General features: G+C 45.0%; 1 protein-coding gene across 1 annotated transcript; it reads left to right on the top strand.

The window, feature by feature from the left end:
* Positions 1 to 23,196: 23,196 nt before the first annotated feature.
* On the top strand, positions 23,197 to 64,012 carry TNFSF8 (TNF superfamily member 8). Its single transcript, XM_056860737.1, has 4 exons — positions 23,197 to 23,476; positions 48,657 to 48,693; positions 53,687 to 53,746; positions 63,573 to 64,012. Exons 1-4 carry the CDS (start codon positions 23,279 to 23,281, stop codon positions 64,010 to 64,012), a joined length of 735 nt encoding a protein of 244 aa, XP_056716715.1. The 5' UTR covers positions 23,197 to 23,278.
* The last annotated feature ends 8,077 nt before the right edge of the window (positions 64,013 to 72,089 follow it).

Genomic DNA, 72,089 nt, shown 5'->3' with positions numbered 1-72,089 from the left:
GAAAACCTTCCAAGTTGGTTGCCATTACCACATCCTGGGGCATAGAATTCCACAATTTAACCCTGTGTTGTGTGAAGAAATACTTCCTTTGATTAGTTTTGAATATCTCATCCTCCAGCTTCAGCAGATGACCCCTCATTCTAGTATTATGAGAGAGAGAAAAGCTTTTCTCTGTCCGCTCTCTCCATACCATTCATAATTTCATAGACCTCTATAATGTCTCCCCTTAATCACCTTCTTTCCAAGCTAAACAGCCCAAGCGTTTTAACAGCTCTTCATAGGGCAGTTGCTCTAGTCCCCTGATCATTTTCTGCACCTTCTCAAGCTCTGCAATATCCTTTAGGTATGGTGACCAAAACAGTGCATGGTATTCCAAGTGTGGTCTCGCCATAGATTTGTACAAGGGCAGTGTGATAGCAGCAGTTTTATTCTCTATTCCTTGTATAATTATGGCCAGCATGTAATCTACCTTTTTCACAGCAGCCACACACTGGGTTGACATCTTCATCACACTATCCACTACCACCCCAAGATCCCTTTCTTGGTCGGTCACTGCCAGCACAGATCCCATCAGTGTAAATGTGAAGTTGGGATTTTTTTTGCCCCAATATGCATCACTTTACACTTGCTCACATTGAATCTCATTTCCCATTTTAATTCCCATTCCTCTAGTCCGAAGAGATCCTTTTGGAGCTCTTTACAGTCCATATTGGTTTTTACCACATAAATAATTTGATGTCATCTGCACACTTGGCCACCTCTCTATTTACCCCTAACTCCAGGTCATTGATGAACACATTGAAAAGCACCGGTCCCAACACAGTTCTCTGAGGGACCCCACTGCTCACATTCCTCCATTGTGAGAACTGACCATTGTTTCCTACTCTCTGCTTCCTATTTTTCAGCCAGCTCTCAATCCATAAGAGGACTTGTCCTCTTATCCTGTGACTAGGAAGTTTGCTTAGCAGTCTTTGGTGGGGGACTTTGTAAAAAACCTTTTGGAAATCCAAAGTCATAATGTCCACAGGCTCATTCCTGTCCACATGCTTACTGACATTTTCAAAAAATTCTACAAGGTTAGTGAGACAGGAACTACCTTTACAGAAGCTATGTTGGGTTTTACTCAGCAAGCCTTGCCCTTCTATATGCTTAAAATTCTATCTTTAATAACGCTTTTCATCAATTTACCTTGAACAGACGTTAAGCTAAATGGCCTGTAATTTCCTAGGTCCCCCCGGAACCATTTTTATTAATGGATGTTACATAGGCCATTCCCCAGTCCTCTGTTACAGAGGCTGATCTAAAGGACATGTTACATAACATTGTTAGAAGTTCAGCAATTTCCCATTTGAGTTCCAGAAGAACTCTCGGATGAATACCGTCTGGTCCCTGTGACATGTTAGTTTGCAGTTTGTCTAGACATTCTAGGAATTCCTGCCTTGTTACCACTATTTGTCCCAGTTCCTCATTCTCCCCTCCCCCAAACCTCTGTTCAGGAGAAAGAATCTGCCCTATATCTTCAACAGTGAAAACAGATGAGAAGAATTCATTTACAGCACATTCCTGACTTTCACCGGCGGCCACGCCCAAAGGCCTTTGGAGGCCAGCGATGGCCCACGCCAGCACAAGGGCCCACAGCGCCGGCGTCCAAGGCAGTGCATGCTGGCATTGGTGGCCCCCAGCGATGGTGTGCAGGGCCAGAAGCTGGTCTATGGCCGCTGCTGCAGCATTGCTGTGCCCGGATGCCGATGGAGCTTGCCACAGGTGTCCGGACGGTGGCAAAGGCTGCTGCGGCACCCCAGGAGGCGTTATGGCACCCTGGGAGGCGTTCCCGGGAGGTGTTACGGCACCCTGGGAGGCATTCCCAGGGCGTAACAGCATCCTGAGAGGCATTCCTGGGGCATTGCGGCACCAGTCCGGGGGCGGGGCAGCCATCAGCTGGCCTCCTGAGCTGTTTCGGCTCAGGAACACCCTCTTTTTTCAAGCCGAGATATGCCCCCTTTTAGATATGCCCTCATATCCCTATGAGGGTTGCACGGACTTTTGGCGCCGGGCGGAAGTTTCGGCGGTGCTGAAACCTCCTAAGCCCGGCGCACACATTCCTCTCAGGAATGCGCTGTTAGTTTCTCAGCAATCATTTTATCCTCTCGTATTGTTCCTTTACTCCCATTGTCATCCAATGGTCCAACCAATTCCCTAGCTGGTTTCCTACACCTAATATATGTAAAGCTTGAATATCTCTCTCTCTCTCCTGTGCCTTTCTGCTTCTAACTTAGTACACAAAAAAGGTATATTTTTGCACAGCACATAAAAGAAAGTGCTTCTTCACACAATGCACAACTAATTTACTGACGTCTCTGCCAGTGTGGTGTAATGGTTAAGAGCAGCAGACTAATCTGGTGAACAGGGTTTGATTCCCCACTCCTTTGCATGATGTCTTCTGGGTGACCTTAGGCTAGTCTCAGTTCTCTCAGTACTCTATCACAAGGTGTTTGTGTGGGGAGAGGAAGGGAAGGCAATTGTAAGCCTCCTTAAAGGTAGAGAAAAACGGAGCATAAAAATCAACTCTTCTTCTTCTTCTTCTACAAAATGGCCACTGTATGAGATGGTGTTCAAAGGAGGTTAGACAATTCAGTGGGATCAGTCGATTGGTCAAAGTAGCTGAATGGAATCTCCATGACTGGAGTCATCATGCCTCTGAACAGCAGTGAGTTAAGGGAAAGGGTACAGTAGCAACAACCCATTGCTTCCACTGCCTGCTTTGGAGCTTTTGGATATATCTTTCAGGCAATGGTAGAAAGCAGGCTACTGCATGGGCAGCCCATTCCTGAGCCTCTCAGAAGCCAGGGACAGCGGGGCCGAGGCACCACCACAGCACCTCCAAAGAAGTCCCCCAGCATCTGAAAGGCTTTAAAAGGCCTCTTTTAATTAAAAAATGGGGCATTTCCCCCCATTGTGAACAGTGAGGCTGTGCCAGGAAAAACCTGGTGCAGCAACGCTGTTCTTGGAGGGAGCGTTCCTGGCCTGGCGGGGCTGTGGAAGCTGACTAACCTCAGCTCCGCCCCTGGGAATGCCCTGGGAACACCCCCAGCCCATGCCAGCGCCGCATGTCTCTTCTGGGATTTACATCCCAGAGAGGCTGCACCACTGGGGGAGCAGCATGCAGCTCCGCGGCACCCAGGCGCCGATGGAACTGCCCCCGCCACCAGCGTAAGTGCCTCTTATCATGGAATAACAGGCACATATGCTGGTAATGGGGTCACGCCGCCTCCTAAGCCCAATTGGCCTCGAAGCTCAGGAATGAGCCCTAAATGGACTTTTGTTCTGATCCAGCAAGCCACTTCTTACATTATAAAAAGTGCTCTTAACGGTTTGACAGTACAAAAAAAAATATCTGTCTTGTAATTAATGATTGTTTAGGAATTAGTATAGTTATTATATATTTAACATTATTGATAGGTTGCCTGTATGCATCCCATTTTGTTCAAGTTTTCTTGCATTAACTGACCTTGAGATGTAGGAAGTGGCAACAAGAATCTTCCTTTTAAACCTTTTTGGTTGTATGTCTCAGAAATAATTTCTAAAATGACAGGTTATAAAGCGAGTTACAGCCTAAAGGTGGTTTTATTAAGTTATCTGCTTTTTGCTCAACCTGGAGGGTCAAGGATTTATTGCTAAATTTCTCCCTGCAGCAAAATTATAAAAGCCAAGATCTGGAACAGCCCTACCCAAAGGTTAAGATGAGCATCAGATACCCATCTGTGCAGCCCTTTTGGAGTATGCAAATGTATGTATCTAGATCTCTCTCCATAAGACTGGAACCCTGGAAAAAATGTAGTGGGCAACGAGAGAGCCCCTAGGGCTGTTGATTCGGTTCGGTCCGAACCGAAAAACAGCCGAATTTCCCCAAATTTGGCCGTTTTTCGGTTCGGACGAACCAAACTCAAAAAAGGGGGGAAACCGGGGAGCCGAATTCGGTGAGTTCGGGGTGTTCCCAAATAAATTTGGTGAATTCGGGCCCTTTAAACAGATCTGCCCTTTCAGCTGGAAGGCGCAGATCTGTTCCCCCCCCCCCCCGGCGCCTTCAGGGAGCTTCCCTGGAGATGCGCGGGGTGCCCTTTAAATAGATCTGTGCCTCCCGGCCACGAGGCGCAGATCTCCCACCCCCCATGCGCCTTCAGGGAGCTTCCCTGAAGGCGTGCGGGGGGTCTTTAAACAGATCTGTGCCTCCCAGCCAGGAAGCGCAGATCTGTTTGAAGACCCCCCGGGCGCCTTCAGGGAGCTTCCCTGGAGACGTGTGGGGGGCCCTTTAAATAGATGTGTGCCTCCCGACCGGGAGGCAAAGATCTGTTTGAGGACCCCCGCGCACCTTCAGGGAGCTTCCCTGGAGACGCAGGGGGGGGGCTTTAAATAGATCTGCTCCTCCCAGCCAGGAGGCACAAATCCCCCCCCCGTGCGCCTTCAGGGAGCTTCAGGTGGGGCGGGGGGTCTTTAAACCCCTCTGCACTCTCTGCGCAGAGTGCGCAGAGGCGCTTGACAGCCCCCCGCCTGCTTTCCCGGGAGTCCCGGGAGGGGGGGAGGGGGTCTTTAAACCTTTCTGCGCTGCCTGCGCAGATAGCACAGAGGGGCTTGTTTAAAGGCACGCGGGGGGCCAAATTTTCCCCCGAACTCCGGATCCCCCTGAATTTCGGGGATCCAAAGCGGGGGAGTTCGAACTTCAGCACGGCCCAAATAAAAACGGGCCGAATTTTTCCGAAGCCGAACTATACCAAATTTTTTTTTCAACAGCCCTAAGAGCCACATGTCATGTGCATGGAACAAAATATGTATTCCAATACATGCACATAGGCCCGGCCAGAAGTCACCGCCAAAAATGTGCAGCTCTGCAGCTCTGTTATTTAAAATAATACTTACATAAAATATGGCTCATTCTGCCCACAATGAATGTTTGAAAATGGTTTCTGTGCCCCACATTCAGAAGGAAGTTGCCTACCTCCAAGGATGAGTGCTTCTCTCTGGTGGTACCCAACTATCAAATTCCTTCCCTATGAAAATAAGTGACAAGCAGATGTTGCCTCTTTCTTTTTTTAATATTTGGGATTTAGGGGAGGGATCTAATGTTTCAGTTCTGTGCTTTTCGCTGTGGGTTTTGTAGATTCCTTTGCATTGTCTACACATCGTGTTAATATGCAATGTGCACCATGTACATGTATTGTACATGTAGTACATAATGCTGTTTATCGAGGGATAAGCAACACTGATGAAATGCATATATTTCATTGAGTGTGATGAAACTCCACTGGTGTGATGAAATCACTGGTGTGAAGAAACTCCAAAGAGCACAAAACTAAAGATTCACTGGTTCAATTTAGACAGGGGAGGAGCAAAACATTTTTATTTAAAAAAACATAGTAGGTTGCGTCAGCAGCAGGCAGCAATTTGAAATAATACCTGATGAAATTTCACATGGCATTGATCCTGTTGATCTTTAGGTGCCAGGCAAAAATGTCTGTTTTTAATTTTCCTGTGCCTTTTGTTGATGCAGTTTCTGATTCTGATATTTTCCCCCATTATATCCTACCTGATTGGTTGTTTTGAGCCAAAATGTTCCTGGAGTTTGTTGATGATTTTATTGCTGGGGGTTGAGTGACTTCTTTTTTGCATTCATTACTGTTTTAATGATGATTGTTGGCACAAAAACTATATAAAATAAACAAATGAAAGGGGGAAACTAACCAAGGGTATGTGCTATAGGCAGGATTTGAAAATAGGCCCAAATATTATGAAAAATTAAAAAAAAACCCAAATGCCACATTTGTAAAGGTAAATATAGTCCCCTCTGCAAGCACTGGGTCATTCCTGACCCATGGGATGACATTACATCACAAAGTTAACCAGGCAGACTATGTTTATGGGGTAGTTTGCCATTGCCTTCCCCAGTCATCTTCCCTTTACCCCCAGCAAGCTGGGTACTCATTTGATCGACCTTGGAAGGACGGAAGGCTGAGTCCACCTTGAGCCGGCGACCTGAACCCGACTTCCGTCACGTTCGAACTCAGGTCGTGAGCAAAACTTTGACTGCAGTACTGCCAGTTTACCACTCTGCACCATGGGGCAAAAGAATAATGATACATTCAGACATATTAAGATTGTTCTTTTGTAGTGTTTTATCAATGCACTCAAGCGGCACTTGCAAAGTGCTCTGAAACAAAATGGGGGATTAAAAAATAATCTCTAAACCACAGAGGGTTCCTAATGTCCCAGGCCCATCTCAGAAAGAAGGACAGATAATCCAGCACACTAGAATCCTGAGAGAAATTCAATTGAGAAGAGTTTTGGAAGCATTCAAAGTAAATGTAAGGAAACTTCTGCATAGACTGTACCCTTAAGAACATACATAAGAACATAAGAACATAAGAAAGGCCCTGCTGGATCAGACCAAGGCCCATCAAGTCCAGCAGTCTGTTCCCACAGTGGCCAACCAGGTGCCTCTAGGAAGCCACTAACAAGACGAGTGCAGCAGCACCATCCTGCCTGTGTTCCACTGCACCCAAAATAATAGGCATGCTCCTCTGATACTAGAGAGAATAGGTATGCAGCATGGCTAATATCCATTCTAACTAACAGCCATGAATAGCCCTCTCCTCCATGAATATGTCCACTCCCCTCTTAAAGCTCTCCAAGCTGGCAGCCATCACCACATCCTGGTGAACCCTTGGGCTAGGTGGGAAAATAAATTCTAGAGTGCTGCAAGGAAGGGAAAAAAACAGATAAGCTTTGTGCAAGAAGAAAAAAAGAGGAAGGAAGATTGTTATGGTTTTGGCTGAAGGAGATGGCATGTCTTGTGAAATAGGAAGTCTTCAGGGGATACTTCCCGTAAAGACCCATCTGCTTCTCATTATAATGTGTTATCTACCAATTAATATCAACAGAAAATGGGGCCTGGAGGGAAACGTGCCGCCTGACCCTCTCTTACTTCCCTAGGGCACCCCTTCCCCCTCGTGACTCAGCTGGGTGTACAGGAGGTGTGATGGCCCGTTTGTGAAGTAGACCTAAGCATGGGCATTGGGCAAAACAGATTTGAGTCATGAACAAAACAAATTGCAGGGCCAGAAATAGTCAAGCATAAGGCAACTGTTGTTGACAGGAAATAATTTCATAGCATCAGATTACCAAAATATTTTATGTACTGTGTTTTTTTTAAAAAAGACTCCCTTTCTGCTTGTACACTCTGTATATTTACCCTGAATAAGGCCACTGGTCCATCTTGCTATTTATTGTTTCTACTCTGGCTAACAGCAGCTCTCCATGATATCTCCCATACTTGCCGCTTGAGCTCTTTTAACTGGAAATCCTGAATGTGGAATCTTCTGCATGCAAAAGCCTTGCACTACCACTGAACCATGTCCTCTCCAATTAATGATTGCTCCTTATATTGCTGACTCAGACCTCCTCTGGCTGATAGGAGCTGTCCAATGTCTGGTGCCATTGGCTTGTCCCGCATCCTAACTGAGATGCTTTAAGTGAAAAAGGCAAGGACAGAACCTTCTGCATTACACCAACTATGGAGTTGCCTTATATTGAGTCAGTCAGTCATAGTCAGTCATATCGTCCTTTATTGGCATAAAATCACTGTACATACGGTAGCGTGTAAAAATATAAATATTTGAGATATAACCTTACAAAATGGTTAAAATTCATGGAGATCTAGAAATGGTGTCTGGGGGGAACAGGGACTTCAGTCGGGAACAATGCCACACAGTCCACTCTCCAAAATATCCATTTTCTCCAGGGGAACTGATCTCTGTAGTCTGGAAATGAGCTGTAACTCCAGGGAATCCCCAGGTCCTACCTAAAGACTGGCATCCCTATCTCCAGGGGAATTGATCTCTGCAGTCTGGAAATCAGCCACATCTCTGAGAGATCTCCAGCACCCACCTGGAGACTGGCAACCCTAGGTTAACCCCTTCTGCACCTCTACTGTTGCTTTGATGACATGGGCAGGCTCTTCTCTCAGTTGCTTTTCATTAAAAAAAGTTGGGAGAGGCAGATGTGGATCTCTTACATAATGTGTAATTTGGCCTCAAGTCTGAGGTGGGGGGAGGCTTTTTCTTCATGCCCTAAATGTGGGCTTCCTGGAGGCATCCACTGTTGGAAGTGAAGGACTTTCTGCTGTCTCTTAACCTCAAACTTCAGAGGGAGACTAGACTAGAGAATCAGAGAGCTAGAGGGGTCAATGCACTGGGCATCCTTTCTCTACAGATCTGACAGTATTCTTTGATGTGTAAATTGTTACTCTCAGGGAAACACTTCCTTCCTTCCTGCCTCTTCACACCTCCACTCGCACGCATGCATGTAACCACTTCTCCGTCTTGCCACCATGGGGGAAGGATGTCAGTCCTGTATCTCCCTCCATCCTAGTTAGTTAGACTAGATTAGGAAACTATCCTAATCCAGAACTATCCTAATCTATCCTATCCAGAAATGGAGTTCCTATAATAAATCAAGTATATTAGTTTGAGGCTCCAAGTAATGTTGTTCATGGCACACACAGAAAGTAGATGGGCTTTGCTGTGAAGGAGAAGGAGAAGGAGAAGAAGAAGAGGAGGAGGAGGAGTTGCTTTTACATGCTGACTTTCTCTACCACTTAAGGGAGAACCAAACCAGTTTAAAATAACTTTCCCCCTCCCCACAAGAGACAGCCTGTGAGGTAGGTGGAGCTGAGAGAGCTCTAAGAGAGCTGTGACTAGCCCAAGGTCACCCAGCAGGCTTCATGTGTAGGAGTGGGGAAACCAACCCAGTTCCCCAGATTAGCCTCCGCCGCTCATGTGGAGGAGTGGGGAAATCAAACCTGGTTCTCCAGATTAGAGTCCGCCACTCCAAACCACTGCCCTTAACCACCACACCACGCTAGCCTTTGTGCACTCTGCTAAATTACCAGATTTTGATTTACAAAACAAAAGCTATCATTCCCCAGTCCTGTCTTCTTTTTTATTTTATTATTTTATGTATTGAATGCATATATACAGATATATATTTAGCAATTCTTGTTCATTTCTTTTGAAAACGAATAAAAAGATTATTTTTTTTAAAAAGCTATCATCCACTTGGATAGAGTTGGAAACAGGATACTGGGCTCCTCCTCTGTAGTTAATCCTTTGAAGATAACAACAGTCTGTCTCAGGAGTGCAGACTGCAGCTTCTCTCACCCCAGCCCTTCCATTCCCCCCGCCTCTCTCTCACTCTTGAGTAGCACATGGAGTCACCTGGGAATATCCCTCATAACCACAGGAAGTAACCTATTTGCATTTTCTTGCATAGTGTGCATCCGGCCACCTAGCCAGAGAACTTCTGAAATTCGTCAGCCCTGCTTGTACCTTCCACCTCTCCACAAACACAATCACGACGACTTGTCTGGGGGTGGAAAAAGATGCCAGAAGCCTGTCTTGGTTTGTTTTTTCCCCCATGACCATGCATTCCTTTACTTCAAGTGATATACATTTTCCTAGCACCCTACCATGCCTCATCATACCTTGCAGTGGCAATGTGGGATGCCCGAGAGCTAACAAGCTTTCTCTGAGACTCTAAGACTGAAAAGGAAAAATTAATTGGAGATAGATTGGGGAAGCCCACACTGGAGACATAGCGCCTCCCATGCACCGGTGTTTCCTTTCTGCCAGGAATCAGCGGGCTACCGTGGAGCAACTGAATGCATCACATAGCCGATGGAAAAGAGCCTTTATCACTGAGCAATAATGGTGAGAGAGATGGAGAGCTCAGGCACTGATGTGAAATTGGAGTTCTGGTCGGATGCAAAGCTTTAGTGAAATAGATTCCTAAAGGGGAGTTGCATTCCGGTGTGGATCGCCAGGGCCAGCTGTAGGTTTTGATGGCCCCTTGGCCATAGGCTAGCAATAACCCTCTCCATGGCAGCTCCTTTATCCCCACCACGCATACACATTATCATGGCCAACCTCCCTCCCCAATTGCTACCTGCTCTGTGTGTGTGTGCCGTCAAGTTACAGCTGATTTATGGTGACCCTGTAAGGTTTTCAAGGCAAGAGATATCCGGGGGTGGTTTGCCACGCCTCCACGTGGGCTGAGAGAGTTCAGAGAGAACCGAGAATGGCCCAAGGACACCGAGCAGGCTGTATGTGGAGGAGGGGGGTATCAAACCTGGATCTCCAGATTAGAGTCTGCTGCTCAGAAGAAGAGGAAGAGGAAAAAGAAGAGTTGGTTTTTATATGCTTACTTTCTCTACCACTTCAGGAAGAATCAAACCGGCTTACAATCGCCTTCCCTTCCCTCCCCACAACAGACACCCTGTGAGGTAGGTGAGGCTGAGAGGGCTCTAAAAGAGCTATGACTAGCCCAAGGTCACCCAGATGGCTTCATGTGTAGGAGTGGGGAAACCAACTTGGTTTACCAGATTAGAGTCAGCCGCTCATGAGGAGGAGTGGGGAATCACACCCGGTTCTCCAGATCAGAGTCCACAGCTCCAAACTGCCGTTCTTAACCACTACACCACACTGGCTCTCACATAATACTATATACAGAGGGTATAGAAGAAAGCAACGCAGTCATCAGCAAACATGGACCTAAAACCATTGATAGTGATAACATACAAAATCAAAAAGAAACAACAGTGGCTATCAATGAAAAACTAGATGTCAGAGAGAAGGGTTCTAGCCTATTCTAGTTTTCTATGTGCAAAGGAGTTGGTTTTTATATGCCAACTTTCTCTACCTTTTAAAGACAATTAAACATGTGTTAAAAAGGTAAAGGTCCCCTGTGCAAGCACCGGGTCATCCCTGACCCATGGGGTGATGTCTCATCCCGACGTTTACTAGGCAGACTTTGTTTATGGGGTGGTTTGCCAGTGCCTTCCCCAGTCATCTTCCCTTTATCCCCAGCAAGCTGGGTACTCATTTTACCAACCTCGGAAGGATGGAAGGCTGAATCAACCTTGAGCCGGCTACCTGAAACCAACTTCCATTGGGATCGAACTCAGGTCGTGAGCAGAGCTTGGACTGCAGTACTGCAGCTCCAGGTCCCATCTGCAGGGCAGCCACAGCTTCTTGGCCAATTGGAAAGCGTGCCCAGAGCACCAAATTATTCCTTTATGCTTCCTTAGTTTGGTTCTGCCTTAGCAACTTTCAGACACTTCTCTCGTTGGGAAGTGGGAGTGTGGCTCAGCATCACTAAAGGGTGGGCCTTTGGCTAGGTGTGGCTAGGTAATGGCAGCTTAATGTGTGAATTGAACTGCTGAAGCTTTTCATGGCATGGAGGGTCAACAACATCTCATTAGGGATGCCAACCTCCAAATCAGTGGTGGATCTACTATGAAACCAATGAAGCTTAAGCTGGGCCCCTAATCCCGGAGGGGCCCCAAAACAACTTTTTTTTTTAATGAGTGAAATTTTCAACAAAATCAGTGGAGTTTTTAAAGTGTTTGTTATTAAAATAAGGCTATTTTAGTGATAGAACCATAAGCCAATGGGTTGAAGTACTTAAAATTGTTCTAATACCCATGTCATATGACCTCAAAATGTCCCTGTAATTGGTCAAATTTCAAAATTTTCTCGGGGGCTTGCAGCACCTGAACCCCCAGCTGTATGGGCTCACTGAGCTTGCAAGAATCTACTCATAGCATACATTTTGGCAGCTGGATGCCGACTTTCTCTACCACTTAAGGAAGAATCAAACCTGCTTGCAATCACCTTCCCTTCCACTCCCCACAACAGACACCCTGTGAGGTAGGTGGGGCTGAGAGAGCTGTGACTACCCAAAGTCACCCAGCTGGCTTCATGTGCAGGAGTGGGGAAACAAATCCAGTTCATCAGATTTGTGTCCGTGGCTCATGTGGAGAAGTGGGGAATTAAACCCGTTTCTCCAGATCAGAGTCCACCGCTCCAAACCACCTCTCTTAACCACTACACCATGCTGGCTCTCAGCCCAACCAGGCTGACCGCTTCATACCCTGTCACTTCCTAGTGCCCTTTCCCACAAAGTAAACCGAATTCGGTAGGGTGTGTGTGGATGGAGCAGGGGATACAGAGTGGTCAAGGCACATCTGCTCTACCAGTTGGCTCCTTCAAAAGGAGCTGCTGCAATACAAGTAAACTTGAAACAGAGGTTCTTGAGCCCAACTTGCAAAAACAAGAAATGCAAAATCATCCTGACATCTCATACTTGCCCTCATTAATTGTGAGGATAAAAGGGATTTTTTGCAGTCTCAGAGGAGGGGAAGGTTAAAAATGTGATACAAAGGTTGAAATGTTCGAGGAGATTCGAGAAAGTTCTAGAATCTTGTAGGAGGTTAGTGAAAAGTATGGAATACCTGAAACATTTTTCCTTTGAAGTTTGAACCATATTTTTCCTTCTTTTGTTGCCAAAAACAAAACCCAGCAAAATGAACACCGGGTTTGTAATCTTGAGATTATTTGATGGCATCATGGATATCACAGTGACTCCCACATACACCCTTTCTTGATGAACATGAATGTAGCATATTTTCCTATGAATAAGGAAACAATACTCCTAATGCAGAGCAAGCCACGCAATTCATGGCTGACAGCATGACAAGGAGATGTGGAATGTTCTCCATCCTCATTAGGGTTGCCAACTGCCAGATAGTAGCAGGAGATCTCCTGCTAATTCAACTGATCTCCAGCCGATAGAGATCAGATCAGTTGGAGAAAAATGGCCGCTTTGGCAATTGAGCTCTATGGCATTGAAGTCCCTCCCCTCCCCAAACCCCGCCCTCCTCAGGCTCCACCCCCAAAAATCTCCCGCCGGTGGCGAAGTGGGATCTGGTAACCCCAGTCCTCATGTATACAGCTGATTACAAGGCCCACTAGAGGGACACCCTGGTTCTGGTGCGCCCCCCCAACTCAAAATCCAGGTCTGCTTCCATTAGATCTTACCTTGCTGCTACTAGATAGCACACAGCTGTGGACTACCAGGGCCGCCCGTTGCGGCCTCTCAGTAGGGTTTCCAACTTCCAGGTACTAGCTGGAGATCGCCGGCTATTACAACTGATCTCCAGCCGATAGAGATCAGTTCCCCTGGAGAAAATGGCCGCTTTGTCAACTGGACTCTATGGCATTGAGGTCCCTCCCCTCCCCAAACCTCACCCTCCTCAGGCTCCACCCAAAAAACCTCCCACTGGTGGTGAAGAGGGAACTGGCAACCCTATGTGTTATGATTGGCTTTGCCAAAGGCCTGCCCCCTCATCTGATAGGCTTGGCTTTCCCCAAAGAGCCTCATTTGCTTTGTGTGCCATCATTATGAATCAATGACTTTCAAAACATCCTCTCATTAACAGCCGTGCTCACATCATGCAAACTGAGGGCCATGGGTTCCTTTATTGATAGGGTTGCCAACCTCCAGTGTTTTATCAGCACATGTAGGCACACTGGCAATGTACAAGGGAAGGGGGTGCAAATGGATTGAAAGTTACCAAGTTTATATTTTTTATATATTTTATAAAATACCAATTTTATATTGGTATTCTGTTCTTTCCTGGTGAGCTCAGGCTGGTATATCCAAAATCCATCCAAGTTAAACTCACAACAGCTCTGCAAGGAACATTAGGCTGAGGGTGTGAGAGAGTGGTTGGCTCCAATTAGCTTCATGGCTGAGTTGGGATTTGAACCTGGGTTTCCTAGTAGTGTTGCTAACCCTGGATTGGGAAATTCCTGGAGATTTGGAAGTGGCTCTTGAGGAAGGTGAAGTCTGGGGAGGGCGCTCAGCATGAATGTGATGCCACAGAGCCCCCCACCCCCCTCCAAAGCTGCTATTTCCTCTTCAGTCAGTCAGTCATTTGTTGGTACGGCACATAGCCAGACATATACAAAAACCATTAAAACGTTAAACATGGCAGTTTACCTTATTCAGATAGGCTTTGTCCATGTGATCAGAAGAGAGGGGATTCGTTATCCCATATGATTTTGGAATGCCCCCAATATAATTCCTATCACAATCAACCCCTATCTTAATCAAATTACCTGCCTCTGTAACAAAAGATAAAACAACCCCCTTTTTAATGGTGGATAGAGACCCAAGAACAATGTTGGTGGCAGCCAAGTATCTATCCACCATATTTTCCTTAAAGCAGTGAAGGCTCCCCTTTTACTGCTCAAGACCTTTTGGTCAAGGGAGCTTGAACGAAGGAAAGGAAGGAAGCTAAAACATTAAACATTAAAACCAGGAATTCCAAGTTTGAAATACACTGGAGACTACATAAAATCCTAAGAGGACACTGCTGTGTACATAGATAATAAGGCAGGTCATCCCAACAATTTGCACCTAATTTTGGACGTGGAGGCACAAAATGTAGCAGTGTCAGCAGAAACCCTGTGCTATTTCCTCCAGGGAAACAGAACTTTGTAGTCTGGAGATCACCTGTAATGCCAGGAGAACTCCAAGCCCAACCAGGAGTTTGGCAGCCCTATTGTCAGGTCTTTGCTACCTTTGGAGTAGGAGTTTGGCAATTGCAGGCCAGAGGCTGGCTTCCTGTCATGGCCAGGTTCTGGCTGCTAGTCAAGGTTTTGTTCTCATGCTGCAAATCCTGTGTACTGTTTATCACAGATGTTATGTCTGCGATTCTCTGGGAACTATTATCTCATTGTTACTGCACTGTGGTTTCACTTTGTTTTACTTTCTTGCCTAGAATGCTTTTATACTGTAACCTACCTGCATAGACCCCCATTAGGAGCCTCTCCTGTGTGAGAGGCAGTCAGCTTCTTTTAATCTGTCTTTTTGCACCTAATAAATTAGCATTGCTTAGGATCACCTGCCTGAGCATGTCTGTTTATGGGATGCTAGGGATGGACGCCTGAGTCTGACACCTATTTCCTATATTTTAACCAAACACTCTAACCCTGCCCTATGACTATTACTTGGTTTGCACATCATGAAGACAACACTGAAACATTTAAATAGGTAGAAATCTGCTTTTTTCCCCTGGAAAAAAAAGGTGTTTTCATTTTACCTGAGTGGAGGTAGTTGGCCCAATCTCTTGGGCAATGGAAAGTACAGAATTCTTACTAATAACCTCAGAGTTCAGGAGAAACTGTTTCCAGCATGAAGCTTGGGTCTTGTGTCATTCTAGAGAGCAAGTTGGGATGGCTCAGCCATGAAAGGAGTCATGCTGCCCCTCCTATCTTGAGATCTTTAGGGGTTCCTGCAGCAGTGTATGTGTCTGGCAATCACACTACACCCGTGTTGGCGAACCTATGGCACGAGTGCCACAAGCGGCATGCCGAGCCCTTTCTATGGGCACGCGTGGAGCCGCCGGCTCCCCCGCCCGTCCCCCGCCCGTCCCCCGCCCCCTCTTTGCGGCCTCGACGTCATCTGCCTCCCGCCACCCCACTCCGCCTTAGCAGCAGCAGCAGCAGCGCCGCCCCACCGAGTCGCCGCTCCAGATCCGCCACCTGCCGGCCGCCCCACTACGCCCACCGAGTCGCCCCCGCCCCCTTGGCTGCCCGTCCCCCTCCTCCGCCCCTCCTCGCGGCCTCGGCGCACGTTTCCGCCTCGCCACAGCCAACTTTGTCGAGGGGCGGGGTGACTCGGCGGGCGTAGCAGTGCGGCCGGCAGGGCAGCCCTCGGGGCTGAGCTTGAGCGGCCGGTGGCGGCGGCGGGTCCAGAGCGGCGCCTGGGTGGGGCGGCGGCGCTGCTGCTGAGGCAGAGCTGGGCGGCGGGAGGCTTGCGGGAGGCTTGCGGCGGGCGGCTCTTTTGCTTGCCACTGAGAGATGCACATTTACCCCATCCAGAGTCTCAAAACTGCATGGGGGGGTGGGTTTTTTGTTGTCTATTTGTGAAAGAGAGGTTTGCCTTGGACTTGCCACTGAGATGCACATTTACCCCATCCAGATTCTCAAAACTGCATGGGGGGGGGGGTTGTTGTCTATTTGTGAAAGAGAGGTTTTGCCTTGGACTTGCCACTGAGATGCACATTTACCCCATCCAGATTCTCAAAACTGCATGGGGGGGGGGTTGTTGTCTATTTGTGAAAGAGAGGTTTTGCTTTGGACTTGCCACTGAGATGCACATTTACCCCATCCAGAGTCTCAAAACTGCATGGGGGGGGGGTTTGTTGTCTATTTGTGAAAGAGAGGTTTTGCCTTGGACTTGCCACTGAGATGCACATTTACCCCATCCAGATTCTCAAAACTGCATGGGGGGGGGGGTTGTCCATTTGTGAATGGGAGGTTTTGCCTTGGACTTGCCACTCAGATGCACAACTCAACAATAAGCCCCCCTGCAGAGTTTTGAGAATGCAGATGGGGAAAATGGTGTTTGTCAGTCATTGCCATGATTTAATTTTATGGATGACAAAGGATAGTACAGTTTGTTCTGAAAATGAAATCCTTAAAGTGTGGAATTCTCTGCCAAATAATTTTAAATCAATGAAAGCACTTGGGATTGCTTTCCTTACTTGGTTTGGATCATTTTATGCTTGTGAGCATAAGATGTTAACGTATGAGTTGTTTTTTCTAAACTAAAACCTCAGTATTCAGGTTAAATTGCTGTGCTGGCACTTTACGATGAATAAGTGGGTTTTGGTTTGCAGTTTGGGCACTCGGTCTCTAAAAGGTTCGCCATCACTGCACTACACCATGTTGTTCATGCTTACACACAAAGACATATGAATGAAACTGTCTCTTAGAGGAAGGCAGGGAGCTGTTCCTGTTCGCAGCAGAGAATAGGACTTGCAATAATGGGTTTAAATTGTGGGTGGAAAGGTACCAGCTGGATATTAAGGAAATATTTTTACAGTGAGTTGTTTGACAGTGGAATCGGCTACTTAGGGAGGTGGTGAGCTCCCCCTCACTAGCAGTCTTTAAGTAGAGGCTAGACAAACACTTGTCAGAGATGCTCTAGGCTGATCCTGAATTAAACATGGGATTGGAATACATGGCCTATATGGCCCCTTCCAACTCTGTGATTCTTTGATTCTATGAAACTTCAACACCCAAGTGGAAATGACATAAAGGAAACTTCTGCTTGCAGTCTCAAAAGGGCAAGAGTCAACAGAACAACATTTGACAGATCTTTATCTATTGCTACCAAAATGCCGAGGCTGATTTCTCAAAAGTCCAAAAGTGAAGTTTTGTTCTCTTGAGGTTGATTTCTTTCATAACGCCCACCTCCTCTCTCTGTCTGTTGATTTTCTACTCTGTCTTTCTTGTATGCTTAAAAAAAGCAAACCAACCTGTTCTCACCTCTGTCCCTTTGTCTTTTAAAGTGGGTTTCTGTGTTTGTATTATTTCAAAGCAATGGGTGCAGAATTTAACTTTCCAGAACATCAAGTTTGACAGGGCTGAGCAGATTTTCTCTGTGCCACCCTTTTACTGTTCCAGAATTTCTCAATTCACTCTTCTCTAATTCTGGTTTAATTACGAGACTTCCTTAAATGTTGTGTAATAGAATTAAATCATGTCCATTTTGTTGGTTTTCCATTCCTTCAATTCATTGGCAATTTTACCCCCTCTTTGTTACCAATGCACATGTGTGCATTGGTTAAATATTCCAACAAAACAACCTTGAGTTGGGTGTCCATGATTTCATCCAGATTATTTTTGTGCAGTTTTTTTTCATTCACATGTAAGTGATATTGGAGGCTAGATGACCATCTGATGGCAATGTTGATTTTGTGAACTTAGGCAGATCCAGAGAGGGAGGGCAGGAAGGGATGAGTCAGTTCTCAGCTCTGCTGGCCCTTTGTTACATGCTCAGGATAATGTGGATTGCCACTTTGGGAACAGAAAGGAATTTTCCTCCAGGCCAAATTGGCCAGGGATCCTGGAGGTTTTTTCCTTCCTCTGGATATTGAGCAGGGGGTCACTGGGGGAGTGGGGGTGGGAGGCAGTTGTGAAGCCATTTTTACTATAGAGTTTTGCCCAAATATCAGAGCGTCCATGCAAACGCCGGCAACAAGATGAAGTAGGGTTGCCAACTGCCAGGTAGTAGCAGGAGATCTCCTGCTAATTCAACTGATCTCCAGCCGATAGAGATCAGATCACCTGGAGAAAAATGGCCGCTTAGGCAATTGAACTCTATGGCATTGAAATCCCTCCCTTCTCCAAACCCGCCCTCTTCAGGCTCCGCCCCCAAAATCTCCCACTGGTTGCAAAGAGGGACCTGGCAACCCTATGATGAAGGCACTCCCAGTGCATGCTGGAAGTGATGTTGCCACAACACCAGCAACAGAGGCCTAGACCTCATTTTGCTGTTGGTAAGTCCCCTTGCTGGCCGGTCGAACAATGCCAGAGGAGGGCCCCCAAGGCAGGGGATCCCCTCCAACCTCCAAGTAATAGCTGGAGATCACCCGCTATTACAACTGATCTCCAGATGACGGAGATCACTTCACCTGGAGAAAATGGCCACTTTAAACCATTGGAATCTATGGCACTGAAGTCCCTCCCCATGCCCCACCCCCAAAATTTCCAGGTATTTCCCGACCCGGAGCTGGAAACCCTACCTACTGGGGGTCTGGGAACCCTAGTAACCATGCCATCTCTTTGCTATGTCCCCAAAATACATTTTTGAACTAAAGTACCTAAAGGACAGTACCTAAATGGTCTTCTCATACACCATAAAACATCACAGACATTTATAGGACTATATCAATAATAAACATTAATAATCATCAGGCATCCATCCTTAAATGCTTTAGCATCGATAGGCACTGCTACACTTCTCTTATCCCTCTGTGGAATTAGCTGACGTGATCTAAAGAATGTGAGAGCAGTCAAATGTAACTATAGACAAGCTGTTTTGGGGACTGAAGAAGGAGTTTAATATAAGAAACCGAAACGGCCATTTCTTCTTCAGTTTATATCTTCACTACTTGGCAACCTTCGAGGGACCATTAGCAAACATGAGCACTTACCTTATTAAGGACTGTTGACTTTTTCTTCTTAAAAGGCTTCTGCCTTTGGATTGTGTATGAACTGCTTTTGTATGTTCTGCTTTTGTATGTTCTTCTTTGTTCAGTTACATTGTTGTTGTTCATGTTTATCATGTTTTCATCCATTGTATCACCTTTGTGGTTTGTATAAGTGTGTAGCACCATAAAGTTTTTTGCACTTTGTTTAATCTTTTTGCATCTATGCTAACCTCCAGGTACTAGCTGGAGATATCCTGCTATTACAACTGATCTCCAGTCGTTTGAGATCAGTTCATATGGAGAAAATGGTCATTTTGGCAATTGGACTCCTTAGGCTCTGCCCCAAAAATCTCCAGGTATTTCCCAACCGGGAGCTGGTAACTCTAACAATAACACCACTTGACATGCTGAAAAAGATGCCATTTAACAAGACTGATCTGAGTCACAGAAGCTTACATTATCTAATTGAGTAAACGACAAACCTCCTTGCCTTCTACCTAGAAACACTTGCATTTTAGCGAGCATTAATCCTTGTCAAACGTTCACATAGCCGATATGTCGATTAATGCTGCTGACTGTGTAGATTCAAATTCATCTGATAAACTGCTAGTTTTCAGTTGTGAACAATGGAATTACAATTCAAGAGCGCAGGATGCTTACCTTAATTCAAAAAAGGCAATACAATCAGGATAAGGTATGAGTTTGTGCAGAGTGCAGCAGAATCACTCAGGAACAGGGTATTTACTCAGGTTACTGCTCTTAGGTCCACACAGCAGAGATGGGTGTTTTCTAGGGTTGCCAACCTCTAGTTACTGTTCAAAACAAAAGACTCGTGCCAACAAGTGGATATGACAGAAAAAAGGCACTAATGGCATATAACAAGGAAGTACCAGGCATTAACCAATATAACTATTGCCAAACAATTTATAAGACCAATTCAAAGAATGCAAGGCAATATGTGCAATATAAGCAATACAGAAATAATTTTTATAGGAAACAATAATGGAAATCAGAAAAATCACAATGTCAATGTTGTAATAATACAATACTTCTTGCATCCAAGAGAATGAAGACACTGTAAATATAAAAAGTTTCTTCATGGATTTAGACAAGCCAGGAAACTCTTCATGAATCCAAAAGCCAGGAAAAATGGGATTCAGGTATTAGTCCCCATTTCACATCATACTTCTTCAATTTCTGGCAATTTTTTAATAGTGAGATTCACATTCCTAAGAACATGTGTTCTATAATATATATATATATACATATATAAAGAGTAACCATAATGTATAGGCAAAACTAAACATGAAAAACATAATAATAATGAAGTAAATACAACAATTCCATTGAATACACTTACCCAGGAATTAGGTGTATACCCTATGTAACATAGTGTAGCTAGTGGATGGCGATATGCGTCATCTACAGGAAGAAACTCACACCTTGTATAAAAAGCCTATAGCAGGCTCTAATTGGTAACAGCTGAAACAACTAGTCTAAATTGGAAAAGTGGTGACAATACATTGAAGTCCCTCCCCTCCCCCTTCTCAGGCTCCACTCCACTCCAAAACCTCCTGCTGGTGGCGAAGAGGGACCTGCCAACCCTAGTGTCTTCAAAACGACATCCATTTATTGGCAAGAAGATACAGGGATGCCAGCAAATTGTTTCAGGACAAAGAGTTCAGCATCATTAATTTTATTGTGCCCTGTAAAATTGTTGCGTTCTCTCTGTATTTCAAAAGCAATGTGTGTGAAAACCCATCCAATCTGGAAGAGGAGAGTTCCTCTGCAGAAACCAGTTTACAATTTTTTTGTTAATATATATCCTGTTTTAGCTCTTCACTGCAAAGCAATCTTTGAAAGAAGGATCCCAAGGGAATAAACAGATTGTTATCTCCAAGAAGAATAATTCTGCACAAGCAAAGTGTTCACCACTCCATTTTGTCATCCATTTCCTTCTCCACCACTGTCTAGTTTTTTCCACCTTTCTTCCCTATCCTTCAACTCAAACAGACATCTGATTCCAGAACTCCACCCAAGTGAAACAAGTTTTTGGACTGAGATTCATTGAGAATCTACAAGAAGAAATTTTCAAGGGATACCAGTAAATGTCACTTGTTTATTTGATACATGCATAACCTCACAGATTATTTGCCTACAAAGATACCTAATTTCAAAACAATACAAACATTAATTAAAAAAAAACCTTGAAGCAAATTTTAAAAACAACAATAGATCCTAGAAGATTAAAACCAAATCAGTTCCCCTGGAGAAAATGGCCACTTTGGCAACTAGACTCTATGGCGTTGAAGCCCGCCCTCCTCAGGCTCCACCCAAAAAAAAACCTTCCACCGGTGGCAAAGAGGAACCTGGCAACCCAACCACTCAGGCAGTGGCTCCACCCAGCCTCATTGGAGGGTGAGCGCAGCCAGGGCTGCTCACTCGGAAGTGGCTCCAAGTGGAGCCACTTCCGAGTGAGCAGCCCTGGCTGCACTCACCCTCCAATGTGGCTGGGTGGTTTCCTGCCCGCCTCTTTCCCCTGCAGCCTATTACTGCTTGAGGGATGGGCTGCTGTGCATGCAGGCATCGGAGGTGGATGACACAGGCACCCCTGCATTGCCCCACCTCTTCTGCCTATTTAAAGCTCCTCGCCCAGCCACTTTGGCCTGTTTTTGCTCGGCAACAACAGAATCCCACCCTCCCTTCCCTTTGTTTTATGGTTTGTTCTCTTACTTTCATCATAGGTGGTTTTTGGCATTGGCATTTTTTGGCATTTGGCGCCTGCGTGCCTGCCTTCCCCCATATGGGGACCCCAATAAGGGGTCTTGGGATGGAGTCCTATCATGGATGCCCAGTTCAGGGGCTGTCACGTAGCTCCACTCCCAGGTGGCCGAGGATTGATTTCCTAGAGGAACCACTGATTTGCCACTCCGGTTTCTACCCCAACACGTGGGTTGGGAATCGTATTATCGGATGGGTTGTGAATGTGATCTAATTTGTGTATTGTTGTGTTTTCTTCTTTCCTGATAAAAATCTCAAACCAGGTTCTCCAGATTAAAGTCCACCACTCTTAACCATTACACCACTCTGGCTCTCCAAGTGGGACGAGACATGAACACAGAAGAAACCCTCTTCCCTTGGGCAAGAAAACAGCAGAATCCAGCTGCCGGGTGAAGTGGACAGCATAATCCAGTGGGTCGGGAGGAGAGCAGGATCCACCTTGTTTTGGAGCACAGGACTAGGATCATCCCACTGGTCAGGACAAAAGTTAAGACATGGTAAAATTGAGAAAGGGAGCTTTCACACATGCTGACTAATGCACTTTCATTCCACTTTCAATGCACTTTGCAGCTGGATTTTACTGTGTGAAATGGCAAAATCTACTTGCAAATGATCATTCAAGTGCACTGAAAGTGGACTGAAAGTGCATTGTTCAGGATGTGTGAAAGCGCCCAAAGTCAGCATGTAGCTGTGACATGGAAACTAGCTAATTATAGGAAAGGTGCTTTTCATACACGTACCCTTGCTGGTTGTGTGAAACTGTGTAGTTTAATGGTCAGCCCAAAAAAACTTTGGGAGGTAACAGACCTAGCAGAGGCCTACCAATGTCTGAGGCTGCATGTGCAGGAGAAGAGAAACTTTGTCATGGATTTGGGTTTTTCCCACCTAAGTAATTAATAGTCCTTAAGTCCTGCGAGAACATGCAGGTGCAGAAATATAAAACTCAGAGCAGAGTTGAATGCATGACTTGTAACGGGCAATAATTTTTATCATCTGAAGGTGTTGCTTGCCCTTTGTGACCCAATTACCATTATTTATTTACCATGACAACTGATTGCTGGGAGGGGATAGGAAGCCATTAAAAATGTGGCGGAAAATGAGAATCAGCAAGGTCTGGGAAGCCAGAGTTCCAGAAAAGCAACTCCTTCAGTGTAGTTGCATCACTGCTGCTGCTCATTAAAAAAAAAAAAAAAGGAACTCAGATTTGACTGTGAAACAGGAAATCACCAGCCAGGGGTGGTTTATACTGTGAGTTTTGTTCCCAGAGACTAGCTGAACAGAGAGAAAAGAGCTGATTTGGGGCTCCCCGTTGCCAGACAACGTTTGGCTCTGTCGATGGGCTCCCTCGACCTCATTCATGGTGGTTTCAACCTCCCAGAGAGTAAAGCCACCTTCTGTTCTTCAAGGCTGTAGTCAGCCTGCTCTCCTGACACCCCCAGAACTCCTTCTTCATCTTATTATTATTCATAGAGAAGGCGATGAAGCTATTTTTTCCAGGTCACATGAGCCAGGATGCGGGGGGATCCTATCAGGAACGGAGAAGCAAGATCAAAGGGGATCAAAGGAAGATATGGGGTGAAACACTGAGGACTTTATAAAGAGATGAGCTCCAAGACACAGCAGATGCTTTTCTTGCCGGTGGATGGCCCTCAGGAAGTAGACAAAGACATGACTGATGAAAACATCACCAGGAAGTTCAGAACTCCCGCTCAAACCTACACCTATTTTGTCATTGTTTCTCTCGCCGCCTGTCTTCTTCTGGCATTAGGAACCATCATGATCTTAGTATTTCAAAGGATGGTAAGTGACTCTCCTCCCTTTCGCCATGGCTCTGTAATCACTGATCCTTCTTGCAGAAAATATTGTTGAATGCAAGGTCTCAAGCCTGGCTTTTGCAGGTTTATGAATCCAAGAGGTGTTCCAAGCTGAATTTCGCAGAGCTGGTGCACCTCAGAGTGTAGATTGTTGAGAATGAGTTCCAGGCTCAGTCCTTCCATATTGCCAAATGCCTGCAAAGATAGGACAGACAAAGTTTACAAGGCAAGCTCCTTAAGGCAAGTTTTTTTGGGGGGCGGTTATGTTCATTTCTAAAGTGTCCTGCAGGTTGATGGTATTATTCTCTATATACCATGGAGTGAAGAAAGTGGCAAGAGAGACCTTTTCTTCCCATAAAGCAAGGCTCACCCAATTGAAGCAATCTGCAGATAAAAGGTTCAGGACAAAAAATGAGAGAGAAATTCACACAATGGAGAATGAACGTTATAGAATTTGCTGCCACAAGATGTGACAGTTGACACTGGTTTGGATGGCTTTAAATGGGATTAGACAAATTTACAGAGAAGATGTCCATTAAAACTTATTAGCCATGATGGAGAACTAGAACCTCCATGTTCAGAGTCAGTATATCTTTAGAGATTTCCAGATGTGAGAAGTCATTGGTTATTGGGGGGCATGTAGTGAAAATGACAGGTGGTAGATTTGGAACAGAAAAAGAAGGGTCCGTACCACAAAATTAATGTATGGAATTCACTGCTAGAAGATCTACTGACGGGCCCATGTTTGGGAGCTTTGAAAGGGGATTAGAGAAACACATCGAGATTTATCAGTGGGTATAAGTTATGGTGGCTAAATCAACCCTCCATGTCCAGAGGTAGTATATTTCTGAATATCTGTTATTCTAGGCAACAGCAGGGGGAGGCCTTACCTCCTGTGTTCTGATTTTGTGGACTTCCTAGGGGCACCTAGTTAGCTACTGTAGAAATGTGAAGGGAAAACGTTGTTGGAAGATGAATGTGTGTCTGTGAGATCATCAGACCAAAGATTAATCTAATCCAGGATGCTGAGCATTACATGTATATTTGGCTTCCAGATGTAGCCAGTTGAAGCGTCCAACACCATGTCTTAGAGAGCAGATGATATGTGTATGACTGTCCCACACAATGCTACCACGTGGATTCCACACTAATTCCTGTAGGACTGCAAGGAATTTTGCAACAGTTGAAGCCATTTTCTTAATCAGTTTTCACAATGGATCTTGGGCAAGTCACTAAGACCTCACCTAGGGGGTCTGACCCAAAGAGTGTTTGTTCTTCTCCAGCTGGCAAGATATATCTAACTTCTGGCACAAATGAATATGGTAGAATATGTAATATAATTCCAGTCCTCTCTACTTCACAGGGGGGTTGCAAGATTGTTAAAGTCAGTAGTTACATGGTAGCTTAAACTCCTGAAATGAAGAGGGAAAGTTACTTAGATATGTATGCAAGCAAAATGCCTGTCATGATGAACACATGAAGCTGCCTTATACTGAATCAGACCCTTGGTCCATCAAAGACAGCACTGTCTACTCAGACCGGCAGCGGCTTTCCAGGGTCTCAGGCAGAGGTCTTTCACATCGCCTACCTGCCTAGTCCGTTTAAATGGAGCTGCTGGGGATTGAACCTGGGACCTTCTGCATGCCAAGCAGATGCTCTACCACTGAGCCGCAGCCCCTCCCCAGGGAATTGATGGGAATGCATATGGAAGTATAGTCAATTGACATATTGAAAGAGCTGTTGGGAGATGCAATGTATGTTTATATGTACAGTGCACTCCTCTTTAATTTTAGTTCAACTGGGAGAGTTTCTAAAATTAATTCTGGAATTGAAGCTTGCATGTTTGCTTCAGCTTTCTTTCCACTTTCATATTTCTCCACTTTTGTTTTACGGACAGCCGAATGTGCATTGTTATACACTACAAAAAAGCAATCTTAACGTGACCATACGTATGTGCATATGCTAGCATCAAGAATTTTTTCTTGGGCTATATTTCACTGATGCACACATGTAAAATTGGAAAATGCCATGCAGGGACTGAGGGCTTTTGAAAATGGAGCTTGCACAGTGCCCGGGGTGGGGTGGGGGGAATGAAGCAGTAAAAAAGTCCTAGCTCAACAGTTTTGTTTGGGAAACAAAACTGAATGAGCATATGATGCATGATACAGAGTCTGGATATAATTAAGAAAAAAAACGGGGTCACATCAGTACAAAACCATGAAATGACAACAGGCTAATGCATGCAGCAAACTGATTTGACATCCTATGCATAGTGGCAAAATCTGCAGTCCTTTCCCTTTTTTAACCCCTTCCTGAACTATTCTGTCATAGGGTGTTACCGCACTTGTATTCCCAGCAATGTATTAAGAGTTTGAAAATGTTATAAAAAATACTGTTCGCACTTTGTTTTGCCCCTTTAGCTGTGAAGACGTCTTCCAACCATTTATAAGCCGTGGTATCCAAAAACCCTTTTAAAGCGATGTTTTTTACAACATTTTCAAACTCTTAATACATCGCTGTGAATACAAAGTGCAGTAATCCCCATAGTATTGTCCTATTGCCTTTACAGGAAAACTCTCCTTAACAACTCCATTTTACAAAATTTGCAGAATGACTGCAGCTTGGGAGCCTACCTTACCTCCTCAGGCATGCCAATCCACAAGGTGAGGGCCACAACAGAGAAGGAGTGTGTATGGGCAGTTCTTAGGGTTGCCAGGTGGATGGTTTCAGTGGGCAATCATCCACCAAGCCACCTGGCTGCTCCTGTTTACTCCCGGAAACACTGCATTGCTGCGGCTGCTTTAGCACTCAATCTCCCCCTAAAACCTCCCGCCAGTGGAGAGGGGAGACCTGGCAACTCTAGCAGTTGTTGACCGTGCCCTTTTGCACAGTGGCATCTGATGGAGGTTGGGTTGCCAGATCCCTCTTTGCCACCGGCGGGAGGTTTTTGGGGTGGAGCCTGAGGAGGGCGGGGTTTGGGGAGGGGAGGGACTTCAATGCCATAGAGTGCAATTGCCATTTTCTCCAGGTGAGCTGATCTCTATTGGCTGGAGATCAGTTGTAGTAGCAGGAGGTCTCCAGTTAGTACCTGGAGGTTGACAACCCTAGCAGAAGGCCCTAAACAGCTGAGCAGAGCTGTCATGGTAGAACCTAGGAGAAGAGGCCGCGCTGCAAATGTGAGGGCCCAAGGCCATGCAGGGCTTTGTGCACAAAAAGTCAGTACCTTGAATTTATTTATTGATTTTGTTCATTTTTTTTTTAGGCTGCCCTCCCTGACCAAGTCAAGATCGGGGTGGCTAACAACCATTTTAAAACAATTCTGCACAATCCATAAAGATTAACAATTTCTATATGCCATGAAGGAGCTAGAAAAGATTTTGAAGTGTAAGGATGTGTCACCGGCCACCAAGACTAGATTAATTCATGCCATCGTATTCCCTATTACTATGTATGGGTGTGAAAGCTGGACAGTGAAGAAAGCTGATAGGAAGAATGTAGATTCCTTTGAAATGTGGTGTTGGAGGAGAGGGTTACGGATTCCGTGGACTGCCAAAAAAACAAATCAGTGGGTTATAGATCAAATCAAGCCTGAACTGACCCTAGAGCCATGTTGGCGAACCTATGGCACGCGTGCCACAAGCGGCACGCCGAGCCCTTTCTATGGGCACGCGTGGAGCCGCCGGGCCCCCCCGCCCGTCCCCCGCCCGTCCCCTGCCCCCTCTTTGCGGCCTCGACGTCATCTGCCTCCCGCCGCCCCACTCCGCCTTAGCAGCAGCAGCAGCGCCGCCGCCCCACCCAGGCGCTGCTCCAGATCCGCCACCGGCCGCTCATGCTCGGCCCCGAGGGCTGCCCTGCCGGCCGCCCCGCTATGCCCACCGAGTCGCCCCCGCCCCCTTGGCTGCCCGTCCCCCTCCTCCGCCCCTCCTCGCGGCCTCGGCGCACGTTTCCACCTCGCCGCAGCCAACTTTGTCGAGGGGCGGGGCGACTCGGCGGGCGTAGCGGTGCGGCCGGCAGGGCAGCCCTCGGGGCCGAGCATGAGCGGCCGGTGGCGGCGGCGGGTCCAGAGCGGCACCTGGGTGGGGCGGCGGCGCTGCTGCTGAGGCAGAGCGGGGCGGCGGGAGGCTTGCGGGAGGCTTGCGGCGGGCGGCTCTTTTGCTTGCCACTGAGAGATGCACATTTACCCCATCCAGAGTCTCAAAACTGCATGGGGGGGTGGGTTTTTTGTTGTCTATTTGTGAAAGAGAGGTTTTGCCTTGGACTTGCCACTGAGATGCACATTTACCCCATCCAGATTCTCAAAACTGCATGGGGGGGGGTGTTGTCTATTTGTGAAAGAGAGGTTTTGCCTTGGACTTGCCACTGAGATGCACATTTACCCCATCCAGATTCTCAAAACTGCATGGGGGGGGTGGTTTGTTGTCTATTTGTGAAAGAGAGGTTTTGCTTTGGACTTGCCACTGAGATGCACATTTACCCCATCCAGAGTCTCAAAACTGCATGGGGGGGGGGGTTGTTGTCTATTTGTGAAAGAGAGGTTTTGCCTTGGACTTGCCACTGAGATGCACATTTACCCCATCCAGATTCTCAAAACTGCATGGGGGGGGGGGGTTGTCCATTTGTGAATGGGAGGTTTTGCCTTGGACTTGCCACTCAGATGCACAACTCAACAATAAGCCCCCCTGCAGAGTTTTGAGAATGCAGATGGGGAAAATGGTGTTTGTCAGTCATTGCCATGATTTAATTTTATGGATGACAAAGGATAGTACAGTTTGTTCTGAAAATGAAATCCTTAAAGTGTGGAATTCTCTGCCAAATAATTTTAAATCAATGAAAGCACTTGGGATTGCTTTCCTTACTTTGTTTGGATCATTTTATGCTTGTGAGCATAAGATGTTAACGTATGAGTTGTTTTTTCTAAACTAAAACCTCAGTATTCAGGTTAAATTGCTGTGCTGGCACTTTACGATGAATAAGTGGGTTTTGGTTTGCAGTTTGGGCACTCGGTCTCTAAAAGGTTCGCCATCACTGCCCTAGAGGCTAAAATGACTAAACTGAGGTATTTTGATCACGTCATGAGACGACAAGAGTCACTGGAAAAGACAGTCATGCTAGGAAAAGTTGAGGGCAGCAGGAAAAGAGGAAGACCCAACAAGAGATGGATTGACTCAATAAAGGAAGCCACAGCCTTCAATTTGCAAGATTTGAGCAAGGCTGTCAAAGACAGGACATTTTGGAGGACTTTCATTCATAGGGTCTCCATGAGTCGGAAGCGACTTGATGGCACTTAACACACACACATATGCACAATAAAAGCAAGGGCCTTCAGGCCATAGCAGCAGTAAGTTTCAGATTTCAGTAATAAATGGCAATAACAATAAAGGAGGGGGAACATAAAAACAACAACAAAGGACAAGGGTAGGAGAGGAAACTGTAAGGGAGGCCAGCCAGATGGAGCCTATTGCTTTCCTCAACCATAGGCCTGGCGGGTCAGCTCAGTTTTACAGGCCCTGCGAAACTCCTTCAAATCCCTCAGAACCCGAATCTCACTGGGCATAGCATTCCAACGGGCTGGTGCCAGAGCCAAAGAGGCCGTGGCCCTGATTGAGAACAGCCGGATGCTTTTTGGGCCAGGGATCACCAGCAGATTTTCTCCAGCCAAGTGTAATGCTCTTTGGTGGGTGTATCAGGAAAGGCAGTCCCGGTAGCTGTTGGGTAGCCCATGGATTGACTGTAGGGTCTGTTATGCGTGGCTGTTTCACTCACCGCCACCCCTCTGACAACCTCAGGTCTTTGGGTTGATTATGCATGCCGTTTCCAACCATCAGAGGTCGCCTCGCTCTCCCCCTGCATTTCCTTACATTTAGCCCATGTTTTCAGAGACCTGTTTTATCTCGAATTTGACAACGCAAGCAAAATGTGGGAAACTCAGGGGGAGAGTGAGGCGACCAGGGGGAGAGCGAGGCCGGAAATGGCATGCATAATCAACACAGAGACCCGAAGTCGTTGGAGGAGTGATGGCAAGTGAAACAGCCATGCATAAAAGACCTAGAACAAGTGTAATGTGCATGTCCCATTCTATAGTAACTGGAATCTTCTGGCTGACTTCAAGGGCAGACCTATGTAGAGTGCTTTGCCACAGTCTAATTTGAGTGCTTCTGTTGCAAGGTTCCAGGTGGCTAGACAGGCAGAGTCAAGGTAGAGGGCCATCTTCCAGGCTTCATGAAGTTGGAAGAAAGCATTTTTTTTGTAGCTGCATTAACTTGCTTCTCCAGCAGTAATTCTGGATCCAGTGTAACCCCTAGACAATTAACTGAGTAAACAAGGGTCAGCTGAATTCCCAACCAGAATTATTTATAAACTACTTTTGTTCCATCATGCATCTCACAGAGGCATACACAGGAAGGATGGAATTCCAGAAGGTTCCTCCAAGGAGCTCAGGATGGTGTACGTGGTTCTGCCCAAGCCTGTCATGTAGGTTATGCTGAGACAGAGTGGATGGCCAGGCATAAGGTCACCCGGTAAGGATCATGACAGAGCGAGGATCTTTCCTCCTCCCCTTCAAATCATCCCTCCCAGAATCATCTTTTTATTTTATTTTATTATTTTAAACCTAACTTTATATCGAAATAAAACTTGATTGATTGATTGATTGATTGATTGATTGATTGATTGACAGAGTGAGGATTGGATTCCAGGTTTCAAAGATTCTAGTCCAAGTAGGGTTGCCAAGTGCCAACATCCAGGTACTAGCAGGAGATCTCCTGCTGTTACAACTGATCTCCAGCTGATAGAGATCAGTTCACCTGGAGAAAATGGCCACTTTGGCAATTGGACTCTATGGCATTAAAGCCCCTCCCCAAACCCTATCCTCCTCAGGCTCCACCCAAAAAACCTCCCACCCATGGCGAAGAGCGACCTGGCAACACTAAGTCCAAGGGTCATATCCAGCAGAAAATTTCCATTGATGGGGCTATTTTTGCCAATTACTACCACAGCGGCATACCTCCAGTTCTCCTCTCATGATGTTCTGGGGGGAAGTCTCTTGGGGAGCTCTCCTATCCTCCAGCTGCATCAGGAAAGGGCAGTATAGATTTTGCTTGGGATCCAGACCCATGACACTAACCACTACTCCTCCACAATGGCTCTGCTTTTCACCACAGGGGAGCAACAGTCAATAAAAATTACCACAGTACAGTATTATAAAACCCCAATCAAATGCATGAAATCAGCAATAGAACTAATGAATCAGAAATGCAGAAATATATCAAAGCAATAAAATTACCCAAGCCTCCAAGGTCAAACTGATATCAAGTGTTTAGATACTTAAACAGGCAGATGAAACATTTCCAGCTTTCCTAGCTAAAATCTGCCTGCCAGAATGGTTATATTCTCTTAAAGCAAAATACCTCTCACTCCCCGAAATACCTGCTACTCCTCACAGTCCAATTGTGAAGCTTCAAGATAGCAATCCAAGGGTGAAAGTACTGAACTTAGCATATTAATTAAAACCATTGCACTAAAATTTGCCAATGAAAAGTTGTTTTGCATTTTTTAAAAAATACTCCTCAAGAGTTCTGTTTTGAAAGATTTTCGCCTGTAAGAATCATACATTTCTAAAACAGTACCAAATTCTAACTTTATATGAAATTGCATCTCAGCAAGTCATAACCCATCCATACAATAAAGAAGAAGGCAAAGGGCCTGACAGCATTTCTTAAGAACTGCAGCCTTTAGAGGTCATTATTTCTTCTTCTCCTTCTCCTCCTCCTCCTCCTCCTTCTTTTTCTTTTGCTGTCATCACAGCTGGCTTATGGTGACCCATAGAGTTTTCAAGGCAAGAGACCTTGGGAGGTGGTTTGCCATTGCCTGCCTCTGCGTCACTACCCTGGTATTCCTTGGAGGACTCCCATCCAAATACTAGCCGGAGTCAGGGCTGAGAGTGTAGGACTGGCCCAAGGTCAAGGTTCCCAGGTCCTAGTCTGACACTTTAACTGCTACGCCATGCTGTCTCTGAGAAGTCATATACATTGGCATAAATTATACTGCCTGCTACACTGATATGCTGCCTTTGCTCCATGAATACGACTAGCATGGTTGTCTTGTGTCCATTGGTTGCTCTGCAACATAGAAGAAGAAGAAGTGTTTTTTATATGCCGACTTTCTCTACCACTTAAGGAAGAATCAAACAGGCTTACAATCGCCTTCCCTTTCCCTCCACACAACAGACACCCTGTGAGGTACATGAGACTGAGAGAGCTGTAAGAGAGCTGCGAATAGCCCTAGGTCACCCAATTGGCTTCATGTGTAGGAGTGGGGAAACAAATCCAGTTCACCAAATTAGCGTCCGCCGCTCATGTGGAGGAGTGGGCAACCAAAACCAGCTCTCCAGATCAGAGTCCACTGCTCCAAACCACCGCTCTTAACCACTACACCATGCTGGCTCTCTTTATTCTTTGTGGGGGAAAGATTTAGGTTCAATCCCAGGAACTTCCAGTTAAAGAGTTTCAGCAACTGTTCAGAATGGCTGTTCTCTTCCCAAAATGGATAACTGCAGCCAGGCAGAGGAGACAATATTGGGCTGGATGGCCTGATTTTCTGACTTCACAAAAGGCAGCTTCTCAAACTGACTGAGTAGCTCATAAACTACAGAGCCTCAGGGAAGAAACTGATGGACATTCCTAAAATTTAGTTGGAATTTTGAGTTTCATTTCTGAACCGAAAGTAAGAGTGCTTTAAACTGAGTTGGACGTGGAAGACCTTTTCCCAGACGTGTGGGTATTGACTGCAGTGAGTCAGTGGTGAGAAAAAGACACCCAGCCCATCTCTGGGGAATGGTTATTTCCCTGATCTCAGCCCTGGCATTGAAAATGGTTTCCAATGCAGAACTTTAGTATAACCTGGTTCAGAATAAATCCCATCTGAAATAATTCTATAAAAACGAAACTCTTTTGAAGAAGGCAGAAGAAGAGGGATCGGTTTTTATACCCCACTTTTTCTCTACCGAAGTGGCTTACAATTGCCTTCCCTCCCCAGCAGGTTTTATGTGGAGGAGCGGGGAATCAAACCCTGTTCTCCAGATCAGAGTCTGCCGCTCTTAACCACTACAACATGCTGGCTCTCCAAAATAGCTCAGCAATGGAGCGCAAGTTTTATATGTAGAACATCCCAGGTTCAGAATGAGGGAAGGAGATGTTTCCCCTTGTCAGCTGGACAACCAACTTGCCCCTCTATCTTCAAATCTACAGGCTCAGAAGTCAGCTGAACAGGAGAGGAGGAAGAAGAGGAGAATGGAGGGAGGGGTCCTTCTTCTTCTTCTGTACCTCAGTTGGTATATTGGAGTCACTGCAATGCTTTTTGGCTGAGCTGTAATGCTTGTCTTCATTACATCGGGCTGAAGCTTGTGCTCAGTGCCAAAGAAGTAACATCTATGGTGGAAACTCTATAATTTAATTCAGAAACTCTCCCCATATACTGGGAAGGGATTAAGGAGAAGGTCAATGCAGCACAGAGTGAAACAGAGGAATGGAACTGGGAGAAATCAGCTCTAACAATTACTAATTATCTTCTTTCTTCCTTAGCACCTTACTTGACCCTAGGATTTGAGAGGGCTGGGAAGAAGCTGAGGCAATTAGTTGATAAAATAGAGATAAAGAGGTGGCCAGAAGCTCCAGTCCCCATACCCGTTCCCCATGTTTGCCTACAGTTCCTTCCAGCTTTCTCCACCTGTTGCGGGAAGAGCTTTTGAAATTCTCTGCAGACAGAGTTTTCACAGCGATCTCAGGAAGGGAGCTTTGACTCTTGAAACCTATACCTGGAAATCTTCTTGATCTTTACGGTGCTGCTGGTATCAAATCTTGCCCTTCAAGTTCAAACCAACACAGCTACCCACCTTAAAGTGGACCCTGAGGAACAAAAGCAGCCATTTACCTTTTTTTTCTGAATTTTAATCAGAATTGGAGAAGACAAGTAGCACGAGGCCTCATTATTTTACAGACCATTTTAGTTAGACGGCAAGAACACATGGAAGGTGGAATGTTCTCAATGTTCCTTTTTTTTACCATCTCATATGTTCTTAAATAGGAGCCCCGTGGCGCAGAGTGTGCAGTCCAAACTCTGCTCACAACCTGAGTTCGATCCCGATGGAAGTCAGTTTCAGGTAGCCGGCTCAAGGTTGACTCAGCCTTCCATCCTTCCAAGGTCAGTCAAATGAGGACCCAGCTTGCTGGGGGTAAACGGAAGATGACTGGGGAAGGCACTGGCAAACCACCCCATAAACAAAGTCTGCCGTAGAGCTTTTTCCCTGACTAGGTTTAATGTTATTCCATCAGCGGTCTTATATGGCAGATTCCAAAAAGTGGCCTAGGATGACAGACTCTGCCCATGTGAACTGAAATAAGTTGAATCAATTTGGTATATCCTTTTTCACTGCCCATTTTATTCAGATATATGGCTTAAATATATTGATTCCATCTTCACAAATCCGATAGGCCTGTCTGATCAAGCTAAAGAACATCATATATTGAAAGATACTTCTCCTAATATAACTGAGGAGGTTGCCAAATTTCTTAATAATGCTATAAGGGTTCGCCAAAAAGGGAACTGGAGATAAATTGCTGTTCCTAATTTTGCCTGTATTTGATGTTCAATATTTTAATCGCTATACTGTGTTGGTTGATATTATATGCCACTAAAAGTTTTGAATTTAAATTTGAACAAATTCTACCTAGTAAACGTCGGGTTGTGACGTCACCCCATGGGTCAGGAATGACCCGGAGTAGCAATAATAGGTAGCTCTTATCATCAACTCAGAGGGGCAGGACCAGTCAAAAATTGTAGGTTGGTGTGTGTGTGTGCATTGGTGTGACTGTGAGGGGGTGGGGCAACATGTGTGTGTGTGTGTGTGTGTGGGAGATGCCTCTTTCTAGCCCCTGCAAAAAGCCAAAAACCTCTCTCTGCTGGCTAATGCTCTTATCAGCGGCTATGCAGAGCATGTTTTACAGACTGCATGAGAGACAGGGCATACTTGTGTGTGTGTGTGTGGCTACCTGTGTGGCAGCCCTTCTTCCCCTCCCTTTTTTGTAAATCCACCCTACCCCCGCCGCAGAAAGAAAGCTTCCAGACCTCCCCTGGCCGAAAAGAGCTGTTTATCTCTGGCAACGCTTCCTGTTTTTCACGGGCCACAAGTTCTGAGAGAGAGAGAGAGAGAGAGAATCGAAGGTTTCATAAAACCCCTGTAAGGAGCGGGGGCTTGGGTGTGTTTTTTTAAAAACAAGATCTTACCATCTTTGCACTCTATCGAATGAAAGAAAGTAACGGGGCTGTTGAGATCTATACAATAGAGGAAACGCCTCTTGGGAGGGGGAAAGAGATAGGGAGGGAGGAGCCAGCAGGAGGTAGGGGTGTGTTTGGAAAAACACATGTGATCTGCCCCCACCTTCATTGGGGAGTGGGAGTGGGGGGAAGGCACTGAATGGCTACTCCATCACAAGGCACAAGGGACATCCAGACAGGAGAGAGTGAGAGACAGAGAGGGGGGGGGAGAGAAACTGAACTTACCAGTTCTCTGCAAAAGTGCTCACAAAATAACGCAGACATTTTTTCCACCAAGGGAGGGGGAGGAGGAGGGGGCTGGGTGCCTAACACAGCTACAGCGAGGGGATCTGGAGGCAAGCAGGCAGGCAGGCAGGCAGGAGAGATTCCTATTCCACCTTTGATTATGAGGTGGTAATCAAGAGGTGTAGTCTCATCCTCTGGCTCCTGCGGCACAGGAGTGCTTATACAGCAGACCCTCCCCCAACCCCTCCAAATGCAAGTTCCTTGCAGGAACTTTTGAGAAAATCATATTTTTGCACAATATGTCTGCAGTGGACAGAGAAAACACCCTCCCTTCCCCCCTCAAACAAGTCCTGCAGCCCCAAAGCCCCTGGTTTTTTAAAGTTTTTTTCTTTCCCACTTTACAGCCAAGACAGCTCAAAATCTACAGCCAGTCCTTGCAAAAAAAAAAAAAAAAAAAACTGAAGAGATAGGCAGAGGGTGGGGGTGGCTGAAAACAGTGGTTTTTTTAATGCAGAATGGAGCTGATTCCTAGCCCCACTCATTCTGTTCCTGAACAGGTAGAGAGGAAGGGCATGTCTTTCTGAGGGGGAGGGGAGGAGGGGAACTTTTACAGACACATAGAGAGTGAGAGAGAAAGAGAGACAGAGAGAGAATTTGTAAGACAAAGGCAGGGGGCTGTGAACCCCCCACAACCCCCACCCAATTTTAAGGTGAGCTAATGTTCAACCAGATCTTACCCCCCAGCAGAGAAGTGTAGCAAAAGTAAGTTTAAAGCGGTGCTCTAGAGGTATTTTTTTGTTTAACAGACCAGAGCTGCTGCTTCTTTATTCAAACAAATGGTAAAAGAGTCAGAGAGAGAGGGAGGGGGTGGGTGGAGAAGGAGGGAAGCCTGCCACGGAAACCCCCAGAGGTTTCTGCTGAGTCAGGTTTCAGGTTTCTGCTGAGTCATTCCTATATAGGGGTGTCAGTCTGATGGCCCTCTTATCAAGGCCTGCAGCTCAACACATGTTGTACAAAACAAGCCATGCTATCAGAAACTTTCCCCTTCATGCTGTCAGCATCTGACACTTTCTTTCATTCTAGACAGTTTGATTTTTTTGAAACACAACACCCCGGTTTCACACTTCTAACATCAGGGGTGTCTGAAGCCATGCAGTGGTGGATTCCAGGAAGCAATCCTGCCATCTTTGAAAACAGCCACAGACCTCACAGTGAGATAGGGCTGGTTCTAGGGGGCTGAATGAGGGAGGGCTCTCAGACTTCTGCTTGCTGCCTGGCCCGTGAAAGTAAAAATAAAACACAGAGCTTTTTTTTCTTTAGCCATAGGCAGGATGGCTAATTCACACCAACAAAACACACAGACGCCCCCTGTTTCTGACCCTCTTCTGTGTTTTTGTTTTTAAAAAACACCTAACGCCGAGCCTGCCAGGTAGGCTCCGGTGACCCAACTCACGGAGAGAGATGGGTAGAGCGTCGAACTTTGGCACGGAGGTCAGGGGTGGCAATCCTGGGCACCCCGTTTATTTTGTGGAATTAAGAGCTGTTTTAACAACGACCACCACCGAGGTGCTGTCCTGCACGCGTATCGTCGGGGGTGTAACTTGTCACCTATCACCGTGTGCATCTGGGTGAGGGGATGAAGGGGCTGCAATCCCCGAGGGTCTGCAGGGTGGCAGGGAGGAAGGGGGCACAAAATGCCCCCTGATCGAAATAAGGTTCTCACACAGGGTTGGAGGCATGCCTCGGGGAGAGAGGGCCTCCAAAGCTCGCTAGTCCGAGAAGAGTGCGGCCCGAACCGCAGAGGGGGGCCCGGGGGGGAAAAAGCCGGAGGCGGGGTGGGAGGCCCCGGCAAACAGGCTTAAAAAGGACGGCTCAGGCAGCCTTCTTTCTATGGCATGCTCAAGTGTTTCTGCATCTCTCATTGTGCTATGGAGGATAAAAGCAATGTTTATTTAGAAATGCACCCTATGACTCTAGCACTGGCAGGGGAACAGGCTAAGGGGGAAGAGGAGCTGATTTATGAAGAAATGGACGCACTGGGGGCACCGGCTAAGGTGGAAGAGGAGCCGGTTTATGAAGAAATGGTTGCGCCATTTGCAGCCACCCGCACCCCCTGCCTATCTCTTCAGGTTTTTTTTTTTTTTTTTTTTTTTTTGCAAGGAGGGTCTGTAGATTTTGAGCCAGAGAGAGGTTTTTGGCTTTTTGCAGGGGCTAGAAAGAGGCATCTCCCCCCACACACACACACATTGCCCCACCCCCTCACAGTCCCACCAATGCACACACACACACAAACCTACAATTTTTGACAAGTCCTGTCCCTCTGAGTTGATGATAAGAGCTACCTATTATTGCTACTCCCGGTGCTTGCACAGGGGACCTTTACCTTTATGTTCTTAAATAGGCATGTGGCCAGAAACTATATCTGAGTTTGGATTCAGTTTCCTTAATTCAAAATGTTGTTTGGATTCTGTACTATCCAGTAGGACTAGTGGTGTGCATCAGATAAAGCTGAACCAACCTTCCCCCATACCTTTTTGGTATTTTTCTGGAGTGTTTTCCACCCAAAATGGCAGCCATTAAAGGAAGTCAAAAGGCGAATCCCCGAATAATGCCAAATGCTGGGTCCATTGCCGGCTCCAAAGTCCATGTGGACATTGTAGCCAGCAGCAACACAGGAATGGACACTGGACTCGCTCCAAGCCAAGCCTTCAGCCCTGTGCCATGTATTCTTCAGGTTTGACTTTAATAACCACCACCACCCTTTTAAAAAAAAATCCAGGCAAGTTAATATGGCAATTTGGCTTTTTCAAAAATTTCCGTGTCTTTTCAACCCAAACCTGAAAAATATGAAAAAATGGTGCATAGCCTAGCTGGGACACACCTTGGCCTCTATTGTTTGTTTTTGCTTTTACCTACCCATGGAGATAAAATTCTCAAGGATTCTTCACCCAAGGTATCCTCCTTTCCATTTTTTAGACAGGTTGTACAAAGTCTCCCAATTCTGTGTGTGTGTAAAGTGCCGTCAAGTCGCAGCCAACTTATGACGACCCCTTTTTTGGGGGGTTTCATAGCAAGAGACTAACAGAGGTGGTTTGCCAGTGCCTTCCTCTGCACAGCAACCCTGGTATTCCTTGGTGGTCTCCCATCCAAATACTAACCAGGGCTGACCCTGCTTAGTGTCTGAGATCTGATGAGATCAGGCTAGCCTGGGCCGTCCAGGTCAGGGCCTCCTGATTCTAGAGGTTAGTAAAATTTTCAGTTGCTGACTAGAGTGAGAAGAGGGATGTTTTAGCCCTCTAAGTAGTTACTACAATGAAATTAAAATGTGGGACGGGGTTTCTTTTTCTTGACACTTGTAAAAAAAATAAAAAGGTCCTCCCACAACTGCTTGATTTTATTCTCACTCAAGAAGATGTCTGAAAGATTGTAACTTGGTCTCATTTGGAGAGATGGTCTGATCCTTCATCGCTGATCTCTGTTGCAACTCTGTGTGTGTTCCCATACTCTTTATTATGGAGGAGAATGTTAAACCTTTATCCCTCCCATTTTCAGGGCAAATGGGCTGCTAATTGCTGGGTTGGGGGAAAAGGTTGGGTCTATTCTTCTGTCATCTCCCCCAGTCACGTTTTCTACAGCTGACTTAGCTTGCATGCAGAATAGCTCAGGAAAATATGATGTAGCAAGAAAGTCACCCCAAGTCTTCCAAGTCAAAGTCATGATAAGGGGAAATAATTGCTGTGCACAGGAATGCCAAAGGGGATTTTCCTGTTCAGAGAAAACATAGGCTAAGTGTTTGGTTGGTCAAGAACCTTGTCAGGCATGTATCTGCTGAGTCATTTTCTCCCTTGCTTCCTCTTCCCTACTCTTTGGTGTCCTGGGGAGAGATGGTGTGGGGACATGGAAATTAGTGGCAGTGCCCTGCCACAGACATTGCAATGCAGCTAAAAATGTCATTAAAAGGTAAAGGTCCCCAGTGCAAGCACCGGGTCATTTCTGACCCATGGGGTGACGTCACATCCTGATGTTTACTAGGCAGACTTTTGTGTATGGGGGGGGGGGGTTGTCAGTGCCTTCCCCAGTCATCTTCCCTTTACCCCCAGCAAGCTGGGTCCTCATTTGACCGACCTCAGAAGGATGGATGGCTGAGTCAACCTTGAGCCGGCTACCTGAAACCAACTTCCATCAGGATCGAACTCAGGTTGTGAGCAGAGCTTGGACTGCAGTACTGCAGCTTTCCACTCTGTGCCACGGGGCTTCCAAAATGTCATTAGGATGTGGCTATTTGATCACCCCAAAATGGAGGTAATCCAGATTGGTTACTCTTCTGCTGTTAGCAACCAGGGCACATTCATGTCAAATTGTGATCTGTCATGTTCCAAATGCACATCCCTATTCTCTAATGGAAGGAAGCTGTCAAGTGATGACTGAGTCCATTCATCATTGGCTCCTTGAAATCTTTTGTAAAAGTGACACTCCTTGTTTATAATGGAATATTCTCCATTTCCACAGCTTGTCATGCTGTATCACTTCATCTCAGTGGGATAGCAGAGGACAACCCATCTAATTTCAAATCTTGGCATTAATAGCTTTTTTGTGGGGCCTTTGTGGGCCAGAAAAATAAGGCTTCTGGGAAACAAAATATATTTTATTGGGTGTCTGCTGCAATCATGTTGAAATCAAATGCCCACATTATCTTCTATAGATCGCCATTAAGTGGCATCCTGGGAGGAAATGAGATGCATTTAATGCCTGTCATTTCCTTGAAAATCACACCAAGAATCCATCAGGTCTGAGCCCTCCCTCCTGCTCTGCTATAAATGAAGTTTCAGGAGGTGATTATATCATTCTAATAGAAATGTCTTGATCATTTTTTTCACTCCCCAAAGTTGATTTTTTTAGAAGCAGGATCAGACAAAACATCTTGCAATTCAATTACTTGGGTAGTTAGAGCAGGCTCTGACTGGGATAGCCACAGGTAGGGCTGTCGATTCGGTCCATCCCGAACCGAAAAACAGCCAAATTCCCCGCGATTCAGCGGTTTTTAGTTCGGGGCGAACTGAACTCAAAAAAAGGAGGGAAACGGGGGAGCTGAATTTGCCAACTTCGGGGTGTTCGGCGAATTAATTTGGCAAATTAGGAGTTTGCCCCCCCCCCCCGCGTGCCTTCACGTGGCGTCTCCATGAAGGCACACGGGGGCCCTTTAAACAGATCTGCGCCTTCCAGCTGGGAGGCACAGATCTGTTTAAGAGCCCCCCACGTGCCTTCAGGGGGCTTCCCTGAAGGTGTGCAGTGGGCTCTTTAAACAGATCTGCACCTTCCAGCTGGGAGGAGCAGATCTGTTTCCCCCCCGCGCGCCTTCAGGGGGCTTCCATGAAGCCGGGCGGGGGGTGCTTTAAACAGATCTGCGCCTCCCAGCTGGGAGGCACAGATCTGTTTAAGAGCCCCTCGAGCGCCTTCAGGGGGCTTCCCTGAAGGTGCGTGGTGGGCTCTTTAAACAGATCTGTGCCTTCCAGCTGGGAGGAGCAGATCTGTTTCTCCCCCGCGTGCCTTCAGGGGGCTTCCCTGAAGGTGTACGGTGGGCCCTTTAAACAGATCTGCGCCTTCCAGCTGGAAGGCGCAGATCTGTTCCCCCCCGCCGCCTTCAGGGGGCTTCCCTGAAGGCACACGGGGGGCCCTTTAAACAGATCTGCGCCTTCCAGGTGGAAAACACAGATCTGCTTAAAGGGCCCCAAGGGCGCCTTCATGGAAGCCCCGTGAAGGCCCGCAGAGGGGCCGAATTTTCCCCCGAACTCCGGATCTCACGCCAAAGTTCGCGGATCCGAAGCGGGGGAGTTCGGACTTCGGCATGTCCCGAATTTAAACGGGCCGAATTTTGCCGAAGCTGAACTTTTCAAAAAAAAAATTTCAACAGCCCTAACCACAGGCTAGCCTGATCTCAGCAAGTTAAGCAGGTTCAGGAGCATTGCCAGCCTCCAGGTGGTGTCTGGAGATCTCCTGCTATTGCAACTGATCTCCAGCCAACAGAGATCATTTTGCCTGGAGAAAATGGCCAATTGGACTCTATGGCATTGAAGTCCCTCCCCTCTCGAACCCTGCACTCCTCAGGCTCCACCCCCAAAATCTCCAAGTTTTTGCCAGCTCAGAGCTGGCAACCCTAAGGGTTGGTCCTGGTTAGAATTTGGATAGGAGACCTCCAAGAAACACTGGGGGGGAGGTAATATGGAGACAGACAATGGCAAACCACCTCCAAATGTCTCTTGCCTTGAAAACCCTACGTGGTTGCCCTAAGTCAACTGTGATTTGACAGCACACACACACAGAGAAGGTAGCAGTAATTGGGGAGGGAAGTTGGCCATGATAATGTGGGGGGAATAGGGTTGCCAGATCCCTCTTCACCATCAGCAGAACGTTTTTGGGGTGGAGCCTGAGGAGGACAGGGTTTGGGGAAGGAGGAACTTCAGTGCCATAGATACACACACAATCTCCCCTATTGGCATAAAATTGAAACGTGGGGTGACTACATAAAAACATAAAATTATTGCAGTTGAGCATTGCTGAAAGTTTAGAACATAAATAAATAAAAGGATGCTAAAATTAATTTTAAAAAAACCTCTAATTAGCTTGCTGGCAAACTTTCACAGCAAATCTCAGAAATGGTGCCACTTTCTCCAGTGTTACAGGAGAGTAGATAAAAGGATGCTAAAATTAATTTTTTTAAAAAAACCTCTAATTAACTTGCTGGCAAATTTTCACAGCAAATCTTGGAAACTGTGCCACTTCTTCCAGTGTTACAGGAGAGTGATTGTCTTATTAAAAAAAGAGCATTAAGAAAATCAGGAGAATTTGACGTATTTGTCAGAATAGGGCTTAAAAATTTGCTGCGAATTTCTGCATAAAATCTACAGTGGAATAAGACATGTACCATTGATTCAATGCAGTTGTTACCTCAGGGGCTATCTGAAAGGGGTTTTGTCCGAAATCTTCCTTCCAAAACCACAGATGACATAACATTAAATCTGGCCAGGGAAAAGGCTCTTCGTTGATGTGGGTCGTAAAGATGGTACAAATACAGAGTAGGCTCATGTATATCAAAGGGAATCCCTCAACTTAATGGGGAGCAAGACCGGTTAGCAGCACTAATGAGATTTTGAAATCCAATCTCCAATAATCTGCACTTTATTGTTTGAAATGCTTCTGTATCCGAAAGCATAAGTAGCAAATCCAATGGTAAACCAATGGATTTAATTTTACTCTCAATGTGAACTAACCAGTTAGAAGTGTGTGATTCCATATGCATATGGTAAACAAGAGAAGAGGGACCAGCCTTGAAATGTAGGCGTAGCCAGAATTTAAACGTGATAAGCCACACTCTAGTTTTGAATAGCACTTGACCAGTTTCCAAGTACAAAGCTGCATAAGGAACACAATTAGGCATACCCAGTATTTTACGGAGAAATTTCACTTGGATACATTTGATTGATTGTTCGGCTGCTCCAATCTATATTGGGATGCCATACAGCAACTGTGTCGTTTTCAGGTAGCTGGCTCAAGGTTGACTCAGCCTTCCATCCTTCCGAGGTTGGTAAAGCGAGTACCCAGCTTGCTGGGGGTAAAGTGTAGATGACTGGGGAAGGCACTGGGAAACGACCCCATAAACAAAGTCTGCCTAGTAAACGTCGGGATGTGACATCACCCCATGGATCAGTAATGACCAGGTACTTGCACAGGGGACTACCTTTACCTTCTTCTTTTATAAGCTTTGTCCATAAGTGCTGAGGAATTTATTAAGTATCCTTTTTCTGGTTGACCCCTTCTCACTTCTATGTCTCACACCTTTTTTCGCAAGGCTTACAATCCAGCAACTCTTCCTTTGGGATCCAACATTTTCCTTCAGCCTCCTTGCTGCTGTGTTCCACATCTCTTAGCTTCTCTATATTCCCGGACTACTGCACAGGCCTCAGCCTGCCAAACATGAGGCTTTAGTCCCAGCCAATCTGACAACATTTCTTTCCCTCACAGAAGTTGCACCAAACATCTGAATATTCAGCGTTACCACACAAACTCAATCTCTGCAGCCAATTGAGTATGGGTCCCATGGTAGTGTTGGCCTATAAAGGAGAAATGCAGATTAAAGGGAAGAAGAGGGAACAAGAGGCTGGCTCAAGGGGTGGGGTGCATATTTGTGTTTCAACTTGTGTTGTTTCCTAATCTGATTTTTGTTTTGTCATCAAGTCTCAGATGACTTATAGCGACCCTATAGGGCTTTCAAGGCAAGAGATATTTGGAGGTGATTTGCCATTGCCTGCCTCCATGTCATTGTCGTGGTATTCCTTGGAGGTCTCCCATCCAAATACTAGCCAGGGCCGGGGCTGAGAGTGTGTGACTGGCCAAGATCACCCAGCAAGCTTCTATGGAGTGAGAGGGGATTTGAACCTGGGTTTCCCAGGCCCTTGTCTGACACCTCAACCACTACAACATGCCGGCTGATTTTTACCCTGTTTGTTTCAGTGGCAGGGCTGCCAGTTCTCCTAGACCAGCGGGAGACCTCCTACCCCCAACCTCTTCCCCCGATGCCTCTTAGCAGGTTGAGGGAGGGAATCACCATCACTTGTGATACAGTGATGTCACTTCTGGTATGACCCAGAAGTGGCTTCACTGTGTAGGGGCAACACTCTTTGGTTAAACCATAGAGTTTGGGCAAATGCTAGTCCATTGCTGTATGTGATTATGTCACTTTTGGGTTGCATCTGAAGTGATGTTGACAGAGAGGCCCACCCCACCTAGACCGGTAAGTCTCATACTGGTTGCCAGCCTTGGTGGGAATTTTCCCTTTGAGAGTGGAATGTATGCACAAGCTAAGTAAATGGACTCTGGGTTCCAGCCCACCCCTTCCAGTTAGTGTCAGGATCAGGCGTCTGTCCCTACCATCCCATAAGCAAACTCATCCAGGCAGGTAGCTCTGAAGCAGGTAATACTTTATTAGGAGCAACAGGACAGATTAAAGAACTGGCTGTCTACAAACAGGTGAGGCTTGTAATGCGGAAACATTGGTAGGTTACGTGTTTAAAAGCAATACAGGCTTTGGAAGTAAACATGAGCAAGCAGTCCCGAGATAAGCAATTCCCAGGGAGGAAGACTAAGCAGCGGCCCAGAATTCTGCAGAGCTGGGGAAAACAGGACGGGGGAAACTACCGTATATACCCGTGTATAAGCCGACCCGCGTATAAGCCGAGGTGCCTAATTTCTCCCCAAAAATGGGGAAAAATTAGGCACCCGCGTATAAGCTGAGGGTCGGCTTATAACCCCTCCCCCCCCCCGCAGACTTACCTGACCGGGCTCCCGGGAGCAAGCGGCACGGGCCTGGTGGCTGCGGTGGTGCACCCGGCAGGGGCCGGGGCAGCCTCCCTGCAGTTGCAGGAGGCCGCCTCAGGCCGCTCTCGGCCCCAGGAAGTGGCGGCGTGGCCGGGCAGGGGCCGGGGCAGCCTCCGTGCAGCCGCAGGAGGCCGCCCCAGGCAGCTCCCGGCCCCAGGAAGCGACGGCGCGGCAGGGCGGGGGCCGGGGCAGCCTCCGTGCAGCCGCAGGAGGCCGCCCCAGGCCGCTCCCGGCCCCAGGAAGCGGCGGCGCGGCCGGGCGGGGGCCAGGGCAGCCTCCCTGCAGCCGCAGGAGGCCGCCCCAGGCCGCTCCCGGCCGCGAGAAGCGGCGGCGCAGCCGGGCGGGGACCGGGGCAGCCTCCCTGCAGCCGCAGGAGGCCACTCCCGGCGGCAGAAAACAACGCGGGCCCGGCGGCGGCAGTGGTAAGTTCCCCCCTCCCTCCTCCTTCCTCCTTCCTCCCTCCTCCCTCCCCCCTCTACCGTATTGACCCGCGTATAAGCCGAGGCCGGCTTTTTCAGCCCTTTTTTGGGGCTGAAAAACTCGGCTTATACGCGAGTATATGCGGTATACACAGAGTTTACAGGCATGAGAATCGAAGACTTGACACGTAGCAAAACACTGGCCTAACTCAGGTCAAGAGCCTTTACTCCTGTTAGAGAGAAAGGCCTGACAGCTTGCCCAGATGATTGATTTCACAGACCTCTGACATCAGCCTTCAAGGAATAGGTGGGTTTCACAGCTTCTTTGGGGTACCGTGATTCATACATCACAAGATTTCAGTGACATTTTGCCAAACTAGCCCAAAAGAAGCCAGACAATTATAACAAAAACAAGTAACATTCTAGCTGTATCTGAAGAAGTGAGCTGTGACTCACAAAAAGCTCATCCCCTGCCAGAAATTTTGTTAGTCTCTAAGGCGCTACTGGACTCTTGCTCTTCTCTCAAGTTACTAAGTGACTGGCTTTGTCAGGAAAGGGAGAAATGGCAAGAGGGCTCAAAGAGGGGACTTTACAGCATGCTTCATTTTTCCTCTGTGCTATGTTTGCATTTCTGACAGATGGAGGATGATTATGCAGACTGAAGTTCAGGCCTTGACAGAAAGCTAGCTGAATGTTTGTAGCGGCACACTAAGAATATTTTAAACCAGATTTTGCCCAGGCTGCAAGCAGGTATATCTTAGAAGAAGCATAGGAGACAGAGCTTTGCTTCCATCTTCAGTCCAGTACAAATGCACAGATAGCCTTTGTAGGAACATAAGAAGAAACTTACGAAGTTAGGCAGAAGTTCCAATTAGACCAGCATCCCACTTCACACAACTAACAGCCAGATGTTTCTGGAAAGCCCACAAGCAAAGTATTATGGAGACACCATCCCATGGTGTAACTCCAACTACCAACTGACCTTCAGAGATAAACAGTTTCTGAACATGGAGGTTCTAATTAGGTTTTATGGCCATTGATAGATCTGCCCTTCATAAATTTAACTCTTCCCCTTTTCAATCCACATAAACTAGTAGCCGGCTTTTCTGCTGATGAAAAATGAAGGAAGGGTCTCCACTGACCGCCACCAACCCACCCAGGCAATGGTGGGGTTCATGGGGGCTTTATCTACAAAAGCCAGGTGGGATGGAATGTGTTGCAAGAAGGGAAATTGGGTGGGTTGAAAGAAACGTGCCTTATGACTGTCGCGAGGAGCTAGCGGATTAGTTGATTCCCCAGGAAACAATCCAGAACTACCAAGCTACAAAAAGCCAGTGTTATTTTATTTACAGTGCATAGATTACAGCTATCTCATACACTCTTGACACTCCACCAAATCTCCCCCCACATAGTTACATAGTAAAAGACATATATACATTTCTCAGTCCTCAGGAACCAATCAGCATTCTGCTCTGTCATCTTGATTGGTCATTGCACCCATTTCACCTTCTTGCATCAGCTTATGGTTAACACCTGTTCAAAACCAGCTCAAGTCAGTCTCCCAGGATGCAATGTGTTCCTGACCTTTCAGTTCCTGATATGCAATGACTTGCATTTCTTGACAATGACTTGTGGCAACAAATTCCCTAAGTCAATTGCGCATTGTGTGTCTGCCATGAATTTACTATCCATCAACTTCATTGAGTGACCTCAGTATTACAGAAGAGGGTGAAAAAGTTCTTTGTAACATCTTTTTGAGGAGACATGGATTCATGGACTACTGTGTGGGCTGACCAATCAGCACTATGCATATCTGTATGTCTGTTTTTGCCGTCAAGTCACAGCTGACTTATGGTGACCCCATAGTGTTTTCAAGCCAGGAGACATTCAGAGGTGGTTTGCTGTTGCCTGCCTCTGTGTCACACCAACGGTATTCCTTGATGGTCTCCCATCCAAATCCTTGCCAGGGTCAAGGCTGAGAGTGTGTGACTGGCCCAAGGTCACCCAGCAAGTTTCCATAGCAGAGTGGGGATTCGAACCTAGGTTTCCCAGATCCTAGTCTGACTCCTTAACCATTATGCCATGCTAGCTCTCTGTGCATATCTAGCTTCTGCTCAAAACCAAAATAAGTGTCGCCAGTTATGCATCAGAGAATATTCTTCTATATTCTACATTGCTGAAATGATGTATATCTGTATGCATCCTCAAAACTATAGAATGCATGGGGTCCTCATTTTTAATACCTTTTGTAAAAGCTTGATTTATTTTAATGTTTTTCTTAAAAGCAACATAATAACAATAATACAGATGGGAAAGTAAATTAATAGGAATAACCTCTATTGACTCCTAAATAATGATTGGCTGCATACCTGCGTCAGATAATGAGCCTTCTGGTTCCCATTCAATCCCATTTCCAATATACTGAACCTAAAGAAGAGAAAACAAGATGTACCCTGTTAAGTTTCACTTTAAATTTATAATTTTGATCAACAGTTTCAGTCCTCTGCTTTTTGCTGGGGTTTTTTAGACTTTTGTATTGTGTACACATTTTGCACATCTTTTATTTGCAGTATATGTGGTATTTATATAGACAAGATATGGTTTAAATACATATTAAGGATGGTATTGAATTTTACATTAACTCTGTTTCAGTTTGAAAACTGGGCATAAACATGGGTTCTCCCTCCTTTAGAGAAACTGAGGTCGCCTTTTCTTTATCCAGTTAAAATGACAAAATTTGATAAAACAGTACTGTGCTAATTGAATTTAAATGGTGTGAAAATAGAATATGAATTGCATAAATAATAAAATGCATATGTTTAAAGGGAAAACTTGATGAGAGGAAACAGAAAATGTAATAATAATAAGGAATCATGAGTCTGGTTTAAACTAAGGAAATGTAAAACTGATACGGGAATCTTGGGATTGAAACAGCTGGGTAAGATGTTTAAAATAATCTCTAAACTAAATCCATACAAATGACTTAAAGATTTGCAATTAAAGTCAACTGTTTCATTTTGCAAATTTTCCATTTCTACTGGGTTTTTTGTTGCATTTTTGCACAACCAGAGTTGCCACTAAATTTGGTATCAGCCCTAAATATAGTATCTAGTTCTTCCTCATTTTTTTTTCCATAGCAGACCTGTGTTGTAGGATTGGCTGTGATATGGTATTTAGATGAATGTGACCCCAACAGTACTGTGACTAAATGCAGATTTAAGCCCAAATCTCTCTAGTCTAAGCCCTACTCTCCAACCAGCATAATGGACTAAGCTCATATGCCCCTGTAAAGAAGTTATCGAAGAAGAAGAAGAGTTGGTTTTTATATGCTGACTTTCTCTACTACTTAAGGCAGAATCAAACCAGCTTACAATCACCTTCCCTTCTCTTCCCTTCAACAAATACCCTGTGATGTAGGTGGGGCTGAGAGAGCTCTAACAGAGCTGTGACTAGCCCAAAGTCACCAGGCTGGCTTTGTGTGTAGGAGCGGAGAAACAAATCCAGTTTACCAGGTTAGCCTCTGCCGCTCATGTGGAGGAGTGGGGAATCAAACCCAGAGCCCATTGCTCCAAACCACTGTTCTTAACCACTACCCCATGCTGTGCCTCTTGGCCTGGTACCAGTCACTCTCTTTATGGGTCTAATTATTTTACAGGGTAACTGGTAAGATAAAACATGGGAGGACTCATGCAGATCACCTTGCAGAAGTGGAGGATAAAAGTCAGCAGCCGTTACATACCAGTTGTCAGTGAATATAATGAGTAAAAATATGGAATAGTAATCATCTATCTAACTCTCTTGTTTTGTGCTTTCTTGAAGGGGTCCTGTCCACAGTGTGAAGGACGCCGGAATAATGGTAAGATGGTCTGAATCAATTCACAGTGGGTAGCCATGTTAGTCTGTCTGCAGTAGTAGAAAAGGGCAAGAGTCCAGTAGCACCTTAAAGACTAACAAAAATATTTTCTGGTAGGGTATGAGCTTTCTGAAGAAGGTATCTGAAGAAGTGAGCTGTGGCTCACGAAAGCTCATACCCTACCAGAAAATATTTGTGTTAGTCTTTAAGGTGCTACTGGACTCTTGCCCTTTTCTACTACATGGTCTGAATCAGGAAATCAAAATTGGAATGGGGTTAGCATGTGCAATTTGGGAGAGGAAAATGTTGAATTTTGGCCTAAAAATTGGTCTGTTGCCTCTCTGCAAATTTTTGAATGCTGTGCAAGAATTCGCCTCTTCTGCCAAAGCCTCCATAGGTTGGGATGCAGAAGAAATTATTATGTTTGTTTGCTCATCTCAAACTGTGGAGTTTTCAATGATTTATTTTCTACTATAGTACAGAGAAATCAGAACCAAACGTGTCTGATTGCTTATCCAAGTTTTAGACGAAGCATATTTCTATTGTAATTTCTACTTTATATCTTTTTCTACCATCTTCTTGTTGTCTTTTAAACACAGTCCTTTACTTCTTTGCTTCGTTCTTTTGTGACATGAGACAGTATTTTGGACCTCTGCAAGAAGGTCGGACCAGAACCAACGGATTGAAATTAAATCAAAAGAGTTTCTGTCTGGACATTAGGAAGAATTTTCTAACAGTTAAAGCGGTTCCTCAGTGGAACAGGCTTCCTCGGGAGGTGGCGAGCTCTCCTTCCCTGGTTTTTAAGAAGAGGTTAGATGGCCATCTGTCAGCAGTGATGATTCTATGATCTTAAGCAGATGATGAGAGGGAGGGCATCTTGGCCATCTTCTGGGCATAAAGTATGGCTGTGTGTGGGGGGATAGTTTGGAATTTCCTGCATTGTACAGGGGGTTGGACTAGATGACCCTGGTGGTCCCTTCCAACTGTATGATTCTATGTGTCACCTATAGGGTTCCTACCAAGTGTCCCCTTTGTGATGCATCATAGTATTGCTACAAATGCTGGTTGACCAGATCTTTGTGTAAATTTACGAACTCAGAAGGGCAGGTTGATGTTTTCTTAACACCCATTATTTTTTTAGAGTAAGCCCCCAAATGATTCTGTTAAGTATCCAAACCAGCTTGGAGGAGTTGACCTCTTCCAGCTGAAGGGAGGGGGACAGTGTATTTTTGTCTGTGTGAACAAAAAGCAACATCTGTAACTGCTGGTTAAAATGAAGTTAATCAGTTTAAAGCTGATCAGTTGAAATCTGTTGGAGCATTAAAATGGGTAGATTTTTAAAAAAAGAGAGAAGAATGGCATGAAAACACCCACTGGCTCCTAGCACAGTAGGGAGGAAACAGCCTTTTACTCCTCATTGATTTTTAGAGATTAAAATTCCTTTACCTGGTTTCCATAGAGAGGGAAACCAAAACAACACAGGATAATATCAACCCATTCACAAGCCTGAGAAAGAGAAAGGATATATTTTCATTGCAGTCTTCACCGATGGCAAAAAGGGACCTGGCAACCCTAGAGTTAAGGGAGAAAAACATGTTGCCTGTTACTGTGGCCCAGAGTTGTGAGCTCTAGGTTGGGAAATACCTGGTGATTTGGGGGTCAGAACCTGAGGAAGGCAGGGTATGGGGAGGGACGGGACTTCAATGCCATAAGAGTCCAATTGCCCAAGTGGCCATTTTCTCCAGGGGAACTGATCTCTATTGGCTGGAGATCAGTTGTAATAGCAGGAGATCTCCAGCTAGTACCTGGAGGTTATTAAGTAGCAAAACAAGCACTGATGGCTAACTAATAATCCTTGTTGAATAATAAGGTTTACAAAGAACAATAAGGCAACAATATATACATATGCAAAAATGGCTGACATCCCAAGTGATTACAATCGCTCACAGTTCTCAGTTTCCAAACTGAACCTTCTTAGGTAGAGACACCCATTTTTGCAGTGATGGAAAATGTGGGCGCCAATATTCTGAAGATTGTTAATCCCCGAGATGGGAGCCCAGTGCTGAGCCCATTTCGCAGAAGCTTTGTCTATTGGTAATTCTTAATGCAATTGATAAACATCATATTGTGCAGTATAGCTTCACAAACACTTCAGCAGGATGGCTAGAGATCAGTTGTAATAACAGGAGATCTCCAGCTAGTACCTGGAGGTTGGCAACCCTACTGTGGGCTGAGGTGATGGCTCCATCACCCTGGCCTTCAGCCAGTCATGCAGTGGTCTGCCTGGGGTAGGGTTGCCAGCTCCCGGTTGGGAAATACCTGGAGATTCTGGAAGTGGAGTTTGAGGAGGGCAGGGTTTGCAGAGGAGGGGGGGACTTCAATGCCATAGAGTCCAATTGCCAGAGCGGCCATTTTCTCCAGGTGAACTGATATCTACCGGCTGGCGATCAGTTGTAAAAGTGGGAGACCTCCAGCCACCACCTGGAGATTGGCAACCCTAGCCTGGGGACACAGAGGATAGAAAAAGGAAATGGGTTATTTGTTAATTAATTTTGCAGCTCAAACAGGAAAATAAAAGGAGATCCTTTCACTGAAGTCAATGGCATTCCCCAATAAATGGAATGTGGAGCTCACCCAAACTGATGATATTATTCCTGGTACTCCTGAGGTTGCACTTCCACTGATCAGTGTTACTTAGGGTTGTCAGGTCCCTCTTCGCCAACAGCGGGAGGTTTTGGGGGCAACCCAATCCCCCAGAACTCACACATGAATAGGCCACATCAGCATTGACAAACTGGACTTTGTTTGAAATGATCAGATCCTTTTTTATTCTAAGGCAGTAATCATCTACAAAAAGCTAAGGTGTTACTTCAAGCATCTGTGATCTGCTGAAAGCCATATTTGTCATTTCAGGAGGTCAAGCTTGAAGTTCCTGCTCAGAGCCAGCAGAGGGCTCTGATCTCTCAAATGTGAGCGTTCAGCATGAAATTCAAAGGGGTTTCTAAAACATTAAAGGGGGCACACTGTTTTGCGTCAGTCGGGCGGGTCCTAATGGCTTTTTCTCTGGAGTAAGATTGGGCCAGTGTCCTGTAAATTACAATGCCATCGAGGGAGGGGGAAAACATTCCTTAGTTCCATCTCCCCGGAAGGAAAGACAGTTCCTTATGTGGAGGCGGGGGGTGGGAGAGATATCAAAGAGAGATCAAAGAGAGAGATCAAGTTCTGCACATGCATCAGCAGCTATTTCCAGCCTCCTCTTCCTGGTCTGATTCATAAAGGTTGTTTGTGCAGGTGCAAAAGCAAAGCCGCTGCTTGAAACCTCTCTCGCTGTTAAATCTGAGTTGAGTAAGAACTGCAGGTTAAGAGGAGGCCCTGCTCCTAACACAAAAGGAACATTATGTGCCCAGAATGCTCATTTTACACGCTCGTTGGTTGGCAAAAGTGGTCAGTGGTCAGTATCTCTAATAGGAAAATAGATGGTGGCCAGATGTTGGTCCACCTAGCTTAGTAGTTGCTATTCTGACAAGCAACAGTTCTACTGGGTCTCAAGAAGAGAGAGAAAAAAGAGGAGAAATCATTTTAGCCAGAGAAGAAAGGGAGTTAATCTTGCATTGATGGTGATGATTCATTATAAGTAGGGTTGCCAGTTCTGGGTTGGGAAATACCTGGAGATTTTGGGGGTGAAGCCTGAGGAGGGCGGGGTTTGGGGGCTATAATGCCATAGAATCCAATTACCAAGGTGGCCATTTTCTCCAGGTAGGGTTGCCAGGTCCCTCTTCGCCACCGGCGGGAGATTTTTGGGGCGGAGCTTGAGGAGGGTGGGGTTTAGGGAGGGGAGGGACTTCAGTGTCATAGAGTTCAATTGCCAAAGCAGCCATTTTTCTCCAGGTGATCTGATCTCTATCGGCTGGAGATCAGCTGAATTAGCAGGAGATCTCCTGCTACTACCTGGCAGTTGGCAACCCTCTCTCCAGGTGAACTGATCTCTGCCATCTGGTGATTAGTTGTAATCCCAGGAGATCTCCAGCCATGCCCTGGGGATTAAGCAAACCAAAAAACAGCAACAGTCAACAATTTGAGTGAAAAGATAATATTTTTTTGCATAAGCAATAAAAACTCAATTGCAAAGTGAAACAAACTGTTATCACATATGAGAAGGAACACAAAGAGAACCAATAGATAATGTTCTTCATTTGTGAAAACAGACAAAATAAAGTCCTGATCCAACTCCGTAGAAACTTATGTGGTTCATGAGGTTAGATAAATCCAATGTCCATAGACAGAAGCCCGGTTGTCTTTCTGTTTCGGCTAGTATGTAGCCTTCCTCAGCGGCCACTGTATCAAAATATACAATCAAATATATACAACAATGCGGCATGAAACATGGAATCAACACAATTAGTAACAGTATTGTGCAATTTTATACAGTAACAAAACAAAATATACTTACACGCGAGCTGATAGTACAGGCTTTCGCGTTGGCAAATTACGCTCTGACTCAGCGGCTTATTTCAAGCCCGCTGTCACGTGATGCGGAACAAACTCCAAGCATCAACTTTTAAAGAGACAGATACAAGCATGTATATATCAATAAATTATTATAAGTAGCATGCCAAATCTAGAGATGTATTTAGCCCATATGGATGTAACGACTTAAACAAATGGATATATTTAGTCTCTTGGCGCCTGAGTATTAGTTCTATATCAGGTTTCTCGTGCCTGTGTGTGTGGGTGAAGCTAGCTATGCCCTGGGGGTTGGCAACCCTAATAATAAACCACTGAAATGGTTTTTTTTCTACACATGCAGCAGAATGAGATGGTAATGAGCTGGACAAATGGACAGAATGGTAAACCCCATCATGAACTAGGTTAGAACCTTTCGACGTATAATGCTTTCAATGATTTTGCTGCCTTTACAGAGTGACAGCATGATCCTGCCCTGAGGAGCTTCCAGTCTAATATGATTTTTATTTTAATTTCATATATTATTTCACAGAAACTGCCACCAGTTCCCCACAGATTATGCCGTCTGAGAAAGCTGCTGCATATCTTCAAGGTCAGTGAGGGCATTTGATACATTTAAAAAAACTAATGTATTTGCATTGACTCTTTGGTCAAAGCTCCCATGGTTCTTCATTGAATAGCTGTTGTTGAATACATGTCATCCTTCTTTTCAAGCTGAGTCGTGTGTGATGGGAACACACAGTACCTTGAGAAATCTCTGCTCTTTTTGTTGTGATTAGTTTAGTGATCCTTTAGGCCTAGGGTTGCCAACCTCCAGGTACTGCAGGAATCTTAGGCAATAATTAATACAACACAGATAAGTGAAACATCAAGGTGTATTCAGTTGCCTAAGATTCCTGCACTACTTTCCTTACCGGTATTAGTGCAGAGGTGTTGATTTTGGCTTGCTTAACAACCTCCAGGTACTAGCTGGAGATCTCCGGCTATCACAACTGATCTCCAGCCGATATAAATCAGTTCCCCTGGAGAAAATGGCCACTTGGGCAATTGGACTCTATGGCATTGAAGTCCCTCCCCTCCCCAACCCCCTAGCTGCAAACCTAGCTGCAGGCTGGCGGTTACTGTAGCAGCCATCAGCCGAGCTTGCATGTTTTTACTTCCGTGCTGTCCACGTTGATGGGGTTAGCATGATCTATTAAGCAAGAAAGGCAAGTCCAGCCCATTGTCAAAGTACTGTTTTCTGTGCTCAGACTTCCCTCTGCCCCTAGCGGGTACCGCCAAAACTGCATTAAAAGGAAAATAGTTCGAAAGACACTTGGCTTGATACAGCAATGTGCTGACTTCAGGGGCCTTCCAGCTAGGGTTGCCAGGTCCCCCCTCTTGATTGGCGGGAGGTTTCAGGGGGCAGGGAAGCGCCGCATCGCCATGGCTGCTTTAGCACTTAAACCCCCTAAATGTGCATGCACAGTCACCAGTCTGGAGCAGTTGGGTAGAATGGCCTCCGAAACCACACACCTGGCAACCCTACTTCCAGTTGACTTGGGCCCCCGAATTTTGAACCACCAGCCACCCCCCCATCTCAGCAGGCCAGGGTATAAGGCAAGCTGCATATGCTGAAATTATAAATTCTCACCAGGTCTAAACAGGGTTGCCAGGTCCCTCTTCGCCACCGGCGGGAGGTTTTTGAGGTGGAGCCTGAGGATGGCTGGTTTGGGGAGAGGAGGGACTTCAATACCATAGAGTTCAATCGCCAAAGCACCCTTTTCTTGAGGGGAACTGATCTCTATCAGCTAGAGATCAGCTGTAATAGCAGGAGATCTCCAGCTACTACCTGGAGGTTGGCAATCCTAATTGTGTACAATGGGGCTGTGCCACCAAAAAGGGGGCCCTGCTGCCACTCAACCAACCCCCCCCCCCCCACACGCCAGCGTGAGCTTTCCCTTCTGGGAAATCCCTGCTGGCATGGCTGCACAGCCCGCAGGGGCCAACAGCAGCCGGACGCTGGCGTGTTTGCCGCTGTGATGGTATAGGTGCCACCTTATTCTGTGATAAAGTGGCACCTATGCTGGTGGCAGGGAGGAGCTTTGCCTCCCCCTTCAGGAATGGGCTTGTAGAGTTACTTATGTGTGCACAGAAATAATGACTAGAGACTCTACATATTAAAGATTCAATGTGTGCATCATAGACACCATGTAATTATTTCTAATGAACTTCAGGGAGCTATGATTCACCAGTTGTGTATGCTCCCTGGTACAATTCCAATTTTCTGCATCTTTTAAGGCAAATTCTGAGGAAATTACATACATGGGTGATGCCTATAGTCTGATTAGAAGTGATAACCAACAGGATCAGAGCTGTTTTCTTGAATGCCTTATCAGTACTCCCAGGTATAATTGTAGTTTTTTTTTACGTACATTCATTAATGCAGACACTCTGGATTGTGTCTGAAAGACGTGCAAATAGTGTTATGAGAGTTAATGAGTTGTAGAGGATGTTTTCATAATATGTCCCTTATCAAAGGTTTATGGTTTCCCAGATATATATTCTTTTATTATTCCTGTTCTGATAGCTGCAGAGGCTTAAATTATGCCACTATAATCCATACAGTCTGCCTGGCTCATGGGAATCATCTAGGGTTGCCTACCTCCAGGTGGACCCTAGAGATCTCCTGGTGGTACAGTTGATCTCCAGGCTACAGAGACCAATTCCCCTGGAGAAAATGGCTGCTTTGGAGGGTGGACTCTGTGGCATTGTACCCTGCTAAGGTCCCTCCCCTCCCCACACCCTGCCCTCCTTAGTCTATCTCCAAGTATTTCCCAGACCAGAGCTGGCAATCCTAGAATCATCTAGGAAACTCTCAGCCTTTCCCCATCTTCCATCCTGAGAATTCTTGTTGCTCATTAAAGCTTATACTGAAATAAATGTTGTTTGTCTTTAAGGTGCCACTGGACTCCCGTTTTGTTTTGGTCCTCCTGTGTGCCTCTCCTGTTTTCTCTCACTTGAATGTCTTGTTGCCACAGCAGGGTCTGCCTCTACCGTGACAGGTAGGGTCGCTAGGTCCCTCTTTGCCACCAGCGGCAGGTTTTTGAGGTGGAGCCTGAGGAGGGAGGGGTTTGGGGAAGGGAGGGACTTCAATGCCATAGAGTCCAATTGGCAAAGTGGCCATTTATTCCAGGTGAACTGATCTCTATCGGCTGGAGATCAGTTGTAATAGCAGGAGATCTCCAGCTAGTACTTGGAAATTAGTAAACAGAGGTTAGCCTGCTGTAGAATAATTAGGAAAACAGAAGCAGCAGTAAAAATGCAGAGATTATTATGTTGTTATAGAAAAGTAGTGATATTTAGTGTTCATATCAAACTACATGTATGTAACATAAAACATGATACATCAAATAAAGCACAGAATTAATCCTTAGTATATACACTGATATACATAAGTGAGTTCATATAAGAACAACTGCTAGTTGCACTGAATGCAATAACAATGGTCATGTATAAAACATTTGCCAACAAAAAATGCTATTCAGTGTCTTGTGGTTCCAAGGTTCATAGGGTGTGGCTTCTTGTTGGTACAGAGGTCCGGTTATCACTCTGTTTCGGCTAATGAGCCTTCTTCAGGGACCAACGCTAGCTCTTAGTAACCTGCTTACGCGTTGGCCCATTATTATTGCATTCAGTGCAACTAGTACCTGGAAATTGGCAACCCTAATGACAGGGCAGGCATAATCAGCCACCCTCTCTTGGCCATTTCATTCCTGGCTTTTCCCAAGCTTCACCTCATGGCACTGTGGCAAAGGATCACCACACCATTTCAATTCCTACCCTTTAAAACGTAGCATCACCTCAATATCAAATCAATGATGGCCCACCTCAACTCAGCAAGGCCAAATGCTGAAGCAAATACTGTCAAAGAGCAACCTAAAACAAATTGCTCCGAAATGCTTGTTGAAAAGAATTATGTTGTTCGGGTGTCTAAAGGCCTGTGCTGAGTGGACCTCTCTAAGCAGCACATTCTCTGTTGTTGGTGCCACTACTGAAAACATCCTGACCTGCTGCATTTTTGATGGCAAGGGAATGGAACAAGGTCCCTGAACATAATCTTAGTGTACAGATAGATTGATAAAGAAGATAGTCTTAAAATAATCAGATCATACAGTTTCAGGCTTAATAAAGTGAGCTCTCCAATGATTCTTGTTGATTTATGACAGCCCCTATTACCTTGCCTTGTCTTCAATATTCCTATTTTGGCTTTTGGGGATTCCTACCACTCTAAGCCTAACTTGGCCAGGAAAGGCTGGCCTATAAATCCAATAAATCAAATCAAATCAAAATATTAGTGTCAGTTGCTAGCATTGACATTCTTGGAGGTTCAGCTCCCTCCTTAAGAGGTCCGGAAGTTAAATCTCTGAGTATGGAAGGGGTGCAATTTATGCACATTAAGATTTTGAGCCATGCCATGTCCAGACTTAGGGTTGCCAACCTCCAGCTACAAGCTGGAGATCTTCTGCTATTACAACTGATCTCCAGCTGACAGAGATCAGTGCACCTGGAGAAAATGCTTTGGCAATTGGACTCTGTGGCATTGAAGTCCCTTCCTTCCCCAAACCCCGCCCTCCTCAGGATCTGCCCCCAAAACCTCCTGCCGGTGGTAAAGAGGGACCTGGCAACCCTATGCAGACTGCTAGTTCACACGCTGCTGCTGAGATACCTTTTGAACAACTGATAAAAGAACACTTGGTTGTTTTCCTAGGGTATTTTAAAACTACAAAACAAGGGTCTGCTTGTGCCTTAAAACAGTACCAGATTTGGCGGCAGGGGGCGACAAAGTATATTAATACAACAAGGTCCAGGAAGAGGACTTTTTCCACCCTGCCCCCTGCCTGGTGGAATGATCTCTCTAATAAGACCAGGGCCCTGCAGGACCTTACGGAGTTCCGCAGGGCCTGCAAATCAGAACTATTCTGCTAGGATTACGGTTGAGGCCAGTTATGGTTTTTTTATTAATGCTGGTCTCCCTGTCCTACTCCACCTGGCCTGGAAAGTATCAATTCCATTTGCAGTTATCACAACTGGCTGCCCTCTCCAGAGCCCCAGCCGTGTTGTAATGTAACCGAGTCAGATCAAATAACTCAAACCACCTTTTAAATGAAAAGGTTTATTAAGAAATTTAAAAAGTCAAAGTAATTAAAATGCGAGTACAGTAATCTTAAAGTCACACTGGCAAAGAAAATAAGGTCTTGTTATTTATACTTACAACTCTACTACATAGCTGAGGTTCCTTATTCTTAAGCTAAGCTGGTTCAGGCCTTAGTTTCTTGCATTGCAGCATTGCTGTAGCTGAGCAGCGTAACCTGCTAAAGCAGTGTCACGGCTCGTGTCGTTAAGGGGTCTACACTCTTAGAATGTATCACTTACTGAGAAGTGAAGTTATCTTATTCAGCGAGACCTCACAGACAGGAGTCAATGATAATTCCTACTACTGTAGGCTTTCTATTGAAGTGTGCCAGAAAATTTATAAACAATGAACTTCCTTTAAATAACATTTATTTCACATTATATATATATATATATATATATATATATATATATATATATATATATATATATATATATATATATATATATATATATATATATATATATGCATGTGAATATTTACACACTCTCAAAATATGTCATAAAATACATTATGATATACGCAAGCAGTTTCAAACAATCTTTATAAGCACTTTCTATGTTTCATAATATTTCTCTCCATGAGAGTTTAAACCTTTCAACTTGTATCTCTAGATTCATTTAGAATACTACAGTTACAGAATCTTGTAAAAACATGGTTAGTGTATAATCATTACAGAGTCCCTATCAAAATATGATTAATATAATGGGAGGGAAGATATGATTAGTAAAAACATCTTAAAATCATTTCAGGTATAATAGCAATATTTCAGGACAAAAGACATGCTTTTATTTTGCCATGTCATTTGTAAATCATATTAACTTCATGGGAACTGAATTTATGTTCAGGATATTTATATGTTTCAGTATGTGTTAGCTTTACCCAATGCTGTGTGTAGAGGATAGAATACCATAAGCTTTGTATTTAATTTATTCTATGTTTATGGACTTCTGATATCTGGGCCTCCTCCAAGTTTAGACTGGCAGCTTCTCTGACTCTGTCCAAAGTGCTCCTTAAGTTGCTCAAGTACTCTACCACATTCTTTGGACACTTTTCAGACAGCACACCTTCCCAGTCTGCCTTCAGGATCTCTAGAGGCCCTCTAATGTTCTTGCCGAACAAGAGTTCATTTGGGCTAAATTGTAGACTCTCTTGAGGAATGTTCCTATACACACACATCAGGTAGGGGACTGCCACATCCCAGTCTTTGTGCTCCTGAGCAAAACATTTTAGCATCTTGCCCAAAGTCTGGACATGCTTTATGTCTGCTATTTCACACACCTTTGCCATCAGCTTAGACATCAGTTTACTACCACGGTCTGTGATTATGGTCTTAGGGAAACCGCACACTGAAACAAAGTCCAGAATGCTTTTAGCCACTGTCTGCGCAGTGATATTTCTGAGGGGAAATGTGACAGGAAATCGTGTTGCATGATCTACAATGACAACAATATATTGTTTACCTGACTTTGACTGTGGGAGTGGTCCCAACAAATCCAATACAATGGTGTGAAATGGTTCTCTGATGACTGGATAAGGATGCAGCTCAGCCTTGGTCTTGTCTTGAGGAAAACCCACACGCTGACAGGTGTCACAAGTGCTTACATAGTCTTTCACTGATTTTGTAACTCCATGCCAGTAGAAGTTACGTTGAACCTTGGCTGTAGTCCTCTTGATTCCCAAATGCCCTGCAAGTGGAATATCGTGTGCCACCCTCAAGATTTCTTCTCTGTACTTTCTGGGCACGACTAGAAGTTTCTCGGTGTCCCAGTCTTGAGAACATCCCTTTGGAATTGTTTCTTTGTATAACAGTCCATTGAGCCACACAAAACAACTTGAGTTGTCAACTGACAAAGGTTGAGAAGCATTGGCTTGTTCTCTGCAACTTTGCAAGGTTTCACAAACCAGCTGGGCTTCTCTAAAATCAGCAGAAGGAGGATTCTCAGGCATTGTAGCTGCAGACTGTCCTAGCCCTCCATTTAGTGGCAAAAGTGAGAATGCACCCCCTTTGCAACCTTCATCCTTCCCACCTCGAGGGCTGGAGATTGCCTCTGCAGTTTCACTCTCCTGGACTTCCTCTATCTGTTTCTTTTGCTGCCTGGTCTGCATAGCACTCATGTGGGCACATTGGTAAAGTAAATCTGACCCAATTATAAATGGTTGATCACCCCGGCTATGGATAAGGCATAGCTTTTCCCCAGACCAGCCTCTAAACTGCAAGTGAACTTTCACTAGAGGCATTTGCTTTACAGCGCTTTCAAAAGCTTCAACCTTCAAAATCCCACAGGGAATAGAATCATTGGCACTTAGCAACTTACAGTGAATACTGGAGATGTCGGCCCCTGTATCTTTACAGCCTTTTATGACATGGCAGTGATTTATGACGACCTCCTCCTCTCTCATCTGTTTGACCCAGGCTCACTGTTGAGGCGAAATTAACTCTTTGGTGTCCAGAATTCTCAGCTTCCCCACAGTTGCTGTGAAGCCAACTTTAGCTGCTGTGTGCTCACCCTCTTGAGCGTAAGCTGGTTGCCTCTGGGTCTCTTTTCAGTTAGCTGCAGCCCCTCTTGGCCAGTCTTGTGGAACAGGGTGCTTTCGAACAACCTGCTCTGGATTTATTTCTGGAACGTAGTCGACCTCCCAGCCTCTGTAGTCAGTTGTTGTGCCTCAGAGTTAGAGACTTCTCCTCCAATACATTGGACTTTAGCTGAAGTAGCTTGCTTGTTCTTCCAAATAACACAGTCCTTTTTTTAATATGTCCTTGCTTCCCACAATGGAAACACCCAGATGTAGCCGCTGGTGTTGATGTGGCCACGGGCTTGTCTGTCTGCTGGGCAGGATCTTTGACTGGGGTGGTCCAATTGTCAGGACGCTACTCTTGGTTCACCTCTGGTCTTCTTGTCCCTGCTTCTTTCCCATGGAATGGTGTAGCCCCGTGCCTCTCATTTCCAAGCCGAAGGAGAGATTTATGAGCCTCCTTCTTCCCCACAAGTATCTGGTCAGCAAAAGCAGCCATCTCCAGGACATTTTTCGGATTTCGGGCTTGAATCAAAGCATGCAGCTCTTCAGTTATAGACTGCCCAAACTGCTCTCTCACCAAAAGAGTGATGGTATCATCCACAGTACGAATGTTAGCTGCAACATACCTCTGTTCAATATTTTGGAACAGCCTGTATACAAAGTCAGTAAGAGTCTCTTTACCTTTGGGTGTTGCCTTCCTCAGCCACATTCAAAGTTGCTCCGCTGTCAAGGAAAAATGCTGGATTGCCCTTTGCTCAAAGAGTTCATAGTCTTGAGCCTCATCAGGACTTAACCAGGTAAGTAACTTTGCCAACTCCCCTGAGGTGCTAGTCCACAAAGCTTGCATGTAGCATTCCTTTGGCACTTTGAAACTTTTACAGGCTCTTTAAAACAGTGTTAAATAAGTCACCACACAGTCACCTTCCTTGTAGCTCGGTAAATCCTTACACGACCACTTAGGTGCCTGCTGCTGGACCCTTTGAGCACTTGCATTCTGAGATTGTAAATATCCAAACATGTTTTTCTGATAGTCCATAAATCCTTGGATGAATTCAGCGAAACCTGCAGGCTGACCTTTAGGCTCTTCACCTTTGCTGTTAGGATTGTCACCTCTGTTGTCCCTTGGGCTGTCTCCCTTGCCATCTCCGTACCAATTCCTGGAATTTGGCACTCTGACTGCCCCCTGGACGTCTGGTAACAACTCCTGCAATGGCCTCTGGTCATCGTCATCCACATAGTCTCCATCCGTTCCAGCATTTGACCCGCCAGAAGTGTCTCCACAACAGTGCTCTGTAGTTCCCCAGTGCCGTGAGCGAGCCTTTCCTCCGACCTGAAGGTTCATGCCGCCCATAAGTTCTTCCTCAAACTGCAGGAGATTAGTTTCTGTGTCTCCAAGCACCGTTACCTCGATCTCTGCCCGCTGCTTCCATGGCACAGCTCCAGCTGCTTGATGCCATGGCTTGGTGCCTAACTCAAAACTCGCAGTACTCCTGAACAACATCCTGACTGCACAAAATAACAAACACTGCCAGTGCCTTAAGAATTACTTTTGAGTAACTGGAACTGATCCCTCATGCTCTGCCACCATATCATGACTGGCTGCCCTCTCCAGAGCCCCAGCCATGTTGTAACGTAACTGAGTCAGGTCAAATAACTCAAACCACCTTTTAAATGAAAAAGGTTTATTAAGAAATTTAAAAAAGTCAAAGTAATTAAAATGTGAGTACAGTAATCTTAAAGGCACACTGGCAAGGAAAATAACAAAGTCTTGCTAATTATACTTACAACTCTACTACATAGCTGAAGTTCCTTATTTTTAAGCTAAGCTGGTTCAGGCCTTAGTTTCTTGCATTGCGGCATTGCTGTAGCTGAGCAGAGTAACGTGCTAAAGCAGTTCAGGTGTTGATGATAGTTAGCATAGAATAAGCATGGCTAAATTTATGGCAATCTGGACCCTAGTCAGATGACCCATGACTCCCAATCAGAAATGGTGGTTCAAAGAAACCTCTAGATGGTTCAGGCCGGTTCAGACCGGACTGGGTCCTAGGCATGAAGAATGAGATCATTCCCCCCTCCCAACTTCCCATAGATGAAACTAGCTCCCAATTAGGCTGGTATGCTGGCTCGGCCTTGAACGGGTCTTATCTGCCTGGTAACAGGCTGCAGGTGCATCTTGTTGTTCATGGTCTCTGCTAGGCCTCTACAATTACAGTTACAGACAACCGTTTCTAGGCATTCAAAATGGAGAATAGTGATGCTAAGCAAAAGCTAACACTGAATGGCTTTTCCTGTCTTCACAGCAGTCACTGCATTTTATTTTATTTACCACAGGTCCTACTGTGGCCTTATATTACAAGCCAAGCACCACTGGAATATCTGATATTATATTTTTTTATTATCTTAGAGGGCCATTTTAACAAATTGCTTTTACATGGTTATGATGTTTTATTGTATATCTATTATTTTGTGAGCTGCCCTGAGCCCGGCATCTGCTGGGGAGGGTGGGCTATAAGTCCAATAAATAAATAAACAAGCAGAGCAGAATTTTCAGCAATATGCAGTTTTGGGGTTGAAGCAGTGATCCTTAGTACGGAAACAGGGGTGACTCAAGCACGCCTCTGTTTTCACTGGTGAAATGAACTAACATTTGTGAAATTATGGCAGGCGTGGTTAAGCTTGCAGATCGTGATGATGGTTTTCTCTCTTCCCCCACCTATCTTAGTGTTAGAACCAATCAACCAGACACAACTGAGGTGGATCCAAAACGGCATTCTCTACAACATGGAGTATGACGATGGAAACCTTGTGATCCAGCAGCCAGGATGGTATTTCATTTATTGCCATTTACACTTTTACATCACCAGCTGCCCCAAGAAGCCATCGGACCTCAAGCTAGACATCCTTGTGAACGGGACTGCGAAGAAACAGACTTTGTTCACATTATGCAGCTGTGAGAATACATCCAACAATACATACCATGACCTCTTCCAGGTACTGCTGATAGAGCTGAAGAAGGGACATCGGATAGCAGTGAATGTCGAACAGTTTCAATATGTGGACACACAGGTTCTTCCCTCAAACAATGTTTTCGGAGCCTTCAAGTACAACGGTGAAGACTGGGGATATCCCTTGCTCAAGGCAGTCTCTCGAAATGGTCTTTAGCTAAACAATAGCCAGCATCTTTGTCTTTTAGGGGTACCACATCCAGCCCCACTTGGAGGGACTACAGAATACTCAATTCTCATTATGAGGAAGTTGTTTCAGTTGCCATTATTTTTAAAGAGTAGGCTTTTGCTGCAGACATCCCCCATCAAAGGCACTCTTCTAGATGGAACTCACCCCATTCAACAAGAGACTGGATTGGCAATACAAGCAGAGTGGGGGAAGGGAGGGGGCCAGAAGTGATTCCCAATACTTTGAGAGTGCCCTGCTGCCTCCTGTTGCTTTTGCTGGGCCATTGGCTTCAGTTGGAGGGGCCTGCATTTATTGCTAGGGTTGCCAGCTTCCAGGTACTAGCCGGAGATCTCCTGCTATTTCAACTGATCTCCAGCCGATAGAGATCAGTTCACCTGGAGAAAATGGCCGCTTTGGCAATTGGACTAATTTAAGCTTCAAAAACCACTAAAAGAAGAAGAATCAATTTGCTGCGTTTTTCAAATCAATACAATACTGTTTTGCATTATTGTTATTATAATTTTGTATAAACTAATATTCATCTTTTCATTTTTGAAATATAAAAATTTAATATTCAGCTGTATTAAATTCTGATGTTAAATACATATGGTTTGGGGAAAGTTTATATGCATATCTGTATTTTTTTTCAATTGACGAAAAACTGACATTCACATAGTCAGACCAATCCCACCCATGTGCCTATCCGGGTTACATGGTATGGTTTTTCATGGGTTGTATGGTTTCACGGCCTGCCTTACAGTTAATCAGTCACACATTCAACTGTGCAGGGATGCTATCTGGATTCAGACTGAGGATGCAGGAAAAAGGGCCTTCTGCCTCCCTCACTGTGTATTTTCTCAGCTCAAAATAGTCCTGGGCTGCACTGTTTGCCCTCTTCGGGGCTGCAGGTATACCAATGGGCTACTGGTGGGAGGGCAGAAACTAGGGTTGCCAACCTCCAGGTACTAATGAAAAGAAACGTGTGCTGATACAACGAAGTTAAACAAATAACAGCACCAGCTCAAATATATAATAAAGGAAAATTTACCTTTATAAAGATTGATTACCTTCACAACACGTATATGAAACAAGAATAAATACGAAAAAGGTTAAATACAAAAAAGGTTACTTCACCAATAACTCATTTGTAAAGTTCATAGAAGTCCAAAGCCAATCAGGAGAATGGCATACGGTTCCAACTCAAATACGAAACTGTAATCCAGTATATAATTGTGGTCCAGGTCCAAAGACTTTCCCCACTGCCAAGTCCAGAGACTTTCCAATCCAAAAAAGGTTAGTCCAACAAAATAGGTCCAGTCCAAAACGGCACCTCCGGATAGGTGATCGTTTCACAATATGAAATTGCTTCTTCAGTTGATTAATATTGCCTTGGTACTATTAGAATCTTTAATCCTTATGGATAACGAAAAGCTTATATATAGGGCTCAAAGGCCTCTGAAAAACAATATCATGCAGTGAGCTATTAACTATACAATACATGCTAATTATTCAAACAAATTAATTTCATACATTTCAGCTTACCAACATTGGACCAGCCGTCTCACAATTCCTCAGGCTTTGCCTTGGCTGGTACCGAGTGCAAAACCCGCACAGAATAAATCCCTATTGCCAGATAGCCTACACCTGTGGGCATAATTGGTAATTTTCATTTAAAGATAGCAAGACAATTCAAATTCATTGTTCAGACCTAATGGGGTCATAGATTTAAAAAGATGAATAAATCTCATTTCGTGCCTGTGCAGTAATTTGGCGACGTCTTCTTGAGTATAGGGGCGAGGTTTGTATTGCCATAAGGCAAAAAATAACAGATCCTTGTCCGTATGGCCTTTTTCTAAGTAATGATTGGTTAACGGAGCCTCACGTGTGTGGGAGCGTATCCTTGCCCGATGCTCACCGATACGGATTTTTAATTGTCTCGTTGTTGAACCGATGTATAATAAAAAACATGGACAAAAAATTCCGTACACCACGTTGGAAGAGCTACAATTAGTAAATTGATTGAGTGTACTAGCTGGCCATCTCCTGCTATTACAACTGATCTCCGGCCGATAGAGATCACTTCACCTGGAGAAAATGGTTGCTTTGGCAATTTGACTCTATGACATTGAAGTCCCTCCCCAAACCCCACCCTCCTCAGGCTCTGCCCCAAAAACCTCCCGCCGGTGGCGAAGAGGTACCTGGCAACCCTAGCAGCAACCCTTTCTTCCCATACACCCCAGTCCCAATCCAAACCAGGCCCCTGCATGCTAGGGAACTGAGTTCCCAGAAGATAACTCACGATAGGTACCCAGACACAATCCATGAAAAACCTCAATATATAGTCTGAAGTCTTCAGAATGACGCAAGCACAGTTTTTAGTATCTTCAAGTCACCTGTATTCCTCCTACACATGCACAATGACAAAACTCTGCAAACAAGCAACATGGATGCGATAACAGTAAGACTGCTTCAAAAACTCTCCTTTGTTTTGACATCTCACATACAATCACATCAAGAGTGCTTTTTTGCAGTGTTTTATTATTATACACATTCATGTCAGTGACACAGAGAGAGGAAACTATTCCAGTGAGTGAAGGATCTGAAAGCTTCAGCAAAGTACATATCGGCAATGCTCTGTACAAACTGTGTGTGTGTGTGGGGGGGGGAGAACAATAGATGGCTGTCATCAGTTACTCTTCAGAAACAAGATCCAATAATGTGCAACTCCAGAAACCAGGGAGAAACTGAGCTGAACATTTCTGAAGCATTTCTAATTTGGGGATGCTGCCAAATTTCTTAGCCCCACCATTTTGATTCAAAAATCCCTATTTTGATTGTCCCCGTGTGTAAATTATACCCACAAGTCTTTATTTCTGACCCTTATTCCATTTCTTGTGCTGAATATTTCCTGCTAAAATGCATGCAATGTTCAATATGATTGATGTTCCAATAGCATAAAAGCAGCCTGAGAGAAACACTGAGAAACATCAATAGGGTTGCCAGGTCCCTCTTCGCCACCTGTGGGAGGTTTTTGGGGTGGAGCCTGAGGAGGGTGGGGTTTGGGGAGGGGAGGGGCTTCAATGCGATAGAGTCCAATTGCCAAAGTAGCCATGTTCTCCAGGTGAATTTATCTATATCAGCTGGAGATCAGTTGTAATAGCAGGAGATCTACATCTACCATTTTTAAGTATACCCTAAAACAATTTAGTAATTGTGGAACACATCATGCAATTTACGCAATTAAATGCAAATGTGATTTTTTGCACATAGGTAGCACAATTAGACCCATCAGGCTTCGTATAGGGGAGCATTTATCACAAATTAGGGCGCACACTAAAGATGCTCCCCTTGTGGAGCATTTTATATAGAAATCTCATAAAGCTGATGATTTATTGTTTTTTGTTATAAGGGTATACAAGCCACACCCTTATCAAACACAAGATGATCATAAAATCCTTTTGCAGAATGAAATGAAGTTCATCTACCTGTTTAAAACATTAGCTCCATATGGATTGAACACGGAGTTTGATTTGTCCTGTTTTGTATGAAATTAAGAGAATATGTTGGTTCTTGTAGGTTATCCGGGCTGTGTAACCGTGGTCTTGGAATTTTCTTTCCTGACGTTTCGCCAGCAGCTGTGGCAGGCATCTTCAGAGTAGCAACACTGAAGGACAGTGTCTCTCACTGTCCTTCAGTGTTGCTACTCTGAAGATGCCTGCCACAGCTGCTGGCGAAACGTCAGGAAAGAAAATTCCAAGACCACGGTTACACAGCCCGGATAACCTACAACAACCAATGAACTCTGACCGTGAAAGCCTTCGACAATATTAAGAGAATATGGTATGCTAAAATGTTAAAAATCTATAACTCATGAAAAAGACAATGTGGCTTTAAGAATGATGAAGCAAGCCTAATGGATATCCCACACCTGAAACCTATTAATGGCATAACCTGCACTTGTGTGAACATAGCTTCTCTTGAGAACCCACTGAGGTCTGAAGGTGATTTATGAACCTAATCATAAGGTATGTAGTTTTTTAAAATATGAAAAGATTTGGGCTAAAAAGGAAGGTGTTTTTTTTAAAAACCCTGATGTTAAAATTTAAAACCTCAATGCTAAAAGGCTATAAAATTAAGATTTATTATTTGGTGCTATATTTTGTATTTCTAGAAGAAATTTACAATTGGGTATGAGCTGATGAAAATGTTTATTTGAAACGTGTGAAAAATCCGGCAAGCACGTCCTCTTAGCAATTACCCGTCTGGAGAAATACCTATCCATCAAGTTTATTTTTCTTTTCTGCATTCTTTGAACGACTTCTAAGGGAAGCTTACGATTTATTAGCCTGACAAGGTAAGGCTAATAAGTGCGAGCAGCATGAGTCTTATGTGGAGCACCACAACAGAGGAACCTCCGAGTGAAAGTGACAAGCAAAGACAGGGACTCCAGCGAGAGCCCTTTAAATCAACTATGAACTGTGCGAAGTAAATGGGACCTTTTTTTTTTAATGTATTAGCAATAGTGGTAGTCTATGCATATGAAATTATATTATGATATTGTTTGATCCTTATGAAAATTGTATAGGCTTTATATAGAGTGTGAATGCAACACCTTATGAAATAAGGCATAAAATCTGTTGTTAATTAACAGTGGATATTCATTTATTTATTTTTAATATAATAAGGGAGCAAGAGTGCTGTTTATAACTGCTACGTAACTGGAGGGTGGCAACTCTAAACATCAGCAATGAAAATGGGCATAAGGATCACAGCAGCAACATATTTAAAAAGAAAGAAAGAAAGAAAGAAAAGGTGGTCTATTTGTACATCCCGTCTTGAATGTTGGATTGCTTTTCAGATCAGGACTGATAAGAATGTTTGTTTTAAGAATCAAGTGTGTACTTTATTGGAGGCTTGCTTATGTGAGTGAATGTTTGAAAATCTTAGTGCAGGATACATATAACTTCTGACATTTAACTGATGTAGTCTAATGTAGAATTTATTTGTATGTGGCCATAGGCCTTCACAAAACATCATTCACAGAGTAGCGCAATGTGACATTTAACTGGAAAAAGGCTATTTTAAACTTCATTCATGTAACAATATTCAGCATTCAAATGTGTTGAAAATGACTTCTAATTTCTAGGTTTACATTGCAGTGTTTATATTTATTCCATTATTTGGGAGAGGTACTTTGGATGATGATAATTAAGGCCTCATACTTTCTGTGGATCAAACCTCATGTTATATAGGAGATTCAAAAACTAAAATCTTGATTATTTTTTAAGCTTAAAATGCATCGGGTTGGGGTTGGGCTAGAGTTGCCAGGTCCCTCTTCGCTACCAGTGGGAGGTTTCTGAGGCGGAGCCTGAGGAGGGCGGGGTTTGGGGAGGGGAGGGACTTCAATGCTGTCAAGTCCAATTGCCAAAGCGGCCGGTTTCTCCAGGGGAACTGATCTCTGTCGGCTGGAGATCAGTTGTAATAGCGGGAGATCTCCAGCTAGTACCTGGAGCTTGGCAACCCTACTAGTAACCTCACTGGGGAAAACAAAGACAAGCACTCATATTGTACTTCTTTTTTTCCTTATTGAGGCTAATTGCAGCTGGGATTTGACATTTCAATTGGGGGGAAGTGGTGCAAGAGAGAAGTATTAAACTTTTCCTGTCAAAGCACTATGGTCCTGTTAGGTCCCCCCAACCCATTTGCTTTTTAACATTTACTGGGAAATCCAACCACAGATCTATATGTCATCATGTTTAAGCCTTAAACATTAAACATTGGGCAGTTCCTCTGAACATAGAAAACTAGAATAGGCTAGAACCCTTTCTCTGACATCTATCTTTTCATTGATAGCCACTGTTGTTTCTTTTTGAGTTTGTATTTTATCGCTATCAATGGTTTTAGGTCCCTTCATGTTTGCTGATGGCTGCGTTGCTTTCTTCTATAACCTCTGTATACAGTGTTATGTGAGAGCCAGTGTGGTGTAGTGGTTAAGAACGGTAGTTTGGAGCGGTGGACTCTAATCTGGAGAACCGGGTTTGATTCCCCACTCCTCCACATGAATGGCGGACTCTAATCTGGTGAACCGAATTGGAAGCTAGCTGGGTGACCTTGGGCTAGTCACAGCTCTCTTAGAGCTCTCTCAGCCTCATCTACCTCACAGGGTGTCTGTTGTGGGGAGGGAAGGTGATTGTAAGCCGGTTTGATTCTTTCTTAAGTGGAAGAGACAGTCAGCATATAAAATCCAACTCTTCTTCTTCTTCTTCTTGTCTGCACAATTTAGATTCCATTGATCCAAAAACAATGTTTGAAAATGCATTTATTTTAATGGGGGAACAGTGATGCAGAAGTAAAAATATGTGTGTTCATTTCTCACTAGGGCAAAAAGGAACCAAAATGGGGACATTCAGATGCAAAGTCTGGGAGTTAACACAGAACATTAGCACTGAAAGGAAAGGAACACTGCTCAGACATGGTAGAATTTTTTGGAGGGCCAAGATTCATTTGGATGAGCAGATTCAACTATTCAAACTATTTCAAGCATATACTCCTCCTGAGAATTTGTTTGGGAACTGGCTACACAAACACACATTAAATTCAGCTAAAACACAGGAATGCCCTGACCTGGATGGCCCAGGCTAGCCTGATCTCGACAGATCTCAGAAGCTAAGCAGGGTCAGCCCTGGTTATTATTTGGATGGGAGACTACCAAGGAATATCAGGGTTGCTGTGCAGAAGAAGGCACTGGCAAACCACCTCTGTTAGTCTCTTGCCATGAAAACCTCCAAAAAGGGGTCGCCATTAGTCAGCTGCGACTTGACGGCACTTTACACACACACACAAACACAGGAATAATTTCAAATATCTCATCCTGGCTCTTTCATCTTGAAAATCCCTACTTTCTTCCTTGTGTAAACCAACACCATGACTTTTTATTTGTTTGTTTCTTTTGGTTTCCTTGCATTAAACTATTTTCCATATAGGGTTGCCAGGTCCCACCTCGGCGCTGGCGACAGCTTCATTGTGGTGGGGCTGGGGTGTGATTGGTACAATAATGTCACTTCCGGGGTAAACCCAGAAGTGATGGGGACACTCTAGCACATTCCTCCAAAACTATATGGTAACCTGGAAGTGATGTTAACCCCCCCTTCAGCTGGTCTGCTTCCGCCCACTGGCTAGTGAGGGGCAGCGGGCAGCCCCCTTAATTGGCAGGCAATTTCCCACCATTTCCTAGTATCTGGCGACCTTATTTCCATAAAATTTACACCCTTTTGGCATCAATAAAGTAACATTTTATGTACACATATACCATACAAATTTTCCATAGAAGTGTACCCCTTGTACACAGCATAAGCAAATCTGCAAAACAGCAATAATCAGACTATTGACATATGAGTGCAAAAAGAAATGGGGCAGGAAATGTTCCCTCGTCCCTAATGTGAATCCCTGAAGCATAAAGAAAATTGGATGAATTCGTAGATTCCTTTTTTGTTTTTTCAATGTGCACAGCTGCATGACCAACACAGAATTTTAAAGATGCAAATTAATTAAAGGAACAGACATTTCTAGTGAACTATGCAGTAGACGTTGTATAAGATCTGCAAATTTAAAAAAATTAGACATTCGAGGATTCCTAATTTTTCAGTGTCATTTTGGAAAAAAGGTTAAAGTATAACTAGAACTAAAGTATAAATAGAACTATAAAACTCAGGGACAAAGTCAGAAAGGGGGGATTTCAGAAGCTTCCCTGAAAACTATTGCCTTCAAGAACTGAACGTAGCAGATGTGGATATTCGATAGGGAAAAAAAATGTCCTGCTAAGATGGATTTGACACGGATATCCCAGATCAACTCTCATTTTTATTCTCTCTGTTCAGAGATTAAAGAGATAAAAGTAACATCCTGGGTCGACAAAGGCTGCATCCAAATGGGGGTGCAAAAATGCACCCTATTTAGGGTTGCCTACCTCCAGGTACTAGCTGGAGATCTCCTGCTATTACAACTGATCTCCAGCCAATAGAGATCAGTTCACCTGGAGAAAATGGCCGCTCTGGCAATTGGACTC

The sequence above is a fragment of the Euleptes europaea genome, chromosome 14 (genome assembly GCF_029931775.1).
Source record: "Euleptes europaea isolate rEulEur1 chromosome 14, rEulEur1.hap1, whole genome shotgun sequence".
Lineage (NCBI taxonomy): Eukaryota > Metazoa > Chordata > Lepidosauria > Squamata > Sphaerodactylidae > Euleptes > Euleptes europaea.
The sequence above is the reverse complement of the archived record's forward strand: the minus strand, read 5'-3'. Positions and strand labels throughout refer to the sequence as shown.

What these genes read in the sequence shown, in the direction of transcription:
- TNFSF8 (XM_056860737.1), top strand. Translation starts at nt 23,279, where the DNA reads ATGAGCTCCAAGACACAGCAGATGCTTTTCTTGCCGGTGGATGGCCCT. An exon ending in TCTTAGTATTTCAAAGGATG is followed by an intron (nt 23,477 to 48,656) that starts GTAAGTGACTCT and finishes GCTTTCTTGAAG; the next exon opens with GGGTCCTGTCCACAGTGTGA. An exon ending in TGAAGGACGCCGGAATAATG is followed by an intron (nt 48,694 to 53,686) that starts GTAAGATGGTCT and finishes ATTATTTCACAG; the next exon opens with AAACTGCCACCAGTTCCCCA.